Source organism: Bombina bombina, chromosome 12, assembly GCF_027579735.1.
Source record: "Bombina bombina isolate aBomBom1 chromosome 12, aBomBom1.pri, whole genome shotgun sequence".
In the NCBI taxonomy this organism is placed as follows: domain Eukaryota; kingdom Metazoa; phylum Chordata; class Amphibia; order Anura; family Bombinatoridae; genus Bombina; species Bombina bombina.
This window is the reverse complement of record NC_069510.1, coordinates 74,000,827-74,066,446: the sequence shown is the minus strand read 5'-3', so window position 1 is coordinate 74,066,446 and position 65,620 is coordinate 74,000,827. Positions and strand designations below refer to the sequence as shown.

The 65,620-nt window shown below is 39.2% G+C and overlaps 1 protein-coding gene across 1 annotated transcript; it reads left to right on the top strand.

Annotated features, from left to right (window-relative positions):
- The first annotated feature begins 13,676 nt into the window (after positions 1-13,676).
- Positions 13,677-41,716, top strand: LOC128642673 (serine/threonine-protein kinase MARK2-like). Its single transcript, XM_053695455.1, has 12 exons — positions 13,677-13,820; positions 13,929-13,982; positions 14,368-14,416; positions 14,530-14,595; positions 15,008-15,078; positions 15,356-15,412; positions 16,637-16,873; positions 19,041-19,140; positions 28,105-28,163; positions 39,878-39,975; positions 40,724-40,851; positions 41,685-41,716. The coding sequence occupies exons 1-12, from the start codon at positions 13,677-13,679 to the stop codon at positions 41,714-41,716; spliced, it is 1,095 nt and encodes a 364-aa protein (XP_053551430.1).
- Positions 41,717-65,620: the final 23,904 nt, after the last annotated feature.

The following is a 65,620-nucleotide window of genomic DNA, read 5'->3' as shown; positions in this document are numbered from 1 at the left end:
CCAAATCCTTGTCAAATAATTGCTGTAAGAATTCTAATCCTTTTTTTTTCCAGAGATGAAAAATACCAAAGTTTAGTCCTGGCCCAAACTCCGGATGCCCGACCATAGGAAGAAACTTAGAAGAAAACCTAAAGTTTATTTTTAGATCTAAACAAAATTTCTGCCATACTTTAACTACATCACTAATGATCTTAATATTTAATATAACTGCTGGCATTTTAGCTATAGGAGTATGTAGGATAGCTTTTAAAGTGAAAGGTTTTATTATACTACCCTCCATATCTCTAAAGGAACAATGATCTTTTTCCGTGATCCAGTCAATTGCTATTTTTAACATTGAGACCTGGTTGTATATTTTAATATTAGGGAGACCAAACCCTCCGAAATCTTTATCTAAGTAAAGAGTATTTTTGGAGAGTCTCACCCTCTTTCCACCCCATATAAAAACTTTACATTCTCTATCGTATCTCCTCATATCCACGTTCCTTATAAAGATTGGACCGTGCAACTTTATTAACAAAATACAATGACAAGTATAGGGAAAGGGGGCATGCTGCTTAGAAGCCTGTATCTCAATCATCTAAGCAGATACAGACCCCCAAGACCTACCGTTGGAAAGGTAATCGCCTAACCTTTTCAACGGTATAAGTCTTGGGGATCTGAAAATATCCATCAAAGTTCTGTCCAAAATCTACTAAATGTCAAGTGTAGTATTCTAGGTAACAATTCATGGATATAAGGACTATAAACATATAATAACACATTTAATCATACATTTAATAACAATTAATATAAGCATAATATAAGCAATATCAATAATGCAGGCAGTATAATAAAAATAGTATTGTAAAGAAGTAGTAAAATAAAAAAAAATTCTAATAATAAAACCAACTCACAAATTTCACATGTAAAAGTGCCACATAAAAAATGACCATAAAAAAAGAGCAAATTCATCTACGAAAAGTCCTTAAAATAAAAGTCCATTAATAAAGCTTTTTTTTAAAGCGCTCCCAATGTTGAGGTGATTACCAGACGGTATTAGTCTCAGCTCCTAACTATCTGACACAGACAGTGGTAGATGTTTTGTCTGTGTCAGTGTGGAGATAGTTAGGAGCTGAGACTGATACCGTCTGGTAATCACCACAACATTGGAAGCTCTTTAAAAAAAGCTTTTTAATGGACTTTTATTTTAAGGACTTTTCGTAGCTGAATTTGCTCTGTTAAGATGTATTTTTTATGTACATCTTTTATATGTGGCACTTTTACATGTGAAATTTGTGAGTTGCTTTAATTATTAGAATTCTTTTTATTTTACTACTTCTTTACAATACTATTTACTACTTCTTTACTATACTATTTACTACTTCTTTATTATACTATTTACTACTTCTTTACCATACTATTTACTACTTCTTACCATACTATTTACTACTTCTTTACTATACTATTTACTACTTCTTTACTATACTATTTACTACTTCTTTATTATACTATTTACTACTTCTTACCATACTATTTACTACTTCTTTACTATACTATTTACTACTTCTTTATTATACTATTTACTACTTCTTTACCATACTATTTACTACTTCTATACTATACTATTTACTACTTCTTTATTATACTATTTACTACTTCTTACCATACTATTTACTACTTCTTTATTATACTATTTACTACTTCTTTATTATACTATTTACTACTTCTTTACCATACTATTTACTACTTCTATACTATACTATTTACTACTTCTTTATTATACTATTTACTACTTCTTACCATACTATTTACTACTTCTTACCATACTATTTACTACTTCTTTACTATACTATTTACTACTTCTTTATTATACTATTTACTACTTCTTTACTATACTATTTACTACTTCTTTACCATACTATTTACTACTTCTTTACCATACTATTTACTACTTCTTTACTATACTATTTACTACTTCTTACCATACTATTTACTACTTCTTACCATACTATTTACTACTTCTTTACTATACTATTTACTACTTCTTTATTATACTATTTACTACTTCTTTACTATACTATTTACTACTTCTTTATTATACTATTTACTACTTCTTTACTATACTATTTACTACTTCTTTACCATACTATTTACTACTTCTTTACCATACTATTTACTACTTCTTTACTATACTATTTACTACTTCTTACCATACTATTTACTACTTCTTACCATACTATTTACTACTTCTTTACTATACTATTTACTACTTCTTTATTATACTATTTACTACTTCTTTACTATACTATTTACTACTTTTTTACTATACTATTTACTACTTCTATACTATTTACTACTTCTTTACTATACTATTTACTACTTCTTTACCATACTATTTACTACTTCTTTACTATACTATTTATTACTATACTATTTACTACTTCTATACTATTTACTACTTCTTTATTATACTATTTACTACTTCGATACTATTTACTACTTCTTTATTATACTATTGACTACTTCTATACTATGTAATACTTCTTTATTATACTATTTAATACTTCTTTACTATACTATTTACTACTTCTTTATTATACTATTTACTACTTCTTTACTATACTATTTACTACTTCTTTACCATACTATTTACTACTTCTTTACCATACTATTTACTACTTCTTTACTATACTATTTACTACTTCTTACCATACTATTTACTACTTCTTACCATACTATTTACTACTTCTTTACTATACTATTTACTACTTCTTTATTATACTATTTACTACTTCTTTACTATACTATTTACTACTTCTTTACTATACTATTTACTACTTTTTTACTATACTATTTACTACTTCTTTACTATACTATTTACTACTTCTTTACCATACTATTTACTACTTCTTTACTATACTATTTATTACTATACTATTTACTACTTCTATACTATTTACTACTTCTTTATTATACTATTTACTACTTCGATACTATTTACTACTTCTTTATTATACTATTGACTACTTCTATACTATTTAATACTTCTTTACTATACTATTTACTACTTCTTTATTATACTATTTACTACTTTTTACTATACTATTTACTACTTCTTTACTATACTATTTACTACTTCTTTACTATACTATTTACTACTTCTTTACTATACTATTTACTACTTCTATACTATTTACTACTTCTTTATTATACTATTTACTACTTCTTTACTATACTATTTACAACTTCTTTATTATACTATTTACTACTTCTTTACTATACTATTTACTACTTCTATACTATTTACTACTACTTCATTATACTATTTACTACTTCTTTACCATACTATTTAATACTTCTTTACTATACTATTTACTACATCTTTATTATACTATTTACTACTTCTTTACCATACTATTTACTACTTCTATACTATTTACTATTTCTCTATTATACTATTTACTACTTCTTTACTATACTATTTACAATTTCTTTATTATACTATTTACTACTTCTTTACTATACTATTTACTACTTCTATACTATTTACTACTACTTCATTATACTATTTACTACTTCTTTACCATACTATTTAATACTTCTTTACTATACTATTTACTACTTCTTTATTATACTATTTACTACTTCTTTACTATACTATTTACTACTTCTTTATTATACTATTTACTACTTCTATACCATACTATTTAATACTTCTTTACAATACTATTTACTACTTCTTTATTATACTATTTACTACTTCTTTACCATACTATTTAATACTTCTTTACTATACTATTTACTACTTCTTTACTATACTATTTACTACTTCTTTACTATACTATTGTTATTATACTGCCTTGCATTATCGATATTGCTTATATTATGCTTATATTAATTGTTATTAAATGTATGAATAACAGGAAGGATTACCTAGTGAAGATTTGTGCCTGTTAGTGGTGAAAAGCCATATTTGGAATCCTTCCCACATGGGATAAATTATTCACCGCCCCAACCCAGATAATGAAAAAAGGAGAAGTATCATGGTGAGGGCTTTTCAGTTGTAAAGTTAATGCTGTCCACTACATGTGCAGAACCAAAAAAGCTGTGGGTTTAGAAGGGGTTGAACATAAATATCATTTAAAGGGATACGAAACCCAACTTTTTTTTCTTTCGTAAATCAGAAAGAGCATGCAATTTTAAGCAGCTTAATAGTTGGCCATTTTTGGTTCAGCACCATGGGTAGCGCTTGCTGATTGGTAGCTACATTAAGGCCACCCAATAAGCAAGCGCTACCCAGTGCTGAACCAAAAATGGGCCGGCTCGTAAGCTTAAATTTCTCTGTTTTTTCAAATAAAGATACTAAAAGAACGAATAAAAAATTGATAAATAGGAGGTAAATTAGACAAGTGTCTTAAAATGTTATGCTCTATCTGAATTTATAAAAGAAAAATTTGGATTTAGGTGTCCCTTTAATCCTTCAAAACATAATATATAAGAGGTGAAGCCACAGACTGATACCTCACCCAACCACAAGTGCAAATGGTGGATACAACAAAGGAACTAGAGATTATAAGTCTGTGCCCTGAAAAACTAGTTGGGTAATTTTTGTAAACTAGTAGTGCATTTTAGACTTTAAATCGCAAGCCCACTTTAAAAACAAAAACAATAAAACTACACTAATGTGTGAGCGGACTGAACTATAGATGTTAATAACAGGATCTCTATACAAGTCTATACAAGAATGTTATTTTATGCCGTTAAATAGATTTAACCACTTCACAACAAGTATTATCACATAGCCATTTCTTCTACTTTATATCATTAGGGAGTGTACAGAAATCAGGGCACAGTGAAGGTTTTTAAGCACAAGGAATCTCCACTGGTGTCTGTGACATCTGGTGTTCTATAAACTATTATTTATACTCAAGTGCTAAAACTCTTGTTAATAAATTAGATAACTTCTGTGTGGGGTTGCACAATTGTCCTTTTTTCTTTTCTCATTAGGGGTCCATTAAAACTAAGAAATATTCTGTATGTATGAAAGTAAATTGAGAAATAAAAATTCAAGATTAATAGGTTCTCTGTTTTTAGCTTTTTGAAGAGATACATATAGTTTAACTAACGCGTTTTGCGATAGCCATGTCTACAGTCTCAGAGGAACAAATAGTTTCTTCTTTAAGTTAAAGGGACATTAAACCCCCAAAAATAATTTCATTATTTAGGTAGAGGATACAATTTTTAAAACGTTTCCAATTTACTTCTATAATCAAATTTTCTTTATTCTCATGTTATTCTATCTTGAAGGGATACCTAGGTAGGTAGCTGTGCACATGCCTGAAGCACTACATGACAGGAAATAGTGCTGCCCATCTAGTGCTCATGTTAATGTATAACATTGTTGCAAAAACTGCTGTTATATAGTGCTGCAGACACGTGCACACTCATAAGCTTACTTTACTCTTTTTCAACAATGGGTAACAAGAAAACAAAGAAAAATTTGATAACAGACGTAAAATTGGAAAATATGTTCTAAAATTGTATGTTCTATCTGAATTATGAAATAAAATAATGGGTTTTATGTCCCTTTAAGTAATGTTAACATAATTGGATCACTAGACATTTGTTATGTTGATTATTGTGATTAATAATAAGCTTGATAAAATCAGATAAAAAAAATGTAAAAAGGCATGCTAAGTAAACTGGATTATTCTCTAAAATTCATAAGCTGATCTAGATAAAGGTACTTATAGATTTATAGTGAAAAGATGGTTTTACCTAGTTCTGATCCTGCTGTATCCAGCACTGAGACTTCTCCTCTGCTCATGAAGTCATTTTATAATAGACTAGACGATAAGCCTCGCCAGAGGGCAGTCTATATTTAAAAAATACAAACCCGCCCAAGCTAGTTTACAAAAAATAATAAAAAGTAAAAATACAGACAAAAATAAAAACAAAGCTATCCAAAATAATACAATTAAACCTAAACTAATACCCCTATAAAAATAAAAAATACCCCCTAATCTAATACTAAACTACCAATAGCCCTATCCATCATCTTCTATCTTCATCCAGAGTGAAGGCGGTGCGGAGAGCGGAGGTGCAGAGCTGTGATCACTGATGCCTGGATCCTCAGCAGCGGTCCTTGGTGGCATGGCGGCTCCTCTTCATCCCAAGTCCGTCGTGTTGACTGAATATTGAATGCAAGGTACCGCAATCATTTGGGGTACCCTTGCATTCCTATGGCTGAAATTTGAAATCCGCCAATAGGAAATTAGAGCTACTGAAATCTCCTATTAGCTATTCGCTGATTTTGAAAATTTCAGCCAATAGGATGCTAAGGTACCCCCAATTAATATGTGGTACCTTGCATTCAATCCTTAAGTGTGTGCAGCAGACAATCGCATGAAGAGGAACCCTCCACACCGCTGCTGAAGACCACCACCACCGAGGAGCACCGACGCCGAGGATAGACAACATTCTGGGAAGGACCGCTTCAGACCTTCGCTGTGGATGGAGATGATGAACCCGCCAGGAAGAAGACCTTCTCGCCAGACTTCAGGTACCGGGGCGGTGAGTACCTATTCGGGGCATATAATGTTAGGCTTTTTTTCTTTTTTTTTTTTAAGATTTGGGCTTTTTTGGGCAATTTAAAAGAGCTGAATGCTCTTTTAAGGGCAGTGAACAAAGAGCTGAATGCCATTTTAAGGGCAATGCCTATATAAATGCCCCTTTAGGGGCAATGGGTAGTTTAGGTTTTTTATTTTGGGGGGTTGGAGGGTGGGGGGAATTTACTGTTAGTGGGGGGACTTAGTATTTTCTTAACCCCCTTAAGGACCAAGGACGTACGCCGTACAATCCACAAAAAAAAGTACAGTTAATGACCGAGGACGTATGGCGTACGTCCTTGGTCTTGGAAAGCGGTGGAAGCGATCCTGATCGCTTCTAGGCGCTTTCTGGTTATTGCAGTGATGCCTCGATATCGAGGCATCCTGCAATAACCCCCCCTTGGCCATCCGATGCAGAGAGAGCCACTCTGTTGGTCCTCTCTGCACCGGACATCGATGGCCGGTATCGTTGGTAGGTGGGAGCCAGTCTGGAGGTGGGTGGGCGGCCATCGATGGGCTGTGTGATGTGGAGGGGGGCGGAATTTACTGTTAGAGGGGGGGACTTAGTATTTTGTTTAACCCCTTAAGGACCAAGGACGTACGCCGTATGTCCTCAAAAAAGTACAGTTAACGACCGAGGACGTATGGCTTCCAGCCGCTTTCTGGTTATTGCAGTGATGCCCTCGATATCGAGGTATCCTGCAATAACCCCCCTTGGCCATCCGATGCAGAGAGAGCCACTCTGTGGCCCCTCTCTGCACCAGATATCGATGGCCGGTAATCATTGGTGGGTGGGAGCCCAGTCTGGGAGGCGGGGTGGGCGGCCATCGATGGGCCGTGTGATGTGGAGGGGGGCGGGATCATAGGCAGGATCGCCGGGGGTGCGCACAAATGTGTGCACGGGTAGGGAGCGGGTGGGGAACTGCTACACTACAGAAAAATAATGGAAAAAAAAATTGTCAGAGAGGGGGCTAAAAATTAAAATAAAATGATCTGGGAGGGGTTGGTCCTTTGGGGGGGGGGGCAAGCTACACTACAGAAAAATATAAAAAATAAATAAAAAAAAGATTTTACTGTAAACTGATTACTGGCAGACAGCTGCTAGTACCCCAAGATGGCTACCAGTAAGTTAGAGGGGGAGGGTTAGAGAGCTGTTTGGGGGGGGGATCAGGGAGGTTGGAGGCTAAGAGGGATCCTACAGAGCAGCATATGTAATAAAAATATATCAAAGATAGCTTTTATTTTAGTACTGGCAGACTTTCTGCCAGTACTTAACATGGCCGGGACAATTGTGGGGTGGGGGAGGGAAGAGAGCTGTTTGGGAGGGATCAGGGGGTGTAATGTGTCAGGTGGGAGGATGAACTCTACACCTAAAGCTAAAATTAACCCTGCAAGCTCTCTACAAACCCCTTCACTGCTAGCCATGATACACGTGTGATGCGCAGCAGCATTTAGCAGCCTTCTAATTAAAGTTTGTGAAAAAGCAAACATTTTTTTTTATTTGATCGCATTTGGCGGTGAAATGGTGCATGAAGTATACCAAAATGGGCCTAGATCAATACTTTGGGTTGTCTTCTACACTACACTAAAGCTAAAATTAACCCTACAAGCTCCCTAATTAACCCCTGCACTGCTGGACATAATACACGTGTGGTGCGCAGCGGCATTTAGAAGCCTTCTAATTACCAAAAAAAAATGCCAAAAGCCATATAAGTCTGTTATTTCTGAAGGAAGGGGGACCCAGAAGAAGCATTTACAACCATTTGTGCCATAATTGCACAAGCTGTTTGTAAATGATTTCAGTGAGAAACCTAAAAATGTGAAAAATTTAGCATTTTTTTTTATTTAATCGCATTTGGCGGTGCAATGGTGCATGAAATATACCAAAATGGGCCTAGATCAATACTTGGGGTTGTCTATACACTACACTAAAGCTAAAATTAATCCTACAAGCTCCCTACATGCTCCCTAATTAACCCCTTCACTGCTGGGCATAAAACACGTGTGGTACGCAGTGGCATATATGTCTGCTATTTATGAAAAAGGGGATCCCAGAGAAGCATTTACAACCATTTGTGCCATAATTGCACAAGCTGTTTGTAAATAATTTCAGTGAGAAACCCTAAAGTTTGTGAAAAAATGTGTGAAAAAGTTAACAATTTTTTTATTTGATCACATTTGGCGGTGAAATGGTGGCATGGAATGTACCCAAAATGGGCCTAGATCAATACTTTGGGTTGTCTTCTAAAAAAAAATATATATACATGTCAAGGGATATTCAGGGATTCCTGAAAGATATCAGTGTCCCAATGTAACTAGCGCTAATTTTGAAAAAAAGTGGTTTGGAAATAGCAAAATATTACTTGTATTTATTGCCCTATAACTTGCAAAAAAAGCAAAGAACATGTAAACATTGGGTATTTCTAAACTCAAGACAAAATTTGGAAACTATTTAGCATGGGTGTTTATTGGTGGTTGTAGATGAGTAACAGATTTTGGGGGTCAAAATTAGAAAAAAGTGTATTTTTTTTTTCATTTTTTCCTCATATTTTATATATTTTTTATAGTAAATGATAAGATATGATGAATATAATGGTATCTTTAGAAAGTCCATTTAATGGCAAGAAAAACGGTATATAATATGTGTGGGTACAGTAAATGAGTAAGAGGAAAATTACAGCTAAACACAAACACCGCAGAAATGTAAAAATAGCCTTGGTCCCAAACGGTCAGAAAATGGAAAAGTGCTGCGGTCATTAAGGGGTTAAGGAACATAGCTGTTTAACTTGGGGCAATGCCCCACAATAAGCCCTTTTTAAGGGCTAGTGGTAGTTTATTCTTAGATTAGGGGGGTGTTTTTATTTTGGGGTGCTTTTTATTTTCATAGGGATTAGGTTTATTTATTTTATATTTTGGATAATGTGGTTTATTATTTTCTGTAATTTTAGCATTTTTTTATTTTGTGTCATTTTAGATAAATTTAATGTAATCTTATTTAAAAAAAAAAAAAGAAGTAATGTAGTATTTTACTATTTTATGTAATTAAGGGGTTAATTTAGGGGGTGTTAGGTTAGGGGGCTTAGTCATTAACTTAGTTATTTGCGTTGTGGGGGTTGGCGGTGTAGGAGTTAATAGGTAAATTAGTTTATTGTGTTGGTGGTGGATGGCGGTTTAGGGGTTCATAAATTAATGATTTAATTTGCGATGCAGGGGAATGGCGGGATAGGAGTTAATAGATGTATTAGGTAGTTTGCGATGTTAGGGTTGGCGGATTTAGGGGTTAATAATTTTATTAGGTTTTTTTTTTTGTTTTTTTTTAATACTTCGTATGGGCAGTTAGATTTCTTTTAATACTTTTTGCAGGCAGTTAGTTTTTTGTAATACTTAATGCGGGCGGTTAGATTTTTTAAAAATACTTATTGCGGGCGGTTAGTATTTTTTGTAATACTTATTGGGAGCAGTTATTTTTTTTTTTGTAATGCTTCGTTTGCCTTCGCTGCATCCCGGTGGATTTCGAAAATGGCCGGGTGGGCCATTTTCGGAATCCTTTTTATGCCTTGCCTTTGAGGATGCGTGCGCAACTGGCGACGGACGCGTTACAAACGCAATTATAGTATAGATATTTGTAGTATAATCTTAAGAGAAAATTGTGCAATTCGGGTCTTTAACTGCATGATTAATGGGCAAATTTTTACTTATTAGCATGAGGAGAATAGCTTATCTATTTTCATATATTTTTTATTTTACATTAACTTTATATTAAAAGGACAGTTCACCCCCAAAAATTCTCCCATTTAAATTGTTCCCAATTATCCATTTTACCTGCTGAAGTGTATTAAATTGTTTATAAGTAGCTCCTTTACCCCTAGTTTGGCCTTTTACATAGCTGATTTAGCTTATTGTTTCCCAACCTATACTGAAAGTTTTAATACTGAAGTCTCAGCTATTGAATAGCCTAAGTAAACACAGCCAGCAGAAGAAATTACACTCCCAGTGGGGTGCAGGATAGTTAAGTAATAAAATGATAATTTTCCATTGTTCTCTCTATGTATTGAACTTTAGTTTTCCAGACAAATATAAGATAAGGAAGCAAGTGTGTGTACACACAGTGATAACATAATAAGATCTGATATTATCTGAAGCTCAACCCATTGTTATAGGATGTGGTTTAAAAGCACAAAACCAGCTATTTCATATACACAAATAAACCCAAAAATGCAATTTCTCAAACATTTTATACTCTGCAGCTGGTATAAAGAGTCATTGAAAATACATTAATTCAAAAACAATTTTACAGTGTACTGTCCCTTTAAGTATTTAAATATTTATCTGCTACTGCAGTTTATTATGTTTCCAGTATTTGTAATCACACTGGCTCCTTAGCTTCAGCAACTGTCATGTTCCTTTAAGATGACATCATAATAGCTATTGTTTCAGTGACATCACAGAAGTGCTCAACTTAAGCACAAACTGTGCAGAGCAATCACTTTCCTTTGAGCCTGCAGATAGCAGGTGCGACTTTTCGGAGAGTTTTTGTAGAGAATACGTTAAGCGGATCTATTACTTGAGTATCTTGGTAATAGCTATTTCTTCTGTCACCAGGTGAGTTCTGTCATTTCATTGTAAAATAAAATAATAGTTATGAGTAAAGTCTATAAAAGCCTTACACGTGCCACTGCTGAAGGAACCTACTACAGATGGTTATATTTGTAAAATATAAATGTATATGATAAAGTAATTTAAGGCTTTAGGGTCAAACACCTGGGGCACAGACCAGTAACAACACAACTATATTAGAGTTGTTCTAATTTCCTGTATGTAACATTTTATTCTGTTAAAGGGACAGTCAATACCAGAATTTTTGTTGTTTTCAAATATAGATAATCCCTTAATTACCCATTCCCCAGTTTTGCATAACCATCACAGATATAATAAATGTATTACCTCTATAATTACTTTGTATCTAAGCCTCTGCAGACTGCCCCCCTTTTTCAGTTCTTTTGACAGACTTGCATTTTAGCCAATCAGTGCTCACTCCTCGGTAAATTCATGTGCATGAGCTCAATGTTATTTATATGAAACACATGAACTAACACCCTCTAGTGGTGAGAAACTGTCAAAATGCATTTAGATTAGAGGCGGCCTTCAAGGTCTAAGAAATTAGCATATGAACCTTCTAGGTTTAGCTTTCAACTAAGAATACCAAGAGAACAAAGCAAAATTGGTGATAAAAGTAAATTGAAAAGTTGTTTAACATTACATAACCTATCTGAATCATGAAAGGTTGTTTTTGGACTTGACTGTCCCTTTAAATTTTTGCTTTTCTGATGTACACTGTAAAGAATCAGCAGCAGATGCTTGTGCACATAAACCTGCAGACACAACCAGTGAATGTATCAGCAGCAGATGCTTGTGCACATAAACCTGCAGATACAACCAGTGAATGTAAAGTATCAGCAGCAGACGCTTGTGCACATAAACCTGCAGATACAACTAGTGAATGTAAAGTATCAGCAGCAGATGCTTGTGCACATAAACCTGCAGATACAACCAGTGAATGTAAAGTATCAGCAGCAGATGCTTGTGCACATAAACCTGCAGATACAACCAGTGAATGTAAAGCATCAGCAGCAGATGCTTGTGCACATAAACCTGCAGATACAACCAGTGAATGTAAAGTATCAGCAGCAGATGCTTGTGCACATAAACCTGTAGATACAACCAGTGAATGTAAAGCATCAGCAGCAGATGCTTGTGCACATAAACCTGCAGATACAGCTAGGGAATGTAAAGTATCAGCAACAGATGCTTGTGCACATAAACCTGCAGATACAACTAGTGAAGGTAAAGTATCAGCAGCAGATGCTTGTGCACATAAACCTGCAGATACAACTAGTGAATGTAAAGTATCAGCAGCAGACGCTTGTGCACATAAATAAAAAGAGAGAAGCGCTCAACCTGGGAACGAACAATAGCATAATAGCTTGTTCTATGGCTAGTTACCACCCAAGAAGCAGCCTCTTTTGCTCAACATGTGCCTTTCACAGAGAAGAACTTTCCTGAAGCATATCAGTCTGATCCTGACTTCACAGTACAGTCCAGTCCCGAAACCCCAGACGTACGTTTCGGCCTAGTGTGGGCCTTGTCAGTGAGGTGCAGCCATATCCCTCTAGGCACACTGAGCAACGGATCCATGTCTGGATTCCCGCATCACACTTAGGGAGACGTCCCTAAGTGTCATAATTTGCATAAATAAAAAGAGAGAAGCGCTCAACCTGGGAACAAACAATAGCATTATAGCTTCTTGTCTTCTCTGTGAAAGGTACATATTGAGCAAAAAGAGGCTGCTTCTAGGGTGGTAACTAGCCATAGAACAAGCTATTATGCTATTGTTCGTTCCCAGGTTGAGCGCTTATCTCTTTTTATTTATGCTTGTTCACATAAACCTGGAGATACAACAAGTGAATCTAAAGTATCTGCATGTAAAGTATCAGCAGCAGGGGTCAAGTTGGGCGGGAAAGCATGGGAACAGAGTTCCTGCACTATTTTTGCAGGTGGAACTAAGTTCCCCCTAGACTGAGAACAGTAACACTTCAGTAAACATTGCTGCTGCTGGTGGAAGGAGCTGGAGAACAGTCTGGTTAGAGGGATAGTGAGATCCTCTAGTAATGAGCAGTAAAACTTCCTACAATACACTAAATGTAAGCCTGTTAGCGGTCCTGCTGTGTGATCAACCTGCACTGTGTGGAACACATGGTGCTTACATTTTGGTGTGGCTTGCTCTGGGGTTATTTAGCTCCCCTTTGCAGTGTCACTTCCTGATACTGGAAAGGGTGGGACTACAATATTCAGTCATGATTAAAAAAAAAAAAGCAGAACACTTTTTTACATATTTTGTTTAAAACTCTGTGTAGGTCCCCAGCCCGCGGCCTCTGTGCAGTGGCACCGTCTGCACTGCCTATGTAGGTCCAGTAGTTAATATGGACATTATTACTAATGATCTGCTTTTGATCTCTCTATTGCAGACAGTGTCTGGTGACACAAATCTTGTCAGGCAGCGCTAGTGGCAGCAGCTAAAGCAACAAAATGTTGCAGTGCCGCAATGCTACGAGCAATGCTACGAGCAACGACGAACATCTGCACATCAAGAATTACTGCCTCTTCAAAACCATAGGGAGAGGCAGCTTTGGAACCGTAATGCTGGCCCAGGAAATGCAGTCAAAGTTACAGGTAAGTACCTGCGAAGCTCAATGATTATGTAACAAAAACTATTTACACACAGCATAAGCTGGAGCTTGTAGTGTATAATTACATAGATACATATTTATTTGCTTTCAGGTCGCTATAAAGATCGTTGACTTAACTAGACTGGATTCTGCTCGTCTGGAGACAGTAAGTAATTCTTGGGTAACGGACAGTAAAGTCAGAATTAAATCATGATTTAGATTTTTAAACAACTTTGCAATTTACTTTTATTATATAATTTTATTTGTTCTCTTGGTAACCTTTGTTGAAAAGCATACATAGATAGGCTCAGGAGCAGCAATGCTAGTGTTCAGCTAGCTCACAGAAGTGCATAGGTACTCCTTCAATAAAGGAGACTAAAAGATTACTATCGGTACTGTAGGATATAGTAAAGTAAATGGAAAAGATGAATATAGAGGCTGTACATAGATAGCTGAGGATGGGGACAGGAGGTTGTGTTGATCTTCAGGTTCTATAGCTTTTACCATTGTAAGTCTTTGTCTACGTATGACCTTCCTTATCTCCTCTTTAGGTTTGCAGAGAAGTCAATTTCCTGAGAAGCCTCAACCATCCCAACATAGGTAAGGGAGGAGCCTTGTGAAACAGACACAACCATGTTTTTCTAATAGACAATGTGATACAACACCTGTTGTACTTATCTCTCAAATACTTAATCATTATATCTTCTTTACAGTAAAGCTATATGAAGCTATAGAGACAAAGAAGGTGCTGTACCTTGTTATGGAATATGTCAGTGGAGGTACGTTTCCTCTTAACCCTTGTGCTTTTCTTTATTCTTATTATCTTTTCCTTTTGCTGTTTATACTTTTGTATCTCTCTGTTCTCCTTACTTTACATAAATCCTTATACAGCTGTTGGAACATTTTATTAAAGCTTCGTAACCATACAGAATACTGCCAGGGAAATGAGTTTATCTCAGGATTGATGTAGACAAATGTAGAACAGATAAGAGCTAAACTAGAATTTTAGGAGTTGTGGTTCTTTGGGTCCTGGGGATCGCCATAGCTTAGAAAATATAAGAAAAAAATCATCTGAGTTTGCATACAAAGTATTCGCATGGAAATTTTAAGGGATAGGAAGGGGACCATACTTTGTGTTTCTCTTGTTCTCTGTCTATTGCAATAATGTTTCCCAATTCTCTCTGTACACAGGTGATCTTTATCACCATTTTCAATCAGAAAGGCGACTACAAGAGGACGAAGCTCGCCTTTTATTTCGCCAGGTATAGATTTTTTTATCAATAGGGGAATAAACGACTACAAATGAAAATATATACACATTACACACATTGATTTCACCTAAACCCGCTGTATTCACATTGCCTTAGGAATAAGGGACAGATATTATACAATAGTTTTATTGGGCGCACACAAAACAAAATCATAATAAAGTGATCTAATGGTAACAATAAAGTGTTAGTTATCACCAGATATACATTATCACTTACATGTAATGTTACACACAGGTCATAACTATATTCCATATAACTTTCTTTTTAGACCGTGTGTGCAGTTCAGTACATTCATCAAATGAACGTGGCACACAAAGACCTCAAGGTAAGAGTTATAGAAAAATAATATGGAGCTTATTTAGACTAAGAGCAAGATTAATCAATTTGTGAGTGAAAATATTGTGGGGAAATGTGTTCCTCTTATTTATCATTGCACGAGGGAACACTCCTGCTATACCGCTCCCATACAACCAAATGCGTGAGAGTAGGGCTTGTCACCCCGGTCGAATGGATCTGGGGTAATTTTCATTCACCAACTCTAGTTTGGAGGAGAGGGTTTATGAAGCAGTGGTTTAAACCACTGCTTCATAAATATTAGTTGAAAGCTCAAATGAGCAGGTCTGCACTGCAACCGATCGGGGCATTCGCCTTGTAATAAATCTCGCCCTAAGTATACTTAGTAGTTGTTCATATGAGCAAGATTCACTAAGGTGTGAAGTTATAGGAAAGCCCATTCTATAAGTGAGGGGCAGCTTCTGTTACACATATAACCAGTAGACAAATATTTAGTCATCTAGTTTACAGAACACAGAAGGACATTAAACACCTCTTGGTTTGGTATAATACTGTGCTTGTCTCATTGTCCCTAAAGAAGCCAAAAAACAAGTTCTGTAACCTGCAAAAGATGCAAATCAAATAGCTGGTTTAGGCAACTTGGCGTATTTTGAAAACCTAAGTTACAGGTTTTGCTTTTCTAGGGAGTGTGAGAGAAATGACAAGTTTTACACAAAAGTTACAGGTATTTAATGTCCCTTTTTAATGTGACAAGATAAATACTTAGAAGAGCTTTTCCAACCCACTTGTTCCCTGCCTGGGAACCTTATCTGCCCCTCTTTTAATAACATGGATTCTTATCTCTGTATCTATGTGAATGTAAAAAAGTTAAAATAATGTTTTAAGATACATTTTAAAATATACTTACATTGAATCAATGTTAATTTTAGATAGGTCGCACATAATCTTCCAAATGTAATAATCCAGACATACCCAAGATAAATAAGAAAATGGGGAAGATAAGATAAATAAGAAAATGTAAAGAATATTATTGGTATAAACAGAATGGCCCTTTCAGTATTAATTACTTAAAAAGTGAAGCAATATTACAAACTAATAAAAGAATTTTACAGGATAGAACTAAGGCGATATAGAGAATCTAATCCTAAAAAACTTGCATCTCATAGCCATGCCTATATAAAGCCTCAGGTTAAGGATAATAATATCAACAGGATAGGGCTGTTTCTAAATAACTCTTTGTGTTTTGTTTTTTTAGCCAAGCAATCTCCTATTAGATGAGAACCGAACTGTCAAAGTTGCCGACTTTGGCTTGAGCGAGGCCTTTCAAATTGGGAAAGATCTGGAAACCCCTGGTGGAGCAGTTGTATACCGAGCTCCAGAGGTTCTACAAGGGGCATCATACAACGGACCAAAGGCAGACACCTGGAGCCTAGGGGTCACACTGTACAAACTGCTCACAGGCTCCAGGCCCTTTTCTGCACGTACTGCAGAGGTAAGTTACCAATTTGTCTAAAAAAAAACATTCTGCAGAACAAAATTAGAAGATTTTGGTGACATAGAAATGATTAGAGATGTGCAATATTTGTAATTTGACATTTGTTACTGAATGCGCTAAGGGCCTTGGACAAGGATCTCAACTTGATAAATTGTCTGCACGGCTTCACATTCACAAGCAGTGGATTCGCTTTAGTGTGTAATGCCGCCTCCTTCTCTCACACTTGAGAAGGGTCTGTCTATCACCCTGAGCGAGCATGTTCAGGTGATATTAATCTGCCCCCTCAAAGTTGGAGGAGAACCTATGAAACAGCGGTCTGGTGAAAGCTGTTTCTCACATTGCAGGAAGCCGCCCCGCAAGGGTTCAAAAGTAGATTATGCTGCATAGTACCTAAGCCCTTAGTGTAAAAGTGTAACACAAGAATCTGTGCAAATCCAGAAATTTGTGTGTTGCAGTTTTACACTAATAAATGCGGAACAAATATAGCCGAATGCCACAGCCCGTGGCAATATTAAGCATTAGTGGAAATAACAATTGGGTAATTATGCAATATTGCACATCCCTAAAAATTATATTATTGAGTATCAGAATCTATAACATTCTGACAAAAGGGCAGAAATAAATAGATTAGAATTTGCTGACTTTTCCTTTCTGATGTTTAACTTAGGATCTGCACAAACAAATTACCAGCGGTCCATATCATGTGCCGTTTTATCTGTCTGTCGACTGTGAAAACCTCCTGAATAAGCTCCTTGAAGTGGACCCAAGAAAACGATGGAGACTTGAGGTGACGCATTCTTTATCAAAATTTCTATATTTGCCTTGAATCAACCCAACTTCACGTACAGTTTATGTAAAAGTAATTAATTAAAGGGACACTGAACCCAATTTTTTTTCTTTCATGATTCAGATAGAGCATGCAATTTTAAGCAACTTTTTAATTTACTCCTATTATATATTCTGCTTCATTCTCTTGGTATCTTTAATTGTAAAAGCAGGAATGTAAGCTTACAAGCTGACCCAACTTTGGTTCAGCAACTGGGTAGTGCTTGTCGATTGGTGGCTAAATGTACCAACCAATCAGCAAGCACTACCCAGGGTTCTGAACCAAAATTGGGCCAGTTGCTAAGCTAAGAAAATTTGATAATAGGAGTAAATTAAAAAGTTGCTTAAAATTTCATGCTCTATCTGAATCATTAAAGAAAACATTTGGGTTCAGTGTCCTTTTAAATAAAACAAATAGAGCTGTAAGTGTGGTAGAAGCAGTTAAATGGGTGCAGATTAAACACAGTCATAATATTGTAGGATAAATCACATTTTACATTGTTCTAAACATATTATTTTCCTAAATAGAACAGTTTAATTTGAACATTTATGTTTGTAACACCACATTCTTCTGTAGACTGTTTTATTGATGCCCCAAAAAGGATTTAAAAATCCTGGGTGCAACATTAATGCTTTTTGTAAAATAAATAATTATCTCAGTGTTTTTATTTCTTTAAAGGGACAGTCAACACCAGATTTGTTTGTTGTTTTAAAAGATAGATAATTCCTTAATTACCAATTCGCCGGTTTTGCTTAACCAACACAGTTATAATTATACACGTTTTACCTCTGTAATTACCTTGTATCTAAGCAGACTGCCCCCTTATTTCAGTTCTTTTGACAGACTTGCATTTTAGCCAATCAGAGCTGTCTCCATGGTAAGTGCACGTGCATGAGCTCAATTTTATCTATATGAAACACGTGAACTAATGCCCTCTAGTGGTGAGAAACTCTTAAAATGCATTTAGATTAGAGGCGGCCTTCAAGGTCTAAGAAATTAGCATATGAACCTCCTAGGTTTAGCTTTCAACTAAGAATACCAAGAGAACAAAGCAAAATTGGTGATAAAAGTAAATTGGAAAGTTGTTTAAAATGACACGCCCTATTTGAAACATGAAAGTTTTTTTGGACTTGACCGTCCCTTTAAGGATAAAAGCTACGAGAACCTTAAAGAGAACAGTCAGTCCAAAATGAAACTGCTTTATTTTTGAAGAGTAGATTCATTTTTTTGACCTTCATGTCTGTTTAAGCAGCCAGGCTACAGTCGGCGTTTTACATTGGAAATATTTCTTATGACAATGACTTAGTCATTTTAACACTATTTAATTTCTGACCTTAGAAAATCATGAAGGATCGGTGGCTAAACACGGGCTATGAAAATGACCTTCTTAAGCCTTATGCAGATCCAGCTCCACTATCCATGGGTCTCAACAACACAGGTGAGCTGTTGAAAAGAGGCAATGTAAAAGAAAATGCAAAAAGCTGTTAAGTTTTTTTTCTTTAAAGGGACATTAAACAATAAATAAATGTTAGATAGATTGATGCAGTCAAAGAAAAGACTTGTCTGAGAATAACATGTAGATGTATTTATTTAAGTTTTATTAGGTGTTTAAATAGTGACAAAAACAAAATTTATGCTTACCTGATAAATGTATTTCTCTCTGAATATGGTGAGTCCACTACGTCCTCAATTACTAGTGGGAATATCACTCCTGGCCAGCAGGAGGAGGCAAAGAGCACCACAGCAAAGCTGTTAAGTATCACCTCCCTTCCCACAAACCCCAGTCATTCTACCGGAGGGAAATGGAAAAAGGAATAATACAAAGGTGTAGAGGTGCCTGACGTTTAGTCAAAAATAACTGTCTTATTTAAAAGGGTGGGGTCGTGGACTCACCATATCCGGAAAGAAAGACATTTATCAGGTAAGCATAAATTTGAACCAATACCCAGCCCTCGTGGAATGAGCTGTAATTCTCTTAGGTGGCTGCGGTCCAGCCGTCTCATAAACAAAATGAATTATACTTCTCAACCAAAGGGAAAGATAAGTAGCAGTAGCTTTCTGATCCTTACGCTTTCCTGAGAAGCAAACAAACAGGACAGAAGACTGGTAAAAATCCTTAGTCGTCTGTAGGTAGATTTTAGAGCATGCACATCATCGAGGTTGTGCACAAACGTTCCTTATGAGAAGAAGGATTCGGACAAAACGATTGGAACAACAATTTCATAAGTAATATTTCTATTCAGAAACCACTTTAGGACGAAGAACCGCCTTATCACTAAGAAAGATAAGATAAGATAAGATGAATCACACTGCAAGGCCGAGAGTTCCGAAACTTTTCGAACAGAAGAGATTAAAGTTCCAAGGAGGAGAAATAGATTTAAACACAGGCCTGATGCTAACCAGGGCCTGACAAAAAGATCGCACATCTGGCACATCCGCCAAACACTTATGAAACAAAATGGATTATACAGAAGTCTGACTCTTCAGAATACTGACTGACAAACCCGTCTCCAGACCTTCCTGGAAAAAAAGAAAATCTTAGGAATCCTGACCCTACTCCAAGTCCAAGAGTAGCCTTTGGATTCACACCAATAAAGGTAGTTATGTAATACCTTATGGTAAATCCTTCTAGTAACAGGCTTGCGAGCCTGAAACATGGTCTCAATGACCGACTCAAAAAAACCACACTTAGACAGAACTAAGCATACAATCTCCAAGCAGTCAGCTTCAGAAAAACGAGATTTGGATGAAGGAATGGACCCTGAGTTAGAAAGTCCTTCCTCAGAGGAAACCTCCAAGGTGGAAGACATCTTCACTAGGTCTGCATACCAGATCCTGCGAGGCGATGCAGGAGCTATTAGAATTACCAATGCTCTCTCCTGTTTGATACAAGCAATAACTCGTGGAAGGATCGCAAACTGAGGAAACAGGTATGCTAGACTGAAATCCCAAGGAATCGCCAGAGCATCTATCAGGGTGGCCTGCGGATCTCTTGACCATTAACCGCTCTTGACCTTGAACTGTACCTTGGAAGCTTGGCGTTCTGCCAAGACACCATTAGATCCAACTCCGGCATGCCCCATTTGAGGGCTAACCTGGAGAACACCTCCGGATGAAGAGCCCCATCCCCGGGATTAAATGTCTGTCTGCTCAGGAAATCCGCTTCCCAGTTGTCCACTCCTGGAATGTGGATAGCAGAAAGACAACAAATGTGAGCTTCTGCCCACTAAATAATCCGAGCCACCTCCTTCATGGCTAAGGAACTCTGAGTTCCTCCCTGGTGGTTGATGTAAGCCACTGAGGTGATATTGTCTGACTGGAACCTGATAAACTGGGCTAAGGACAACTGAGGCCAAGCCATCAGAGCATTGTAAATCGCTCTCAACTCCAAGGTGTTTATGGGGAGAACAGACTCCTCTCGAGTCCATAGCCCTTGCGCCCTTAATGAGTCCCGGACTGCTCCCCAGCCCAGCAGGCTGGCATCTGTGGTCACAATCACCCAAGAAGGTCTAAGGAAGCATGTGTTCCGAGACAGATGCTCCTGAGAAAACCACCACAGAAGAGAGAGTCTCTTGTCAACTGATCTAGATCTATCCTCTGAGACAGATCCGAATGTTCTCCGTTTCATTGTCTGAGCATGCATAACTGCAGAACTCTCAGATCGAAACGAGCAAAAAGAATGATGTCCATAGAAGCACCATACCTTGAGCCACTGATAGCCGAACAGTAGACTGCAGAGAGAGGCAAGAGAAAAGAATCTTTGATTTTCGGACCTCTGTCAGAAATATTTTTAGAGATAGGGAAACTATTATGGTCCCTAAGAAAACTACCCCTGTAGATGGAACAAGGGAACTCTTTTTCAGATTCAATTTCTATCCGGGAGAACGTAGAAAAGACAACAAGATCTCTGTTGAGAATTTGTTTGTTGAAGGGTGGCGCATGAACCAATATGTCGGCCAGAAAGGCGCCACTTCAATTCCCCCGAAACCTAAGTACTGCCAAGAGAGTCTCCAGAACCTTTGAGAAAATTCTAGGAGTCGTGGCAAGGCCAAAGGAAAAGGCCACAAGCTGAAAGTGTTTGTCCAGAAAGGCAAATCTCAGGAACTTGAAAATACGCATCCTACAGGTCTATGGTAGTCAGGAACTGACCCTCATTGACCAAAGGAAAAATGGAACAAATGGTTTCCATCACAGATGCCAACTCCTCCCACTGCAACCTCCACCACTGGATCACAGACTGCACCAATACCTTTGCCTCCCTCGAGAAACTGTCCAGCCGCCAAACCATCAACAAGGCCAGCTGGTTAATCCTGGCCCTCCAGGACTACAAATGCCACTGCAGACGATTGGAAAGAACCTGGAGATCCAGCAAGACCCTTCTGGAAAAAGCTGCCTTTAAGGAAGCAATCACCACCCACCACCACTTCATTAAAACTGCCAAAAAAACAGCCATCCAAGACAGAATCAACTCTAATGCACACAACAGCAAGGAGATGTTCTCAGTCATCAAGGAATTCTCTAAACCCAACAGCGACACCACTGATATCCCACCCTCCCAGGACCTCTGCGATACCCTCGCTGCACACTCCCACCTCAAGATCCTTGACATCTATGACGGTTTCACGTCTCATAACTCAACCTCCACCACCCACCCCTCTACACCCACTGACACCCCACCCAAATTCACCTGCCCCACCCTACATGGACTATCTGGAGCCCCCTCACCACAGAGGACACCCTCATAATCATGAAATCCATCCACTCCGGTGCACCCTCGGACCCATGCCCCCATCACATATTCAACAAAGCAAGCTACACCATCGGCCCTGAACTCAGCTGCACCATCAACTGCTCCATCAAAACCGGCACCTTCCCGGATGTCTAGAAGCACACAGAACTAAAACCCCTGCTGAAGAAATCCTCGGCAGACCCCACGGAACCGAATAACTACCGCCTCATCTCTCCACTCTTCTTTTATGCCAAAGTCATAGAGAAGTCCATCAACTTGTAACTTATTGACCACATTGAGGCCAAACACACGCTGGACCACTCATAATCCAGTTTCAGAAGCAACCGCAGCACTGAGACCGCCCTCCTCGCCGCCACAGACGACATCCGCGCCATGTTCGACCGAGGAGAAACTGCCGCCCTCATCCTCCTAGATCTCTCAGCAGCATTCGACACTGTCAACCACAACACCTTCTGAACCCGCCTACATCTGCAGCAAAGCCCTGGAATGGATCACCTCCTTGCTCACGGGCAGGACCCAGAAAGTCAGACTCCCGCCCTTCTCCTCCAAACCCACACCAGTCAACTGCGGTGTACCGCAAGCCTCTTCGCTGAGCCCCACCCTCTTAAACATCTACATGGCCCCTATCACCACCATCGTCTGACGCCATGACCTCAACATCGTCTCCTATGCCGACGACACCCAGTTATTCATCTCACTCACCCGAGATCCCACCACCGCCAAAAGGAACGTCCACGAAGGCCTGACAGCAGTCGCTGCCTGGATGAATAACAACCGGCTCAAACTGAACACAGACAAAACCGAAGTCCTCCTCCTCGGACCCAATAAATCTGCATGGGATGACTCCTGGTGGCCCACAGCCCTTGATCACCCTCCAACCCCAACCGACCACGCATGAAATCTAGGCTTCATCCTGGACTCTTCACTCTCCATGGACCGACAAATCAATGCCATCACCTCAACATGCTTCCACATTCTTCACCTGCTACGAAAAATCTTCAAGTGGATCCCTACCGAAACCAAGAAAACAGTCACCCATGCCCTCGTCAGCAGCCGGTTGGACTATGGCAACGCACTCTACGCCGGCTCCACCATCAAACTCCAAAAGAGAATCCAACGTATCAAGAACGCCTCAGCCAGACTCATCCTTGACATCCCTCACCAATGCCACATCACCGAACACCTAAGGAACCCTCACTGACTCCCCATCAACAAGAGAATCACCTTCAAGCTCCTTACCCATGCGTTCAATGCCCTACAGAACATCGGACACAAATACATCAACCAACGCATACATTTCTACACCCCCGCCAGACAACTCCGATCGGCCGACCAAGCACTCGCAGTCAACCCCCGCATCAGCAAATCCACAGCGGGCGGAAGATCCTTCTCCCACATGGCAGCAAAGACATGGAACACCCTCCCGCTGCACTGCAGACAATCCACATCCCTTACAAAGTTCAGAAAGGACCTCAAAACCTGGCTATTCAACTGAATGCTCATCCCCTCCCCCCCCTCCTCCTATCTGCTTTCCCTTAGCGCCTTGAGACCCTCATGGGTGATTAGTTTGCGCTCTATAAGTACCAAATAGATAGACAGATACATCTTCCTCTTGCTTTTTTCCTTTTAGCATAGGAAAAGCAGAAAATGCAGCAGATACCGCAAAGATATCTGGACAGCAATTTCTGCAGGCAAATAAGCTCCACCAGGAGACTGAGAGGAACTATAGAGCACTGTATGTGACGCCATAGCGGCTTGGGATGTTTGAGGAGAAAGCTGTGGCATTGCCTGAACAGCATCATCCTAGGAGACATTGGGCTCAGAGGCAATTGCATAAATGGAACAATTTAGTCAATGGAAATCAGCATTTAATAAAACACCTAGATTCCTTTCAAAAAATAAACTGTGAAGGCAATCTTGAAATTTTAATATTTTAAGTTACTGTCCCTTTAAAAAAACAAAATTTATGCTTACCTGATAAATGTATTTCTTTTCGGATATGGTGAGTCCACGGGATCATCAATTACTGTTGGGAATATCCCTCCTGGCCAGCAGGAGGAGGCAAAGAGCACCACAGCAAAGCTGTTAAGTAAAGTATCACTTCCCTTTCCACCACCCCCAGTCATTCGACCAAAGGAAAATGGAGAAAAAAGGAGTAACACAAGGTGTAGAGGTGCCTGAGGTTTAGTCAAAAATAACTGTCTTGAAATAAAGGGCGAGGCCATGGACTCGCCACATCGAGAAAGAAAGAAATTTATCAGGTAAGCATAAATTTTGTTTTCTTTCCTAAGCTATGGTGAGTCCACGGGATCATCAATTACTGTTGGGAATCAATTCCCAAGCCAGAGGACACAGATGATTAGGGAGGGACAAGACAGGGAACCTAAACAGAAGGCACCACCGCTTGAAGAACCTTTCTCCCAAAGGAAGCCTCAGCCAAGGCAAAAGTATCAAATTTATAAAACTTTGAAAAAGTATGCAAAGAGGACCAAGTTGCAGCCTTGCAAATCTGTTCCACAGAAGCTTCATTTATAAATGCCCAGGAAGAAGAAAGAGCCCTCGTGGAATGAACAGTGATTCTCTCAGGAGGTTGCTGTCCAGCAGTCTCATAGGCAAAATAATAATACTCCTTAGCTAAAGAGAAAGAGAAGTAGCTGTAGCTTTCTGACCTTTATGATTCCCAAAGAAACAAACAAACAGGGTAGAAGACTGGCGAAAATCCTTAGTCGCCTGTAGATAGAACTTCAGAGCATGCACAACATTCAGATTGTGTAATTCTTATGAGAAGAAGGATTAGGACATAGAGAAGTAACAACAATTTCCTGATTAATATTTCTATCCGAAACAACTTTAGGAAGAAAACCTAACTTAGTACGAAGAAACACCTTATCAGCATGAAAGATAAGATAAAGAGAATTATACTGCAAAGCTGAGAGTTCCAAGAGTCTCCGAGCAGAAGAAATAGCAACAAGAAACAAAACCTTACAAGATAACTTAACATCTATGGAATACAATGGCTCAAACGGAGCCTGCTGCTAAACAATAAGAACAAGGTTAAGGCTCCAACAAGAAGGAGCAGACTTAAACACAGGCCTGATTCTGACCAAGGCCTGACAAAAAGATTGCACATATGGCACCTCCGCCCGATGCTTATGTAGCAAAATAGATAATGCAGAAATCTGACCCTTCAAACCCTTCTCCAGACCTTCCTGGAGAAAAGACAAAATCCTGGGAATCCTGACCCTACTCCAAAAGTAGCCATTGGACTCACACCAATAAAAATATTTACGCCATATCTTATGGTAAATCTTTTTAGTAACAGCTTTGCAAGCCTGAATCATGGTCTCAATGACCAACTCAGAAAACCCACACTCAGAAAGAACTAAGCGTTTAATCTCCAAGTGGACAGTTTCAAGGAAACGAGATTGGAATGAAGAAAAGGAGCCTGAATCAGAAGTTCCTTACTCAGAGGCAGTCTCCAAAGTGGGGAAGACGACATCTCCACTAGATCCGCATACCAGATCCTGCGAGGCCAAGCAGGGCTATTAGAATCACCGACGCTCTCCCCTGTTTGATAGAGCAATGACTTGTGAAAGGAAAGCAAAAACGGAGGAAAAAGGTATGCAAGACTGAAACTCCAATAAAAAACCTGCCAGAACATCTATCAGGGCGGTCTGCGGATCATTTGACCTTGAACCGTGCCTCTGAAGCTTGGCGTTCAGCCAAAACACCCTCAGAAACCCCCTATCTGAGGGTTTGCATGAAAAACACCTCCAGATGGAGAGCCCACTCCCCGGGGTGAATATCTGTCTGTTCAGAAGTCTGATTCCCAATTGTCCACCCCTGGAAAGAGGATGACAGACAGGAAATGTGAGCCTCTGCCCACTCACAATCCAAGTCACCTCCTCCATGGCTAAGGAACTCCGAGTTCCTCCATGATGGTTGATGTAAGCCATTGAGGTGATCTTGTCCATGCGCCCCAGTCCAGCAGGCTGGCGTTCGTGGTCACAACACCCAAGAATATCTCCAGAGCACACACCCCTCCTGGAAAAACCACTACGGGAGAAAGTATCTTATCGAGATCTAGATCTATCCTCTGAGACACATCCGAACTCCCAACCCTCTGGTTGCAGGATGGATAAGCTATCTACCGGACCACTAGAGCTTGCTGTTGGCCGGACAGTAGACTGCAGAGAGAGGAAAAGGAATAAATTATTGATAATCTGACCTCAGTTAGAAATCTACTTATAGATAGAGATTCTATTGAGGTCCCTAAAAAAAATTATCCTTGTAGATGGAACAAGAGAATATTCCTCCCGATTTATTTCCCATCCATGGGAAAGAAGAATGGACAAAATATCTTGCAAGAGGGATTGCTCAAAGGAAGGATGACACCTGAACCATATATGTCCGCTAATGCACCGTTGCAATACCCCAAGACCTAAAAGTCTTTCTAGGATGATGAAACTCAGAAACTTGACAAGATCCCGAGTCAAGGGAACAATAAATATACATCCTTCAAGTCTATGTTCCTTACGAACAGGCCCTCTTGAACCAAAGTAGAATGAATACTACTTTGAAGGTCAGAACCTAAGAAACTTTAGGTAAATACCTAGATCCCGATCCCAGACTGGGACTGGAACTGGAACTATCACTCCCAGAGAGGACGGTTCTGAACCCAGTTCAAGGAATGCTTCTCATCATACCTGGATTTCCGATACTCTAGAAAGAGAAATCTGCCCCTGGGAGGAAATCTTAGGTTGGACTAAGTTTGGTTGGATTCCACAAGACATGACTGACCCTGCAGAAAGAAGAAAAGGAAAACTTTCCTTTTAGTCTCTCTCTTGACGTGTGTTAGAAAAAAACTTTTTCCACCAGTAAAATCAAAGGATATCTCTGCCAGACCAAGTCCAAACAAGGTCTTACCCTTGAAAGGGAAAGCCAGAAGCGTGGATATGGAGAAAACATAAAATATTGAACCTGCAACTGCAGAACTATAAAGCCTAGGCTGTACCACTAAGTCACAAATAGGCTTCTCAGCTGACCAAGATTTCAGCCACAATGCTCTGTGGGCTAGCACAGCAAGTCTAAAAAGACAAGGCATTGCTCAGAAGAAACAATTAAACCTCCAGCTTCTTAACCAAGGATCCGTAAGGAGTCAAGCTACCCCCCATAGGGATCGAAGTTCTCTGATCCATAGTAGAAACCTCCTTCTAAAGGAACCATGCATTGTAATAGAGTCAGCGACCAGAAAATACTTTAAAAGGACGGGAGACAGGGAGAATACCTAGCTTCTCCTATTCCCGGAAAATCTCCATAGCACGTCTAAAAAGACTTCCTCATAGGTAGGAAAATCATAGAACTAAAACGTTCACAAAACTTCCAAGGGTTGACAACGACAGAGATATTGATGTCGTCCAAGTATCCAAAACCTCCTTTAACAGTACAGGAGGAGTTCAAGCATACAGCTGAAGTAGATAACTTCGACATCAGATGAAGGAATTATACTGTCCAAATCTGAGATTTCACCCTCAGAAAATACCTGCGAAGCCTCCTCACCAGACTTAGGAGAGAGAGGGACCTGAGAAGCAGAATGTGGAGCAGAAACCTTGCTATCTGAAACTTATAATGTCCTCTTGCATTTCCCTGTAGGAAAGGAAAACCCAGATAAAACCAGAGATACTGCAGAGGATACCGGAGTTACAAACTCTGTAGGCAAATACACTCCTCCAAGAGATTGAGAGGAACTGCAGGGCACTGCATGTGACACCATAGAGGCTTGGGACGTTCAAGGAGAAAACTGTGGCATTGCCTGAACAGCATCGTCCTGGGAGACATAAGGCTCAGAGGGCAACAATCTATTTGTACATTCAAAAGCAATTGCTAAACATGCAGCACAGAAAAAACATAATTTATGCTTACCTGATAAATTCCTTTCTCCTGTAGTGTAGTCAGTCCACGGGTCATCCATTACTTATGGGATATTAACTCCTCCCCAACAGGAAGTGCAAGAGGATCACCCAAGCAGAGCTGCTATATAGCTCCTCCCCTCTACGTCACACCCAGTCATTCGACCGAAAACCAAACAAGAAAGGAGAAACTATAGGGTGCAGTGGTGACTGGAGTATAATTTAAAATTTAGACCTGCCATAAAAAACAGGGCGGGCCGTGGACTGACTACACTACAGGAGAAAGGAATTTATCAGGTAAGCATAAATTATGTTTTCTCCTGTTAAGTGTAGTCAGTCCACGGGTCATCCATTACTTATGGGATACCAATACCAAAGCTAAAGTACACAGATGACGGGAGGGACAGGCAGGATCTTTATACGGAAGGAACCACTGCCTGAAGAACCTTTCTCCCAAAAACAGCCTCCGAAGAAGCAAAAGTGTAAAATTTGTAAAATTTGGAAAAAGTATGAAGAGAAGACCAAGTTGCAGCCTTGCAAATCTGTTCAACAGAGGCCTCATTCTTAAAGGCCCAAGTGGAAGCCACAGCTCTAGTAGAATGAGCTGTAATCCTTTCAGGAGGTTGCTGTCCAGCAGTCTCATAGGCTAAACGTATTATGCTACGAAGCCAAAAGGATAGAGAGGTAGCAGATGCTTTTTGAGCTCTCCTCTGTCCAGAATAAACGACAAACAGGGAAGAAGTTTGGCGAAAATCTTTAGTTGCTTGTAAATAAAATTTCAGGGCACGGACTACGTCTAGATTGTGCAGAAGTCGTTCCTTCTTTGAAGAAGGGTTAGGGCACAATGATGGAACAACAATCTCTTGATTGATATTCTTGTTAGTGACTACCTTAGGTAAGAACCCAGGTTTAGTACGCAGAACTACCTTATCTGAATGAAAAATCAGATAAGGAGAATCACAATGTAAGGCTGATAACTCAGAGACTCTACGAGCCGAGGAAATAGCCATTAAAAACAGATCTTTCCAAGATAACAGCTTGATATCAATGGAATGAAGGGGTTCAAACGGAACCCCCTGTAAAACGTTAAGAACTAAGTTTAAGCTCCACGGTGGAGCTACAGTCTTAAACACAGGCTTAATCCTAGCCAAAGCCTGACAAAAAGCCTGAACGTCTGGAACTTCTGACAGACGTTTGTGTAAAAGGATGGACAGAGCTGAGATCTGTCCCTTTAAGGAACTTGCAGATAAACCCTTTTCTAAACCTTCTTGTAGAAAAGACAATATCCTAGGAATCCTAACCTTACTCCATGAGTAACTCTTGGATTCGCACCAGTGTAAGTATTTACGCCATATCTTATGGTAAATCTTCCTGGTAACAGGTTTCCTAGCCTGTATTAAGGTATCAATTACTGACTCCGAAAATCCACGCTTTGATAAAATCAAGCGTTCAATTTCCATGCAGTCAGCTTCAGAGAAATTAGATTTTGATGTTTGAAAGGACCCTGAATTAGAAGGTCCTGTCTCAGAGGCAGAGACCAAGGTGGACAGGATGACATGTCCACTAGATCTGCATACCAGGTCCTGCGTGGCCACGCAGGCGCTATTAGAATCACCGATGCTTTCTCCTGTTTTATCCTGGCAATCAAACGAGGAAGCATCGGGAAGGGTGGAAACACATAAGCCATCCTGAAGGTCCAAGGTGCTGTCAAAGCATCTATCAGGACCGCTCCCGGGTCCCTGGACCCGTAACAAGGAAGCTTGGCGTTCTGGCGAGACGCCATGAGATCCATATCTGGTTTGCCCCAACGTCGAAGTATTTGGGCAAAGACCTCCGGATGAAGTTCCCACTCCCCCGGATGAAAAGTCTGGCGACTTAGGAAATCCGCCTCCCAGTTCTCCATTCCTGGGATGTGGATCGCTGACAGGTGGCAAGAGTGAGACTCTGCCCAGCGAATTATCCTTGATACTTCCATCATCGCTAGGGAACTCCTTGTCCCTCCCTGATGGTTGATGTAAGCCACAGTCGTGATGTTGTCCGACTGAAACCTGATGAACCTCAGAGTTGCTAACTGAGGCCAAGCCAGAAGGGCATTGAGAACTGCTCTCAATTCCAGAATGTTTATTGGAAGGAGACTCTCCTCTTGAGTCCACGATCCCTGAGCCTTCAGGGAATTCCAGACAGCGCCCCAACCTAGTAGGCTGGCGTCTGTTGTTACAATTGTCCAGTCTGGCCTGCTGAAGGGCATCCCCCTGGACAGATGTGGCCGAGAAAGCCACCATAGAAGAGAATCTCTGGTCTCTTGATCCAGATTCAGCGTAGGGGACAAATCTGAGTAATCCCCATTCCACTGACTTAGCATGCACAATTGCAGCGGTCTGAGATGCAGGCGTGCAAAAGGAAGTATGTCCATTGCTGCTACCATTAAGCCGATTACCTCCATGCATTGAGCCACTGACGGGTGTTGAATGGAATGAAGGACACGGCAAGCATTTAGAAGCTTTGTTAACCTGTCCTCTGTGAGGTAAATTTTCATTTCTACAGAATCTATAAGAGTCCCCAAGAAGGGAACTCTTGTGAGTGGTAAGAGAGAACTCTTCTCCTCGTTCACTTTCCACCCATGCGACCTTAGAAATGCCAGTACTAACTCTGTATGAGACTTGGCAGTTTGGAAGCTTGACGCTTGTATCAGAATGTCGTCTAGGTACGGAGCTACCGAAATTCCTCGCGGTCTTAGTACCGCCAGAAGAGAGCCCAGAACCTTTGTAAAGATTCTTGGAGCCGTAGCCAACCCGAAGGGAAGAGCTACAAACTGGTAATGCCTGTCTAGGAAGGCAAACCTTAGATACCGGTAATGTTCTTTGTGAATCGGTATGTGAAGGTAAGCATCCTTTAAATCCACTGTGGTCATGTACTGACCTCTTTGGATCATGGGTAAGATTGTCCGAATAGTTTCCATTTTGAACGATGGAACTCTTAGGAATTTGTTTAGGATCTTTAAATCCAATATTGGTCTGAAGGTTCCCTCTTTTTTGGGAACCACAAACAGATTTGAGTAAAACCCTTGTCCGTGTTCCGACCGTGGAACTGGGTGGATCACTCCCATTAGTAAAAGGTCTTGTACACAGCGTAGAAACGCCTCTTTCTTTATCTGGTTTGTTGACAACCTTGAAAGGTGAAATCTCCCTTGTGGAGGAGAAGCTTTGTCCAGAAGATATCCCTGAGATATGATCTCCAACGCCCAGGGATCCTGGACATCTCTTGCCCAAGCCTGGGCAAAGAGAGAGAGTCTGCCCCCCACTAGATCCGTTTCCGGATCGGGGGCCCTCACTTCATGCTGTCTTAGGGGCAGCAGCAGGTTTTCTGGCCTGCTTGCCCTTGTTCCAGGTCTGGTTAGGTTTCCAGCCTTGTCTGTAGCGAGCAACAGCTCCTTCCTGTTTTGGAGCAGAGGAAGTTGATGCTGCTCCTGCCTTGAAGTTACGAAAGGCACGAAAATTAGACTGTCTAGCCCTAGGTTTGGCTCTGTCTTGAGGCAGGGCATGGCCTTTACCTCCCGTAATATCAGCGATAATTTCTTTCAAACCGGGCCCGAATAAAGTCTGCCCCTTGAAAGGTATGTTAAGTAATTTAGATTTAGAAGTTACATCAGCTGACCAGGATTTTAGCCACAGCGCTCTGCGTGCCTGAATGGCGAATCCGGAATTCTTAGCCGTAAGTTTAGTTAAATGTACTACGGCATCAGAAATAAATGAATTAGCTAGCTTAAGGGTTTTAAGCTTGTGTGTAATCTCATCTAATGGCGCTGAGTCAAGGGTCTCTTCCAGAGACTCAAACCAAAATGCTGCCGCAGCCGTGACAGGCGCAATGCATGCAAGGGGTTGCAATATAAAACCTTGTTGAACAAACATTTTCTTAAGGTAACCCTCTAACTTTTTATCCATTGGATCTGAAAAGGCACAGCTATCCTCCACCGGGATAGTGGTACGCTTAGCTAAAGTAGAAACTGCTCCCTCCACCTTAGGGACCGTTTGCCATAAGTCCCGTGTGGTGGCGTCTATTGGAAACATTTTTCTGAATATAGGAGGGGGTGAGAAAGGCACACCGGGTCTATCCCACTCCTTAGTAACAATTTCAGTAAGTCTCTTAGGTATAGGAAAAACGTCAGTACTCGTCGGTACCGCAAAATATTTATCCAACCTACACATTTTCTCTGGGATTGCAACTGTGTTACAATCATTCAGAGCCGCTAACACCTCCCCTAGCAATACACAGAGGTTTTCCAGCTTAAACTTAAAATTTGAAATGTCTGAATCCAGTTTATTTGGATCAGATCCGTCACCCGCAGAATGAAGCTCTCCGTCCTCATGTTCTGCAAATTGTGACGCAGTATCAGACATGGCCCTAGCATAAACAGCGCACTCTGTTCTCACCCCAGAGTGATCTCGTTTACCCCTAAGTTCTGGCAATTTAGACAAAACTTCAGTCATAACATTAGCCATGTCTTGTAGAGTGATTTGTAATGGCCGCCCTGATGTACTTGGCGTTACAATATCACGCACCTCCTGAGCGGGAGATGCAGGTACTGACACGTGAGGCAAGTTAGTCGGCATAACTTCCCCCTCGCTGTCTGGTGAATGTTGCTTAACATGTACAGATTGACTTTTATTTAAAGTAGCATCAATGCAATTAGTACATCAATTTCTATTGGGCTCCACCTTGGCTTTTGAACATATTGCACAAAGAGATTCCTCTGTGTCAGACATGTTTAACAAACTAGCAATTAGACTAGCAAGCTTGGAAATACCTTTGAACTAAATTTACAAGCAATATGCAAAACGTTACTGTGCCTTTAAGAAGCACAGAAAAACTGTCACGGTTGAATAACAATGAACCGGATTAGTTATAGAAACCAAATTTTCACAGTAAAAGCATAAATTTAGCAAAGGATTGCACACATTAGCAATGGATGATTAACCCTTAATATCAGAAAAAACGTATAACAATTGAAAATATAAGCGTTTTTATCACAGTCAAAGCACAGTCTCACAGGTCTGCTGTGAGTGATTACCTCCCTCAAAACTAGTTTTGAAGACCCCTGAGCTCTGTGGAGACGTCCTGGATCATGCAGGGAGAAAAAGGCAGACTGTGACTGAATTTCTGATGCGTAGTAAAAGCGCCAAAATAGGCCCCTCCCACTCACAATACAACAGTGAGGGAAGCTCAGTAAACTGTTTTAATTTAAAACAAACGACAGCCATGTGGAAAATAATGCCCAAAACAATTTTTCACCAAGTACCTCAGATAATTAAACGATTTAACATGCCAGCAAACGTTTAAAATCTAATTTATGAAATGTCATTAAAAGCCTGCTGCTAGTCGTTCACACTGCAAGTTAGGCTAAAAGTTATATGCATGCAGTATTTACCCAGTGAAGTGCCATTCCCTAGAAATACTTAAGTGTAAACATACATACATATCAGCCTGATACCAGTTGCTACTACTGCATTTAAGGCTGTACTTACATTATATCGGTATTAGCAGTATTTTCTCAGTCAATTCCATTCCTTAGAAAATAATATACTGCAACATACCTCTTTGCAGGTGAACCTGCCCGCTGTCCCCTGATCTGAAGTTACCTCACTCTTCAGAATGGCCGAGAACAGCAAATGGATCTTAGTTACGTCCGCTAAGATCATACAAAAAACTCAGGTAGATTCTTCTTCAAATTCTGCCTGAGAAGAAAAACAACACACTCCGGTGACGTTTTAAAATAACAAACTTTTGATTGAAGATATAAAAACTAAGTTTAATCACCACAGTCCTCTCACACATCCTATCTATTAGTTGGGTGCAAGAGAATGACTGGGTGTGACGTAGAGGGGAGGAGCTATATAGCAGGTCTGCTTGGGTGATCCTCTTGCACTTCCTGTTGGGGAGGAGTTAATATCCCATAAGTAATGGATGACCCTGGACTGACTACACTTAACAGGAGAAACATAGACATTACTTTTGTCTAAAATTGTCCATAGAAACTTAAGGGACCAACAAGAAATCTTTATTCCAAAAAATGAAGAACAGATATGTATAGCAAAAACAATATGTTCCCCCTGTGTCATACCCTGAACACAAACTCCAATAACTTAATTGATAACAATATGTTATATGTAACAGATGCATAAAGTGCTTTAACTTCACTGACAGGCAACAGCACAGACAATGAGATTTTTAAATTTAATTTACTTATGCATAAAAATCGACTGTCACTTTAAGAGAAACTTATATAAAAAAAAAACACCCAGCAAGCTTAGGAAAAATAGTCGAGCACGGTTTCACAGTTGTGCAGCTGTGCGCTTGGAAAGACTTTAGAATGTGTTAAATCACTCGACTACCAGAGAGAGATGCGCAATAAAATACAGAGCCTCTGCACCTTAACATCCCGCCATGTCCTTCTACCATGGCGACCTCTCTATCAGTGGAACAAAAACGCTGCTCCGTTCTCAGCTGCTACCAACTAAGAAAGAAACAGAGTCACAGACACAGACTCGACAAGAGCCCAAAATGACGCTGTTCCGTCTAAGAAGAAGGAGGCGGGGTCAAGAAAAAACAGCATGAGGATGAAGCGCAGCATATTTCTGTTAAATCGAGCTTCATCCTGTCGAAAACAACTATAAACACTTGCCATGTTACACCAACATGCTCTCTCCTGTTTAACACTGCTCCACTTGCGAACCAAAGCCAACTCGCCCACTAGGAATGGCACTAAAATAGAAAGAACGTGCTTCTCCTAGTGAATTAGGGAAGTATTAACCCAAAAGGAATTATTGTATGTACTAATAAAGCAGTTCTGAGCCACCAAAAGAGGGTTAACTCCTTCCTAGCCTTGAAGGAGATTGACCCCTAAGTCTCCAAATTCACATGCACATATAGTGCCTGCCCACTGCCAGAAATACCCTTCATTAAGGATATAGAGTCCCATACTAATTGCAAATAATCCATAAGCCCTTCAGTGCCGTCCGGCAGAAGGACAGCTTACCCGGTATGAGAGGATGCTACTCCTCACTGAGACCTGTAGAAAAAAGAAAGAACAGTGTAAATCTACTCTGGCTTTCTATACAAGGGCAGCAACCTGTTAGGAAAATGCAGTGAAGCACACTTCACAACTTCCTAACTGCTTTAAAGCCACCACTGCCCTGCTGAAGAGACTAACGTGGAGTAAAGCTAGACCCAATCTTGAGAGGAAAGATCAGAGCAAACCTACTATGACTTTCAAAATAATAAAATCTTGATTGAAGTGAAAATCCAATTTTCTTCAGACACTAAAACTTCACCTCTTTCTTGCACCGAAGGCAAAGAGAATGACTGGGGGAAGGGAAGTGATATTTAACAGCTTTGCTTTGGTGTTCTTTGCCTCCTCCTGCTGGCCAGGAGTGATATTTGCAACAGTAATTGATGATCCCGTGGACTCACCATATCTTAGGAAAGAAACTGTAATTCCAAAATGATAAATAACGGCAAAGAGCTTAGCCGTTGTATGAAAAAAAACATTTTTATTTACATCTAGCCTGCTACAATGCTGCATCTCATGCAGTCTGAAAAACAAAATGCTATTATTGTTTGACCATCGTTAACTGTATCAATAACGCTCTCAGACCTGAGGCTGCTTTCCTGCTCTACAGGAAAAAGAATGGGGATTTAACTGTATCAGCTCTTAGTGCTTTGCACTCCCAATATGCAAGTCATAATTCAGAAAAGCTGCACAGAGTAAGACACCGCTTCGCTAAAGACTAGAAGCGGAAGTGGGTCACGAGACACGCCTACTTCACACAGCAAGCGCGTGTTACAGACTCTAACCTTTCTCCCTGCAAAATTAGCCTCCTTCCCGCCATGCTGTAATGCAAAGTGAAACCATCCACTAAGATGCAGTACAGCATATTTCCAATAAAGAAAAACGGACAGTGAACACAGAATCTTGTAGCCTCATACTGAAGCAAAACAACATATGTTAGCACGATTGCCCCGCTCAGACTAAGCCCGCCCTCCGGCTTGCCTGAAGGTAGTGCGACACTGAGGGAATAATAGAAGGCAAAATACAACAGGGCGGAATGAAAGAAAGCCTCTCTTGAAGCTCTAGTGGCAAAGCCGTTATTTAAACGAAGCCTGTGTTCCTCTTATAATACCCATAGTACACAATAAAGCTTATGAGGGATCTATGATAATTAAATAAGAGCCATATTAAAAAGGGTCAACTCCTTCCTGCCCATAATGAGTATGTACCCTCTAGTCTCCTCTCACATACACAAGGTGTGTCTGCATACTGTCAGTGTCATAGTGTCAATCCTACCAAGGATTTATATGTCCCCTTAAATGTGCAGTATCTAAAGTGCTAGCCTCCTACTAGAAGACCTAAAATGCACTTACCTGCAATCTAGTCAGACGGCAGTCAGGCGGCTCACCCAGCGTGAAAGGAAGCCACTCCTTACAGAGGCCTGTGAAAAAAGAAAGTTCAGAGTAAACCTACTCTGGCTTTCTATACTAGGGCAGCAAAAATGTTAGGAAAACACAGCAAGGCCCACCTTACAAGTTCCTAACTGCTTTAAAGCCACCACTACTCTACTGAAGAGACTAACATGGAATATGACTAGACCCATGATCTTGAGACAAAGGAAAGAACAGAGTAAACCTACTCTGGCTTTCTATAAGAGTTAAAATCTTGCTTGCAGCTTGATAAGAATCCAATTTTCTTCAGACACCAAAACTTCACTTCCTCCAAGCACAAAGGAAAAGAGAATGACTGGGGTTTGTGGGAAGGTAGGTGATGCTTATCAGTGTTCTGTACTTACATTTCTAACAGGAACTGAAAAGCTCACAATTTCAGAATGGAATTACAGGGAAGTGGGGACAAAATAATTAATGAAAGTATACATATATATATATATATATATAGTTTATCATTTATATTACCATCTCAAAGTGTTAAATGTCCCTTTAATAAGTATCAGTTGTAATACTTTAAAAATAATTTTCACATACAGAATGTGTTTCATTGTTTCTTTATACTGTGCTCTTCTTACATCACATAAAAGGAACCAACTTAAACCATATGTTAACCTTTACATATTTATACATTTAGATACAATTCTTTATTGTATTTTCTTTTGAAAGTGCAAAATGCTCTATAGCCAACGCTATTTTCCATTGGCCTCTAAATGTTTGCTCTCGTTACTTATGTATCGGATCTGGTTTAGTCACATGCATACTTGTGACCAATCCAGAGCCTCTAGACAGTAGCATCTAGTGATGAAAGTATTAGTTAAAGGGACAGTAAAGTCAAAATTAAACTTTCATGATTATATCAAATTTGCTTAATTCTCGTGGTATATTTTGTTGAAGAGTAAAACTAGGTAGGGCTCATAAGAGCTCAGGAGTGTGCACATACTCTATGGCAGCAATGTTTTGCAACACTGTATAAAAAGCTACAAATAATGTCGCAAAACACTGCTGCCACAGAGTACTAAAGACACGTGCACACTCCTGAGCTCTTATGAGCTCAATAAGATACCAAGAGAATGAAGCAAATTTGATAAGACGTAAATTGGGAAGTTGTTTTAAATTGCATGTTCTATCTGAATCATAAAATTTAATTTTGAATTTACTGTCCGTTTAATGTATTAAAATGAAGACATTTAATTCCCTTCTGTATCAAATGGGATATTTTAATATTCAGATATAATATATAACTATATATAACTATATATATATATATATATATATATATATATATATATATATATATATGTGTGTGTGTGTGTGTGTGTGTAATGGGTCTTAAAAAATGTAAAATTAATTATTCTGATAGCATTTGATTTTTTCGTGATAGTTTACCTTTTAAGGGACATGAAACCCAAAAATTTCCTTTCAAGATTCAGATAGAGAATACAATTTTAAACAACTTTCCAATTTACTTCTATTATTTAATGTGCTTCCTTGTCTTGTTATCATTTGGTGAAAGGTTTATCTAGGCAAGTTCATGAGCAGCAGAGAAACTATCTCTATCTGAATCATGAAAGAAAATCTTTGGGTTTCATGTACCTTTAAGTTCCCGGATATCATTTATATATAATATTTGAACATTACATTTGGTATTCAAGTGATGCATTTGATTTTCAAAAGTTAATATTTGAATTCAGAACAAAAGTCAATGGGAAGATATGATTCAGTTATTGTATTGTATTTGTATGTTTATGTGTAGAGATCATACGTAAAATCCCATTTACGGTATATGTATAATGTGATCTGTTCTATGTACATATAGGGGGTATACTTCACAATAAAATAAAGAGAACAAGGACAACGTCAGCTCTTTGTGTGGTGAGTATCTGTATATCTCATAGCTCTGAAGTTATATACACATATTATATAGAATACATTGTGTAATTGATAGAGAGTGCAATTTTAAAAGATATTTTCAATTTACTTATTTTATATGTACATCTCTTGTTCTTTTTATCCTTTGTTGAAATTCAACAGTTTTTCATGAGAGCATATCTAGATAGCTTTATAAACGTGCACATGTTTAAAAGGGACAGTATACACCAATTATTTATATTACTGCATGTAAAAGACACTACTATAAAGAAGAATATGCACAGATATTGATATACAAATCCAGTATAAAACTCTAAAACTTACTTAGAAGCTCCCAGTTTAGCAATGTTGATGAGGTTAGGATGGGACACCCAGTGATAGGGGCTTTGAAAGCAGGAATAGCAGACACTCCCACTTACCTGCAAATGAAAAGACACATTATACAAACAGGAGCAAGCAGGAATCTGTAGACATCAGTATATGTCTAAAACTTTGGGCCTTGGTTAGAAGTCTGAAAAGCAGCACAATACAGATTTGTCACAGAATAGCAGAGTAGCTTTCAGCAATGATTGTTATGTGTGTGCTCAGTTCTGCATTGCTGCTGTTAGTGTTTGTCATTTATACCATTGCTCAGAACTTTATCACATATTTGTAGGGATCTGAACATCAACTGTTCCCCAGTCTGTATAGTATCACAATGTTCTCCTCTGTTGTCAAAGATAGAAAGTGGTTTTATTCATAGTTACTATATAACAAAAGAAAACACTATAAAGTATTACTACTGAACTAAGCAGACATGCAATTGCTCTCACTAGAAGCACAGCTTTATATTTTTTATAATTTGTGCTGTGTAATCTTCCAAACCAATTACTTTATTTTGTTGAGCAGTTTTATCAATAATATCTTTAAAAAAAAATAATTTCTGTTTATATTTATTTAGTTTATTAAAGAAGTTATAGGAAATGTCATATCTATTTAGATCTCCTGTGAAACATAAAGCCCTATTTGTGTGACCCGAGCAAGCACAGGCTGTTTATAGTTGTGTTTATTTCAGCAGTAAATGTGTCTTTTTCCTTCCCTATTATACTCTTTTTATATTTACACTTGTGCCTTTTTGTTTCCTTTTCATACAATCGTGTCTGCCGCACCAGGACAGTGCGCTACCATTTGGCAGTGACTATATGTACCGGCCGCCAGAGCTAAAAAAACTGAAACGGCTGCACTTCCGTGTGCACAGAGTTGTGGAGAGGTGAGGTCTTATACATTCACACCGTTACCAGTCTGTCCCAAAATGTTTCCATCACATCTACACATCATAAGATTTGTAAAATGAGAATCTGATAGGAACATCCTAAGCTGCTAAGCAGTTTCAAAACTGCATTTTTAAAGGGACACGACAAGACCCAATTTTTTCTTTATTATAATTCAGATACAGCATAACATTTTACACAACTTTCCAGTTTACTGTCGCAGTCAAATGCATTTCATTCTCATGATATCCTTTAATGATGGAAAAGCAATGCACTATCGGGAGCTAGCTGAACACACTGGGTGAGCCAATGACAAGAGGTAAATATGTGCAGCCACCAATCAGCAGCTAGTTCCTAGTAGTGTACTACTAAGGAGAGAACAAAGCAAAATTGGTGATAAAGGTAAATTGGAAAGTTGTTTAAAATTACACGCCCTATCTGAATCATGAAAGTTTATATTGGACTTGACTGCCCCTTTAAACTAACTGGTATAATCTTTGTCATGCTGTCACCATTCCCAACAGGGTTATTCTCTGTAACAAGCTTCTGCCTGTTTATCTTCCTATTGCTAATACACCCCAAATACCATTATTGTGTAGCCTATATTCATTAACAGCGCATTCAGGCTTAGAAGCACTTACTGTATATGTCCATGTCATTCTGTAAGGGGAGGGATACTCACAATTTCACAAGCTTCTTCGTTATAAGATGAAACCTCTCTTTTCTTTCTCTTTTTTCTACTCTCAGTGTGCCCATGGCAGAAAAACCCTCTTCTGACTGTCAGCCAGAAACATCCAACCAGATGCATGAAAACCCTTGTGAGATGTTACAGTCTTCTGAGGACAACCATAATCCAGAAAAGACCATTTCGCAAGGTGAAGGAAGACCTAGGCACAGGTGTCAGCGCATCTGGAATGCAATTAGAAGATTCTTTTCTCATTGTTGTAAATAACATGGAAATTATATGATTAAAATCGTAATTCAACAACTACAGTAGACCTATCAAACATCAAGGTCAACTGTCTTTCATCCTACTGAGATCAATAAACTGAATAACCCCAATCACGATAATAGTAGTTATTCTTTACCAACTACTTCCTATTGGTTGAGACTTAGGTCTTAGGATATAGAGTTGGCTTAGAGCAGAGGGTAAGAGCTTAGGGGTTATGGATTGGGTTATTACTAGGGTTGGGGGTTAAGGTAGCTCTATAAAGTTAACTGATTGGGTACCATAGAGTTGTTAACATGTTTCAAGTGCCATTGTAGTTGTGGAACAGAAATGATGGTTGCAATATTACTGTAGAAAACATCCATCCTGAGTTATATGGTTTAAAAAACTGGTAAAAAAGAAAAGGCCTTGGTAAAAGAAAGGTGACATCTAAATGATGAGGAGGATGTAGGCCCTAAGACTGAATCTATGTAGCGTTCTATGGTGATGCCTTCCAAGATATCTTGTGCCTAGCAATTATTAGTTCGTTAGTGGAAGGCAGATTACCTTGTAGCATACATAAGGGTTAAGGTCCTAGGCTCTGTGTGTTGGGTGTGTGTATGTGTGTGCAATAATGTTGCAGTTTAAGAGGAGTACTAACCTTTATTAGAGTAGGGACAGGAAACCCCTTCCTCCTTCATCTCATGGCTCCTTGGAAGCTTCATGGACAGAGCTATGTGTTCTTCAATATCTCATTTGCTATTCTGTGATTTTGTGAAGGTGCCTGTACAAAGGAGGCAGAGTGGAGATGAGGAGATTGAGTAGATGGGTCCCCCAATTCCCTGATACAGTGGGTTGTGCCCCTTTATCCCAGGTTTTCCCCTTCTTCTGACTCTCTGGGGGATTCCTTAGTTCTGTTCCTTCCTGCATTATCGGGTGATGAGGAGGATGTAGGCCCTAAAGCATCAGGGCCTACGGAATTGCAATTGCATGCAATTGTATGTTGGGGCCTAGCATTTGGGCCCTTACCCCTTTCTTTGGACGGTTAACCTAGGGTAGTCCCCTCCTGCAGGCCTCTCCGGTTAGTGGCGGCATTAGTGGGAGCAGTTTTTCCTTACCGGGTCCGTAGGGTTCTGTGGTCCTGTCTGGGGAGTCTGTCGCCATGTCCCTTCGGGCAGTCCTTGGCATTGGTCCTGGCGGGTGGGGCAGCTCCATTGGGTACTTTAGTTTCTCCTCCATCAGCTCTGGTGCTGTCTTCGGCCACATCCAAGATGGCCGCCAATGACGTAGTGGTCCCAGTTTCCTCCATGGCTGGCACTTCCAGTGATGTCATTTCCCGTCATTTGCTGCACAGGGGATAACTATCCATGTTTACAGCATTCAAGCACACCTGAAGTCTAAGGCAGTGAAGATAATTTACAAGGGTAAGTACATGAATATCTTTGAGTTGTCACCAGATGCTTACAGGCAACAGGAAATGATGGACGACGGTACACTTTTGGGCGCACCTGGGTCCCGAGAGGCTGCTTTCCCCAGGAGCGATTCCTGTTGTAGGAGCGATGTGGAAGCCTCAGCATTTTCGATAGCGTACAGGGGATGTCTGCGGGAAGTTCCAGAATTGCAAGTGTGATTGAGGGACAGCCTGCGCTTTCCAGCAATAGTGTAAGTATTGTTGCGGTTTCTACCCAGGGGCCAATTGCTCCAAGAAGAAGGAGCCCCAGCCAGAGTGAGCAGGATTTAAGAGCTCTCTTACAGGTAAGGGCGGACAGGCTGCTGAGGGCGGCTGCAAATGAGCCTTGACTGTCTAGGTACCCAAATCGGCAGGTGGCCAGTTTGCTTCAGGATGGACTACACCTTGGGTCCATCATTCCTGTCTCTGGCCTGGTTCAAGGATCTCTGGTCCAATGGAACATGAAATTGACCTACCAGTACACAGTGGCAGTTAAGGAGAAGATTGGTTAGGAGGTGCTTTGGGAAGGATGACAGTCCCATTTAAGGAACTGCAAATTCCGGGTTTGGTTATTTCCCCTGTGGGAGTAGGGCCCAGGTAAGTTCTGTTCGATCCAACACCTTTCTTTTACCAAGGCGCAATAAGTCAATTACGTGACTGACCCTAAGCTTAGCATTGAGCACTACCAATCGTTTTATGAAGTACTGCAAGTAGTGTGGACGGTAAGTTGTGGTGCACTGCTGGCCAAGCTGGACGTGGAGTTGGCCTTTAGGTTGCTCCCTATTAAACCCTCCTCATTTAGACTTATGGGGTGTTTGTTTGCAGGTGCTTACTATGTTGACTGGTGTCTCCCAATGGGCTGTTCTATCTCCTGTAAGCATTTTGACACTTTCAGTTCATTTTTGCATTTGGCTGTGGCCTCAGAGGCAGGGAACAATAGGATTGCCCATTATTTGCATGACTTTCTTTTGGTAGGTAGGCCAAGCACGAACGAGTGTGTGTCTCTGATGGAAATGATGAGGGCGGTGATCTCACAATTCAGAGTTCCTCTGGTGGAAGACAAAACAATGCAAATTTCCCAATCAGTGTTACCACTCCGGGATCCTATCATGCGCACAGTCCCACACGTTGTATCCCTTAGGTTTCAGAAAAGAAAATGTCCAAATGTTCTCCAAAACATGAACAAGATGATCTAAAAAGAGAAATAAAAAGAAGGCGCCTCTTGGTGCAATAAAATTTCACAATGTAGAATTCTTTCCTCTATGTGGCAAATAATATACTCACAAGTGGAGCAGCACCAAACGTGCTGAATGAAGCAAACTGAGATCTCACAGTGTCTCAGCTCACAGACCCAGGGTTTGGAGTCTGCTACTCCCTGCTGGGCCCAATCAACCTCACAGGGATAATGATGAGAACACAAATGGTTTTAAACAAATAAAACACCATTTATTATAAGCATGTTAAAATCTTATAGAGCTGATAAACATATCTAGCTCTTAAAGCAGGTACGCAACGCATTTCTCAGCCTTGCTGGCTGTTTCCTCAGACATAAACTATGAGTATATTATTTGCCCCATAGAGGAAAGAATTCTAAATTGTGAAATGTTATGCTTGGCCTACCTACAAAATAAAAGTCATCCAAATAATGGCCAATCCTATTGTCCCCTGCCTCCGAGGCCACAGCCCAATGCAAGAATGAACTGAAAGTGATTGAGCCCAGCTGGGAGTAGCAGACTCCACACCCTGGTTCTGTGAGCTGAGACACTGTGAGATCTCAGTTTGCTTCAATCAGCACGTTTGGTGCTGCTCCACTTGTGAGTATATTATTTGCCACATAGAGGAAAGAATTCTACATTGTGAAATTTTATTGCACCAAGAGGCGCCCTTCTTTTTATTTCTCTTTTGGAAGACAAAACATGAGGTCCTTGCACATACCTTACTTACTAAAACATTGCACATACCTTACTTACTAAAACATTGCACATACCTTACTTACTAAAACTTACTTACTTACTAAAACATTGCACATACCTTACTTACTAAAACTTACTTACTTACTAAAACATTGCACATACCTTACTTACTAAAACATTGCACATACCTTACTTACTAAAACATTGCACATACCTTACTTACTAAAACATTGCACATACCTTACTTACTAAAACATTGCACATACCTTACTTACTAAAACATTGCACATACCTTACTTACTAAAACTTACTTACTTACTAAAACATTGCACATACCTTACTTACTAAAACATTGCACATACCTTACTTACTAAAACTTACTTACTTACTAAAACATTGCACATACCTTACTTACTAAAACATTGCACATACCTTACTTACTGCAAAATCAAAACACAATTCAAGTGTATACCTATCAGTAAATTACATTTTTAAATAAAAAATAACCGACACTCGTCTGATTGCAACACATACACATATATATATAGGAAAGTCAAAATTAAACTGCAAACAAATTTGCGGTAATTTAAACACCACGCCACTTGTAATATGGAGTCGAACGCAAAAAATACAGCAATCTTATTTGTGAAGCCATTTCTAGTCATTAGAAAAACATTGGTAAAAAATGTTTTAATTATTGAGGGCTAAATTACAAGTGGAGCTCTATTTAAATATGCTCCCATAAAGGGGCAAATTTGCCCGTTTATGGGCGAGCGTTAAATAACCAACCATTACAAGTGGCTGGTTAATGCTCCTGCGAGTTCACAGGAGCACTTTGCGCAATAAACCAGAGGTCAGAACTCTGGTTAATTAAAAAAAATGTTCTGCAATTGCACCTCAAATAAAGTGGACAGTTTCTTTATTTAATTAAAATATAAGGGGTTTAAGTGAGGGGATGGGGTGTTAGAGAAAAAAACGGCACAGAAAGTGCCTTTACATTGCGGCCTATTGTGGACTGTGTTTTCACTGTAAATATATATGTATATGCTTATATACATACAGTAGATACACATATAAAAACAAAAATATATATGTATTGATTCATATACATATATATTTTTATTTTGCTGCCAAACACAGCGCAAATTACTCCCTGCACTGCACCGTGTCTCACGGCATCAGAACGAGGCTCCCATCAGAGCCTATGGAAGCGCGCTCGTGTAAGCGCAAGTCTTCCAGGCAATGCAAACGTGAGGTGGCGTTTGCGTTGCGCCTAACTTGTGTGCGCTGGTATTACTGAGTGGAGCACAACTATCACGCTCGCGGAAGAGCAATTTTGCACTCCACTCATAATCTAGGGCTGAAAGAGCAAATAAAATAGATAAAGTCAGCTCCACAGCACCAATATACTACTTGGAGCTAGATAAAAAAAAAAACACATCTAGTGAGCCAATGACAAGAGGCAATATTGTGTAGCCACCAATCACCAGCTAGCTCCCTGTAGGCATATTATTCAACAAAGGACACAAAAAGAACAAAGTATATCTGAAAGTAGAAATAAACTGGGAACATTTTTAAAATAGCATTTACTATGAAAGATGAATCTTGACGTTCACGTCCCTTTAAGTAGATATTCTAGTTTTGCTTTTGATGATTAAAAATACAGCAGAGAAGAAAAAAAAAATAGATAAAGAAAGAAGATGCCAGACCAAAGGTGTCAATGATTGTGCACAGCTGATATCAGGAAAGAAATCTAATGTTCCTATTGTAGATTTATCTCTGAGGGTAATCGTGTGTACACCGCAGGTAGCAGAGCGCATAAAGGATACAACGGAAGAGGTTTCACTAATTGAATTGGCAAAATCATTATTATTGTCGGCTATTTCTATTGTTGATTAATCTCCAAAAAGGGGATGCTGTGTACATCACAGATACTAGATGTAGGAAACCAATTTAGATTAAGTAGAGTAACGCAAACACATTGAACCAGCTCTGTAGGTCTCATAGAAAAAGCAATAATACAAAGCAGACAACAGACAGTACAATGAACAGTATCTCCTTTTCTCTATGCAGTATCTTGTGTCTCTAATCACTGTCTGTACTTCCTCTTACCTCTCGTTCTCTCTCTTTCTCTCTTTTTACTTTTCTAACCTTCTCTCGCCCTTTTCGCTCACCCTCCCTTCTCTTTCTCCATTTCCTCTCCCCTCTCTAATGTCTCTCTCTCTCCGTTTTCTTTCTCGCTATCTTCGCAATCTCTCTTTTCTCTCTCCTCTCATTGATATTGAGAAATTTAGTTCAATGGAACTAAAACATAAATTATTAGGAGAAGCCTTATATTTTTATTTTTCCTAAGGCCTCATAAACTCTAGAGTCGCCTTTGGACCCAGTGGTGATAGTAGCTGACACTGACCTGACTCTACACATTGTATAAAGTCCAGAAATGAAGAGCAAAGTCCAGTCAGGCAGGTCAGAGTCAGCCAAATACAGCAGCACAAATACAGGAGTCAGGTAAGTGCAGGCCAGAGGTCAGGAACATGGTAGTAGGAACTCAGGAAAAAAACGGCAAGCCAGATTGGCAGCAGATCGTAGCAAAAATCAAGCAATCAATCAAAAGCAGGTCCGGTAATGAGCCAGAGGTCAGGAACACAGAAACAGAAAAACATTGACAACAACACCGAAGATATAAATTCAAAATAAGGCAAAAATATTATTTATGCTTACCTGATAATTTATTTCTTGGTAGTGAGAGTCCATGATCTATTACCCCTGGTAATTATTCTCCTGAACAGTAGGAGGTGGCAAAAATCCCTAAACTCCCAGGAGCCCTTAAAAAAAACTCCCACCTTACTGTAAACTAGTCTGATGTTTAGCCAAGCCAGAAAAGAAGAAGGTAGGAAAAAAACATACAATACAAAAAACAGAATTTATGCTTACCTGATAAATTTCTTTCTCTTACGGTGTATCCAGTCCACGGATTCATTCTTACTTGTGGGGTATTCTCAATCCCTACAGGAAGTGGCAAAGAGAGCACACAGCAGAGCTGTCCATATAGCTCCCCTCAGGCTCCGCCCCCCCAGTCATTCGACCGACGGTTAGGAGAAAAAGGAGAACCATAGTGTGCAGTGGTGACTGTAGTTTTACAAAAAATAAATTTGAACCTGACTTAATTGCCAGGGCGGGCCGTGGACTGGATACACCGTAAGAGAAAGAAATTTATCAGGTAAGCATAAATTCTGTTTTCTCTTACACTGGTGTATCCAGTCCACGGATTCATCCTTACTTGTGGGAACCAATACCAAAGCTTTAGGACACGGATGAAGGGAGGGAACAAGTCAGGTAACCTAAACGAAAGGCACCACTACTTGCAAAACCTTTCTCCCAAAAAAATAGCCTCCGAAGAAGCAAAAGTATTGAATTTGTAAAAATTGGCAAAAGTATGCAGTGAAGACCAAGTCGCTGCTTTACAAATCTGTTCAACAGAAGCCTCATTCTTGAAAGCCCATGTGGAAGCCACAGCTCTGGTGGAAAGAGCTGTAATTCGTTCAGGAGGCTGCTGTCCAGCAGTCTCATAAGTCAATCGGATAATGCTTTTCAGCCAAAAGGAAAGAGAGGAAGCAATAGCTTTTTGACCTCTCCTCTTACCAGAATAGACAACAAACAAGGATGACGTGTGTCTGAAATCTTTAGTTGCTTTTAAATAGAATTTTAAAGCACGAACCACATCAAGATTGTGTAACAGCCATTCCTTCTTAGAAACTGAATTAGGACACAGAGAAGGAACAATGATTTCCTGGTTAATATTCTTATTAGAAACCACTTTCGGAAGGAAATCAGGTTTTGTACGCAAAACAACCTTATCTGCATGAAACACCAGATAGGGTGAATTACACTGCAAAGTAGACAATTCTGTAACTCTTCGAGCAGAAGAAATAGTTACCAAAAACAAAACTTTCCAAGATAATCACTTAATATCTATGGAATGTAAAGGTTCAAACGGAACCCCTTGAAGGACAGAAAGAACTAAATTTAGACTCCATGGAGGAGCCACAGGTTTATAGACAGGCTTGATTCTGACTAAAGCCTATGCAAACGCTTGAACGTCTGGTACTTCCGCCAGACGCCTTTGAAACAGAATAGATAGAGCAGATATCTGTCCCTTTAAGGAACTAGCTGACAATCCTTTCTCCAATCCTTCTTGGAGAAATGACAAAATCCTAGGAGTCCTAATCTTACTCCACGAGTAACCCTTGGATTCACACCAACAAAGATATTTCCGCCATATCTTATAGTAAATGTTCCTGGTGACAGGCTTTCTAGCCTGGATCAAAGTATCTATAACTGATCCAGAGAACCCACGCTTAGATAGAATTAAGCGTTCAATCTCCAAGCAGTCAGCTGCAGAGAACTAGATTTGGATGCTTGAATGGACCTTGAATTAGAAGATCCTGCCTCGATGGCAGTGTCCATGGTGGAACAGATGACATGTCCACTAGGTCTGCATACCAAGTCCTGCGTGGCCACGCAGGCGCTATCAAAATTACCGAAGCCTTCTCCTGTTTGATTCTGGCTACCAGACGAGGGAGAAGGGGAAACGGTGGAAAAACATAAGCCAGATTGAAGGACCAAGGCGCTACTAGAACATCTATCAATGCCGCCTTGGGGTCCCTGGACCTGGATCCGTAAAGAGAAAGTTTGGAGTTCTGACGGAACGCCATCAGATCCAACTCTGGAATACCCCATAGCTGGGTAAGCTGAGCAAAAACCTCCGAAAGGAGTTCCCACTCCCCCGGGTGAAAGGTCTGACGACTCAGAAAATCCGCCTCCCAGTTGTCTATTCCTGGGATGTGAATTGCAGATAGATGGCAGGAGTGATCCTCCGCCCATTTGATGATCTTGGATACTTCCTTCATCGCTAGGGAACTCTTTGTTCCTCCCTGATGATTGATGTATGCTACAGTCGTGATGTTGTCCGACTGAAACCTGATGAACCTGGCCTCCGCTAGTTGAGGCTATGCCTGGAGCGTGTTGAATATCGCTCTCAGTTCCAAAATGTTTATCGGGAGAAGAGACTCTTCCCGAGACCATAAGCCCTGAGCTTTCAGGGAGTCCCAGACCGCACCCCAGCCTAACAGACTGGAATCGGTCGTGACAATGATCCACTCTGGTCTGCGGAAGCACATTCCCTGAGACAGGTGATCCTGAGACAACCACCAGAGAAGATAATCTCTGGTTTTCTCGTCCATTTGTATCTAAGGAGACAATCTGCATAATCCCCATTCCACAGTTTGAGCATGCACAGCTGCAGTGGTCTGAGATGAATTTTGGCAAAGGGAACAACGTCCATTGCCGCAACCATTAACCCGATTACCTCCATGCACTGAGCCAGAGAAGGCCGAGGAACAGAATGAAGAACTCGGCAAGTAGTTAAAATTTTTAACTTCCTGACCTCCGTCAGAAATATTTTCATCTCTACCGAGTCTATTAGAGTTCCCAGGAAGGGAACCCTTGTGAGCGGGGACAGAGAACTTTTTTCGACGTTCACCTTCCACCCGTGAGACCTTAGAAAGGCCAGAACTATTTCTGTATGAGCCTTGGCTCTTTGAAAAGACGACGCCTGAATTAATATGTCGTCCAGATAAGGTGCTACTGCAATGCCCCGCGGTCTTAGTACAGCTAGAATGGACCCTAGCACCTTTGTGAAAATTCTTGTCCAGAAAGGCGAACCTTAGGAACTGATGGTGATCTTTGTGGATAGGAATATGTAGGTACGCATCCTTTAAATCCACGGTAGTCATATATTGATCTTCCTGGATCAATGGTAAGATTGTCCGAATGGTTTCCATTTTGAATGATGGAACTCTGAGGAATTTGTTTAGAATTTTTAAATCCAGGATTGGCCTGAAAGTTCCTTCCTTTTTGGGAACTACAAACAGGTTTGAGTAAAAACCCAGTCCTTGCTCTGCAGTTGGAACTGGGTGTATCACTCCCATCTTTAGAAGATCTTCTACACAGCGTAAGAACGCCTGTTTCTTTGTCTGGTCTGAAGACAAACGAGAAATGTGGAACCTTCCCCTTGGGGGAGAGTATTCGAATTCTAGAAGATACCCTTGAGCAACAATTTCTAATGCCCAGGGATCTGGAACATCTCTTGCCCAAGCGTGAGCAAGAGAGAAAGTCTGCCCCCTACTAGACCCGGTCCCGGAGCGGGGGCTACCCTTTCATGCTGTCTTGGTAGCAGCAGCAGGCTTCTTGGCCTGTTTACCCTTGTTCCAGCCCTGCAAAGGCTTTTATGTTGCTTTGGGCTGGGAAACGTTACCCTCTTTCTTTGCGGTTGCAGAGGTTGAAGCAGGTCCGCTCCTGAAGTTGCGAAAGGAGCGCAATTAGCCTTAAAAGGTCTATCTTGTGGAAGGGCATGGCCCTTTCCTGATATTAAGTAATTTTGTTTTGGACGACACGTCAGCCGACCATGATTTGAGCCAGAGCGCTCTTCGCGCCACAATGGCAAAACCAGAATTTTTCGCCGCTAATTTAGTTAATTGTAAAGCGGCATCTGTAATGAAAGAATTAACTAGCTTTAGAGCATGAATTCTATCCATGACTTCGTCATATGAAGTCTCCCTCTGGAGCGACTCCTCCAGCACCTCAACCAAAAAGCCGCTGCAGTAGTTACAGGAATAATGCAGGCAATTGGTTGAAGAAGGATACCTTGTTGAACAAATATTTTCTTTAGTAAACCTTCTAATTTGTTATCCATAGGATCTTTGAAAACACAACTGTCTTCTATTGGTATAGTTGTGCGCTTGGCTAGTGTTGAAACTGCTCCCTCTACCTTAGGGACCGCCTGCCACGCGTCCCGCCTGGGGTCAGTTATGGGGAACATTTTCTTAAAGTAATGGGGGGGGGAACAAAAGGTACGCTTGGTCTCTCCCACTCCCTAGTCACAATATCCGCCACCCTCTTAGGGATCGGAAACGCATCAGTGTATACAGGGACTTCTAAAAACTTGTCCATTTTACACAATTTTTCTGGGACCACCATAGGGTCACAATCAACCAGCGTAGCTAAAACCTCCTTAAGCAGTACACGGAGGTGTTCCAGCTTAAATTTAAACGCTAAGAAATCTGATTCTGCCCGCTGAGAAATTTTACCTGTGTCACAAATTTCTCCCTCAGACAGTACATCCCTCACCGCCACGTCAGAGGGTTGTGAGGGTACAACAGATAAATTATCCAAAACTTCTGATTGCTCATCCTCTGTTCTTAAAACTGAGCTATCACGCTTTGTAGGAAAAACAGGCAGTTTGTATAGAAATGCTGCAAGGGAATTATCCATGACTGCTGCTAATTGTTGCAATGTAATAGGGGCCAATGCGCTAGAGGTACTAGGCATCGCTTGCGCGGGCGTAACTGGTGTCGACACATGGGAAGAAGAAGGAGGGCTATCCTCATTACGTTCCGTTAAAGAATCATCTTGGGCCACATTTTTAAGTGTCACTGCATGGTCTTTAAAATGTTTGGATATGTTAGCACACTTTAAACACAAATGTAAAAGGGGGGGCCGCCATGGCTTTTAAACACATAGAACAAGGTCTATCTGTAGGCTCAGACATGTTAAACAGACTTAGACAGCACTCAAATACAGTAAAATACAATTTTTGAAAAAACAGTACTGTGCCTTTAAATAATAAAAAGCGTAGCCTTTTTTCCTAAACCTCCAAAAATCATCCAATTTTTATGAAATTTTCACCATATGATCCTAATGCTTTGAAATGATTGCACAGTAAATTTCAAGTCAATTAACCCCCTACTGCCCAAACCGGAGCAAATTAACCATGCCACAGCCTTTGCTGTGTTCCTACCTTCCTTGGGGATTTGTTTTGATAGAAAATAAGCCTCTCTGAAGTCCTCAAGTAATCTTTGGACCCTTCACATGTATCTGCATGAAGCTGTTTGTAAAATCAACTGCGCTACTGAGGCGCGAAATTCAGGCCCCCTCCATCTTCCCTCAGGAGTTTGTGGGGCCTTCCCAAGCCAAAATAGGTGTCTAAATATATGCCATGCGGAATAAAACCCCAAAAAGTGTTTTAAATGCAATATAAAATTTGTATAATGTCAGATTATCTTAAAAAATAATCGATTGCCCCTTAACAGTGTCCACCAGTGTATTGAGCCCTTTCAATAAGCCTTCCTTCTATACTAAGTCTCAGAATATGGCTTACCTTTCCCACATGAAGATTCCTATCAGTCTTCTAGCATTACTAAGTCTTGACCAGAAAAAATGACTGAAACATACCTTAAAGCAGTTAAGCCTGCAAACTGTTCCCCCCAACTGAAGTTTTCCTGTACTCAACAGTCCTGCGTGGGAACAGCAATGGATTTTAGTTACAAGGTGCTAAAATCATTTTCCTCTCAGCAGAATCTTCATCATTTTCTGCCTCAGAGTAAATAGTACAAACCGGCACTATTTTAAAATAAACTATTGATTGAAGAAATAAAAAACTACAAACTAACACCACATTCCCTTTACACTCCCGTGGAGATGCTACTTGTTAGAGCGGCAAAGAGAATGACTGGGGGGGCGGAGCCTGAGGGGAGCTATATGGACAGCTCTGCTGTGTGCTCTCTTTGCCACTTCCTGTAGGGATTGAGAATATCCCACAAGTAAGGATGAATCCGTGGACTGGATACACCAATGTAAGAGAAAGGAGCGGGGGGAAAAGAGGTGCATACTCAAACTGTCACCAGATAATGGTCAGAGGCTCATGGACTCTCACTACCATGAAATAAATTAGTTTATCAGGTAAGCATAAAGTATATTTTATTTCATAAAGGTGGTGAGAGTTCACGATCCATTACTCCTGGAAACTAATACCAAGCTGTGTAGTCCACAAGTAATCTGGGCAGAACCAGACTTATACTATTAGAAAAAGATTGGATGATTGTTTTTTGTGAGTTTATTTTATGCAGAAAAAAATGAATACAATAATATTTAATGCCCAGGACTTACCAACCAAAAGCTGCTTTAGAAGACGCAAAAACATCAAAATGGTAGAATTTAGAAAAAGTATGTAAGGCAGACCAAAAAATTGTCTTGCAAATTTGATCAAGAGACCTCATTCTTAAAGACCCATGAAGAAGTAACTGATCTGGTAGAAAGGGCAGTAATATGTTTAGAAAGAGACTGACCCCCCTCTAAGTAAGCTTTATGAAACAAAAAGGTTTTACCAAGAGACTAACAAAACGGCAGAAGCCTTCTGACCCTTTCTGGAACCAAAATGAACAAACAAGCTAGAAAATTAGTAAACTGCAAATAGAACTTCAAAGTTCTGACCACATCCAAATTATGGAAAAGCCTCTCCTTAGAATGATTTGGATTAGGACAAAAAGAGAGAACTACAATATTATGATTGATGTTAACAGAAGAAAACCAGATTAGGCAAAAAGTTAAACTTAGTTCTCAAAACTGCCTTCTCCTGAAGAAAAACAAGATAAGGATGCCCACAACAAAGAGAAGACAAATCAGAATATTTTCTAGCAGAAGAAATAGCTAAAAGAAACAAGACCTTCCAGGACAAAATCTGAATAACCAAAACATAGGTTCAAAAGGAGGAACCTGCAAAACTCTGAAATCCAAATTAGTACTCTGTGAGGAGAAATTTGTTAAAGGGACAGTCTATACCAGAATATTTATTGTTTAAAAAAGATAGATAATCCCTTTATTACCCATACCCTAGTTTTGCATAACCAACACAGTTATATTAATACACTTTTTACATCTGTGATTATCTTGTATCTAAACATCTGCAACTGCCCCTTATTTCAGTTCTTTTGACAGACTTGCATTTTAACCAATTAGTGCGGGCTCTTAGGAACTCCACCTGTGTAAGCACAGTGTTATCTATATAAAACACATGAACTAACACCCTCTAGTGGTGAAACACTGTCAAAATGGCCTGAACTAAGAGGCGTCCTTCAAGGGCTTAGAAATTAGCATATGAACATCCTAGATTTAGCTTTCAACTAAGAATACCAAGAGAACAAAGCAAAATTGGTGATAGAAGTAAATTGGAAAATTGTTTAAAATTACACACCCTATCTGAATAATGAAAGTTTGTTTTGGACTAGACTGTCCCTTAAAATCACAGGCAAAATCATGGCTAAGGCCTGGATAAAATGCTGATTATCCAGAAATTTAGCAATTATCTTGTAAAACAAGACAGAAAGAGCAGAGATCTGGCCCTTTAAGGAACTAGCAGAAAAACGCTTATCCAAACCATCCTGAAGAAATAGAAGAATTCTAGAAATTCTATAAGTGTGAAAATGGAACCCATGTTCCACATACCAGGAAATAAAAGTCTTCCACACCTTGTGACAAATCTTTCTTGTCTCAGGTTTATGAGACAGAAGGATGTGACACAGAGGAAGAGGCCAAGGAAGACAACTGGACATCAGCACCAGAACTGCAGACCAAATCCAGCAAAGCCAAGCTGAAGCAGTCAAGATTACTGATGATACGTCCTGCTTACACCTGACTATTTCCCTTTGAACAGAACAAGAGGTGAAACAATGTAGGCCATATGGAGCTACTAAAGCATCCACAAACTGCTACTGAGAAGAATCTGGGGAGCTATATGTTCAAATGAGAAGTCTTCCGGTCTACTTCCGGAAAACCACACAGGTATACAATCTGACTGAAGATTTACAGATGAAGAGACAATTTCCTGGATCAAGGAATTGCTCTCTGCCCACGCCAGAATTTTGTTAAATCTCCCTCATCTCTTGGAAACTGCGAGTTCTCCAATGATTATTCAAAGCCACTGCTGTGACGTTGACTGACTGGAACAGCAGATAAATCTATTTTTTTTTCAGGAGAGGCCAGAACTGAAGGGCCCTGAAAATTGCAGAATTCCAGAATATTTATGGACAACTTTACCACCCAAAAAAACAAACTCACTGTGCTCTCTGGAACACCCAAACTGTTGAGATCCTAGTCCTGATTAGTATGGACAAAGGATGTGCCTAGAACAATAGACCGATGATTGATCCACCATGAAAAGCGATAGACATATTTTAGTATACAATGCTGAAGAGAACTCATGTGAAACTAAGCAAAAGGAACCGCATCTAAGGCTGATAATTTAGACCTAAAACTTCCATACAAGCAGCAACAGAATGAGGAGGAACTGACTGAATATTTACACAAGCTGAGAGAAACTTTATCCTTCCCTGTTATGTCAAATAATAATATGAGCCGATTATTACACTCAGAAAAATAATCCTGGAATGAGGGGACAGAGAACTTCTTGGAAGTTCACTTCTTAACCATACTCTTGAAGAAACAACAAAAGGCTGGTGATATGAGATACTGCCAAATGTGAAGATGGAGCCTGTACTACAATATTTTCCAGGAAAGAAACACCAAAATACCCTGAGCGCTTATCAAAGATAAGAGAGACCACAGATACTTTGAAAACAAATTCTGGGAGCGGCAACCAGACCAATCTGAAAATGATGATCCCTGAATAGGGATATGAAGATAAGCATCCTTCAGATCTATAGAAGATATGAACTGTCATCGTTGAACAAGAGGCATAATAGTCAGAATAGTTTCCCTCTTGAAAGAAGGAACCCTGAGAAACTTGTTTACATTTTTCAAATCCAGAACAAGTTTGTAAGTTTATTCTTTCTTTTGAACAATAAGGAGGTTGCAGTAGAAACCCTGGCCCTGTTTCAGTTCTGGAACTATGACACCCATAGATTCCAGATCTGAAATAGACTGAAAAAAAGGATTCTGCCTTTACATGATTCTTTAGAACATGAGACAGAAGAAACCATCCACTGGAAAGCCTTGATCTGAAGCCTATCCTATATCCTTGGTAAATAAAGCCCAGAACCCATGGATCTTGAAAAGAATGAAAACCAGCCCCCTAAGAAAAAAATAAGTTATAAGCTCCACGCTACCAGAAGGTCTAGATCAGGGACCACACCTTAATGCAGACTTGGCAGTGGAAAAAGGCTTCTTGGACTGCTTAGACCTGTTCCAATTAGGTATAGGCTTCAATAAAAACTGGAAGAACCCTACATAAAGGATGAAGAGGAGGACCTCTGAGTCTTAGATTAACTAAAGGAACGAAAATTATTAGAAGCCCTAAAAATACCCTTAGACTTCTTATCCTGAAGTAAAAGGGCTCCTTTTTCCCAATCACTGTAGAAATGACATCCAGACCAGACCCAAACAATACTTTTCCTTTAAAAGGATGAGACAGAAGTCTAGATTTAAAAACCCTGTTAGCAGACCATGATTTCAACCACAAGACCTCCTAGTCAAAAACCGTTAGTGCCATATTCTTAGCATTGATCTTAATAAGATCAACAACAGCATCACAAATTAAAGCATTAGCTGTCTTCAAGAGTTTTAATTGATTTGAAAACTCTTCACCAAAAGACTCCACAGAGAGCTGCTCAAATAAACCCTCACACCAAAGGGAAGAGACCACAGCAACACAAGCCCTACTAATGGCTGGCCTAAAAAGACAACCTGCTTGCTGAAAAAGCCTTTCTATGAAAAGACTCTAATTTCCTATCCATGGGGACTCTAAAAGAAGTACAATCCTCAAGTATGGTTACCAAAGTAGAAATAGCTTCATCCACTTTAGGATTAGTTTCCTAAAGCTCAAAATTAGAAACAGGCAAATAAAACATCCATTTAGGGGTTAAATTAAATTTGCCCATTTGCGGGCGTGCGATAAATAACCAGCCATTAGAAGTGCTTATAAAATTAACCAGAGATCAGATCACTGGTTAATTTTATAAATGTCCACCAAATGCCCCCAAAATACAGTTTAATATACTTTATTAAAAAAATAAAGATAGTAGCATTTTTATTTTTTTAATAAAATAACTGCAAAAAGCAGTTATGAGGGTTTAAAGTTGGCGGGTGTGGGGTGTTAGGAAAAACCAGCACTGAAAAGTGTCTTTACATTGCGGTCTATGGGGAACTGTGTGTTCCCTGTAAATAGATATTTATATGCTTATATACATATATATTGGAGCCTATGGAAGCACGCTCTTGTGAGCTCAATGCTTCCTAGCAATGCAAACGTGAGGTCGCGTTTGCATTGCGCTCAACATTAGCGTGTGCTGGTATTACACAGTGGAGCACAAATATCACTTTTGCGAAAGTGATATTTAGCGCTCCATTTGTAATCTGGCCATAAATCTTTAAGCAGGATTAAAAGGGATACCAGGCTTAGACCATTCCTTTGAAGAGAAGCCAAAAAAGTATACACTCGAAAAGAATAGTGTTTGTTTCCCAATTCAGTCTAAATAGTGAAAAAAATTGGATCTATTATAAAGAAACACTGGTATATTCTAAGAGATTGCAATCTGTGAATTGAGGAGTTCCATAGCTCCCCTATAATGGCATTTAAAAGGGTCCCTGGTTTAAAAGATAACTTAATTAAAACAGATGAAGGGAGTGGCAGACAAATGAGAGAAACCTACATTACATCTAAAAAGTATGGCTGATTTCCCTCTGAGTTGTAATAATTGTAATTTAATAATTAGAGGGCCCAATATCCTACAACCAAGAAGTGGTTACACATAAACAATAAGATATTACTATACTTGTAACTCTACATATGTAATTTAAGGGACATTGTACACTAGAGTTTTCTTTGCATAAATGTTTTGTAGAGGATCCATTTATATAGCCCACCTGGGAGTGTTTTTGTAACAATGTATACTTTTGCTTATTTTCTAATAACATTGTGCTGATTTTTAGACTCCTAACCAAGCCCCACAGTGTCAGATGCATACTTGTGCTTACAGACTCCTGCTGGCTACTGTTTATGTTATCTGTCTTTTTATTTGCAGGGAAGGGGGATGGTTTGCTCTTCTTGTTTTCCCAGCCCCTTTCAGTGGGTGTCCCAGACAAAACTCATCAGCAGTACTTAACTGGGAGCTTCTAAGTAAGTTTTTAAAAGGTTTTATACTGGAATTTTTAGATCAGTATCTGTGCATATTCTTCTTTATAGTACTGTCTATTACATGCAGTTATATGAGAATTAGTGTACACTGCCCCTTTAATCAAATGCCAATGCTCCAAAATTTACATCAGACAAACATGAGTGAGAGACTGAATAAATGAGCATAAGTCGAACACAGGGAGGCTGGGCATGGGATTGTAGGGAAGCTGGGCATGAGCCTTTTTGGAGGCTGGGCATGGGATTAGCCAACTACGGTGGCAAGTAATCGTGGTGTAGGTAAGCTTAGGAAAGAAGGGGATAGGGAATTCATTTTAAAGCAAAGAGAATTATTTTGCATTTGCAATCTGGATACCATGTTCCCTAAAAGTCTTAATAGGGAAAAGGACAACAGTCTTTTTGTAAAAATAAATGTTTTGTATATATGTGTACAGGAGATAATGCATAATGCATTTTATTAGAATTTTTGTATGTTTTTAAAAAGTGCAATATTGATTTTGGACCACATGGTGGCACAATAGAATTTATATATGAGTTTTTATATATATACTTATATATACCCAAGCCGAAAATGCCTGAATTAATGTTCCCCAGGCTATAATATACCCATAAAAGAATACCTACTAATAGCATACAGGCTACACAGGTGCCCAACAACCCCAGCACCTACCTTATAAGCACCCATACTACTAGACTTACCATAAGCAGAAAGAACTGCTTTTAGTAGATAGGCCAATCCAGTGCTATACAACAGTGTATCTAAATATACAGAGCAAAATTAACCAACAGGCGGATTATAGGGACCGGTCCCTGCAACACTTGTGGCAGGCTTGCGACCAACTCCCATAGGGTGTTCTTGTGCCAATTCCCATACTCCAAAGACATCCCTATGTCCAGACTCTGAGGGGAAACTGGGCCTCAAATTGGTCTGAAAACCCTACTCACAAACACCTGCAGCACCTTCCTTCTTCACCTTCCTCCTGTGAAGGCAAAGACAAGAATAGTTTCCCAGGGCTCTGGGAATTTTGTCTCCTACTAGTGCTCAGGAGTATAATTCCCAAAAGTAGAAATAGATTGTGGACTCTCACCACCTTTATGAAAGATAGTCGTGTTCTGCAATATATATAATGCACAGTGTCTGTAAAAATTTGCTTTACAGTATGTAACCCAACCACAAAAAATTATGTGACGTGACAAAAGAAAACGTTGTGAAAAATATAAATATGGCAGCTCAGAAAAAATGATGTGGCAGCACAAATAAAACCAAAGCGTTGCCAGGCAACCGTACAATGTGACAGATACAAATCTTGCTACCTTGGTATTGTCACCTTGAACAGGGGTTTTCAAACCTGTTCTCAGGCCTCTCTAAAGGGTCAGATTTTAAGGATATCTGAACTGGAGAGCAGGTGAAATAATCGGCTGAATAGCAAACACGATTATTAACCTGCTGTCAACCAAGGTAATCCTGAAAGTCTGGCCTGTTAGGGAGGCCTGTGGAGGTTTGAAAACCCTTGGCATAGAACCATCAGGACACACCATAAAGAGACATTAAACACCTGAAGGTATTAGTATGAATTGCTTAATTACATTTAGTAAAACAACTTTGCAATATATTTTAATTTTGCTTTCTTTTTCTGTAATTTAATTCTGAACATTGTGGGATTTCCGATTCATGTTAAACATGGAAGTGCAGACACAGCTATATTCCATTCATCCAGTCATTTGTTGCACACTCTAGTAAGCCATTTATAACCATTCCTAAATGGCCTCAGCAGAAAAAGGTATCCTAAGTTACAACATGGCGGCACCCACTGCTTAATGGTCATTAACTTTACCCTTATTTTTTTCAATATTTAAACAATATAATTTTTAAAATCACATGTCCAAATTATTGTCATGCTAATCTTTCCTCTGAATACATCACTCAAGCAATGATTTATTTAGTGTTTAATGTATCTTTAACTGTGGGCAGAAAAGTTCTATATATCTCATATTTATAGATAAAGAAAAAAATTAGCATGGCAAATTAATAATTAAAACAAATGTTATTTTGGTTTGAGATTGAAGAAAAATGTAATTATATTGCAGTACTAAAAAGTAACCACTAGATGTCAGTAATATTCAGCATAAAACTCTCCAGGTACCATCTTTTTATCCATTGCAGATTGCAGAATTTCGAATAGTTATATATAGCATTACAAATTTTACTTTCATATAAAGTATTATATAATTCCTGTTTCTGAGAGGAAATACATGCTAGACATAACAATGTATTCAAAGTAAAGATTAGAATAGTATGTAGATTTATTATTTTTGCAATTTCAAAGTTGATCACAATCTATCTGCAATTTGCTACCGTAAATTATTTTTGCTTTCCAAACAAATTGGAAGCAGAGTTTTTTGAGTGATTACAATGCTATATCATTTTATTTGTTAAAAAAGCTTACCTCGGCAAATATATTTCAACTGTAAAACTCCTGAAAAGGACTTTTTGTGTGCAAAGTGCCTCTTTTTAAAATAGAAACTGGGAGGTCTACCAAAAGTGACACATTCAATAGTTTATTTACACCTCTTAAGTTTACAGGATAGCTCTATTCATGGAACACTTTTGGTCGCTTGGTAAGGAAGAAACTCAATCGCATGTGTGACACTCACCTTTTGTCATCACAAGACACCCTCAGCACTTTGTATTCATATGAATACCATATGTATCTTGGCAGGACAGACAGACTTCTATAGTCACTTCAGGACAACAATGTCTAAAAATGGCATTTTGTATTCAATTTGTAATATTTGACTTTAAATCTCACTTGCACTGTTGTGATTGTCACTAACAGTGCTGACGTTATTAAAAGGTATATGAAACCCAAAACTTTTCTTTTGTGATTCAGAGTATACCAATTTTTTAAAAAAGTTTCCAATTTACTTCTGTAATCAAATTTGCTTTGTTCCCATGGTATTAGTTGTTGAAGAGATGCCTAGGTAGCCATCTGGAGCACTACATGGCAGGAAATGGTACTTAGAAGAATTTGTGTAGATATAGGGGCGTGATACACTTAAGGGATATAATTTAATTTTTAAGGGTTACAAAATTTTCCAATTTATTACTAAATAGTACAGATTTCCCAATTTATTACTGAGTCCAATTAAACAATGTTTACAAGTGCAAAGAAAAAAATGATAAAACTTATTATTTAGAAGTTATACCTTTTGAAATTGTTTTATACTGCTATTTATTAGTGTATTGGTAAAAAATTACCAAAAAGTGCCTGGTTTTTTTACAATGTATGTGACGGCGTTTAGCCTAATAAAGAACCTAAGTGATTTAGAGGAAATGTGTCTCTAATGGTGTAGATTTCCTATGTGAAGGATTTTTGGTGAAAATAATTTTGTGTAGTTAATGATGTAGATTTCCTATAGTCTACAATCAACTGAAGAATTTTTAGTGAAAATAATTTTGTGTAGATGCTATGTAGCTGAATTCTTAAATAAAAATATGTAAAAAAAACATATAAAAAACAATAATAAATGACTTTAGATAGTGAGATTAAATTAACATAAAATTTATTGCTAAAAAATAATCCTCTTACTTGGTAATTACCACTTGATGTCAATATATCTCTGGGACGTCTCCCAGATACAATTTTAATATTTAAATAAACATATAAAGACCCTGTATATGTAGAACTGTTGCATGTAACTAAAAATGAACACAAGATAAAATTAAAGAAGAGTCCGTTTTAAAATCCCAAAAGGAACTCCAAATGTCTATTCGGCTTGGAATAGCTCCTATTTTTATATTAAGGATTGAGAAGCTCAAAGCAGATTGAGTTATAGTTTACTGCTTAAAATTTACTAAGTACCGCTCTTAGTGCTATGCACGCGGTAAAAAAAGTAAAGAAGTGACTATGTATTTTTTGAAAGCAAGGTTAAGATATATCTGTTGCAGACACTCTTGCTTGGAGCTTTTTCAGTATGTGGTTTAAAACAGTTAAACGTTCATATACCGCTCTTGGTGCTGTGCACGCGGTAAATCAAATGACTTATTATGAACTCCAGAAAGATAAGGATTATTGTACGTTCACCTTTTCAATCAAAAGTGTCCCAGTTCGTATCAGATTAGTTTTACTTACAGTTCTTACTGTTATAGCAGACAGCACTACTGTGGCCGCTTACTGTTTCTCCATGATGTTCTCTCACTCCGTTGTTTGTCTTCGGCGTCTGACGTCACACTCCTCCGTTGGATTCCTTAGTGAAAAAAACAACTGCACTTAGTGCTTATGCACGCAGTTGGTTGTGAAGATCTTTAGCAATTCCCCAAGTGGTTGGTGGGATAGAGATGTAGAAAAATGAATAACCCGGGTTATTTTATTAATCTATATATTCAGATATGGTGTGAATGTAAGTTCATAGATAAAATAAGTCACACAGCTCGACGCGTTTCGCTCTTCTCAGAGCTTTATCAAGATGATACCTTGCTTTCAAAAAATACATAGTCACTTCTTTACTTCTTTTACCGCGTGCATAGCACTAAGAGCGGTACTTAGTAAATTTTAAGCAGTAAACTATAACTCAATCTGCTTTGAGCTTCTCAATCCTTAATATAAAAATAGGAGCTATTCCAAGCCGAATAGACATTTGGAGTTCCTTTTGGGATTTTAAAACGGACTCTTCTTTAATTTTATCTTGTGTTCATTTTTAGTTACATGCAACAGTTCTACATATACAGGGTCTTTATATGTTTATTTAAATATTAAAATTGTATCTGGGAGACGTCCCAGAGATATATTGACATCAAGTGGTAATTACCAAGTAAGAGGATTATTTTTTAGCAATACATTTTAAATAAATTTTATGTTAATTTAATCTCACTATCTAAAGTCATTTATTATTGTTTTTTATATGTTTTTTACATATTTTTATTTAAGAATTCAGCTACATAGCATCTACACAAAATTATTTTCACTAAAAATTCTTCAGTTGATTGTAGACTATAGGAAATCTACATCATTAACTACACAAAATTATTTTCACCAAAAATCCTTCACATAGGAAATCTACACCATTAGCGCACTCTTATGGATTAGAGACACATTTCCTCTAAATCACTTAGGTTCTTTATTACGCTAAACGCCGTCACATACATTGTAAAAAAACCAGGCACTTTTTGGTAATCTTTTTACCAATACACTAATAAATAGCAGTATAAAACAATTTCAAAAGGTATAACTTCTAAATGGTTTAAACTCTTCCTTCACACTCGGTTGTATTCACATAATAAGTTTTATCATTTTTTTCTTTGCACTTGTAAACATTGTTTAATTGGACTCAGTAATAAATTGGGAAATCTGTACTATTTAGTAATAAATTGGAAAAATTTGTAACCCTTAAAAATTAAATTATATCCCTTAAGTGTATCACGCCCCTATATCTACACAAATTCTTCTGAATATTCACATATATATAAGCTGGAAGGAGCTTATATTTATAGGGAGTTTGGGATTTGACAGCTCCAGCGCTCTATTCACTCTAAACTAAGGAAATGGTACTTCCATCTAGTGTTCTTACAAAAGGATAATATTCTTGCAAAACTGCTGCCATATATTACTTCAGAAATGGGCACACTCCTAAGCATACATCCCTGCTTTCAACTAACAATACCAAAAGAACAAATGAGCATTGATAATAGAAGTAAAATTTGAATCTGAATCATATAAGACAATTTTTGGGTTTCATATCCCTTTAAAGTCGTGTTTACAGTTAACTATTGCAATCCATTTCCATCCGCACCACTGCTAATCCATCTTAATGCATCTATTAGGTTGTCAGGATGGGTAAACTGTGCCCTGTTTTTCTATTGCTATAAGGTCACAAGGATTGTTTTAAACAAGATTTAGTTTACCTGTTTGTTAAAGGCTTGTTTGCATTTTGGTTTGAATTGTTAACATGATGTAGACTATGAGTTTCTATACAAAGCACTTAAAGGGATAGTAAACCCCAACATTTTCTTTTATGATTCAGATAGAACATACAATTTTAAACAACTTTCCAATTTAATTCTATTATCAAATTTTCTTCATTCTCTTGTTATCCATTGCTGAAGGGACAGCATTGCACTACTGACAGGAAGCTGAAAATATCTATTTAGCCAATCACAAGAGACAAATGTGTGCAGGCACCAATTAGCAGCAGCTCCAACTATGTGCAAATTAATTAGCAAGGGATACTAAGAGAACGAAGCACATTTGAAAAACTAAATTTATGCTTACCGGATAAATTGATTTCTTCTATGGTAAGACGAGGCCACGGATTCATCCTTTACTTGTGGGATATTATCCTTCCTAACAGGAAGTGGCAAAGAGCACCACAGCAGAGCTGTCTATATAGCTCCTCCCTTAGCTCCACCCCCCAGTCATTCGACCGAAGAAAAAGGAGAAACTACAAGGTGAAGAGGTGACTGAGTTTAAATAAAAAAAATATAATCTGTCTTAAAATGACAGGGCGGGCCGTGGACTCGTCTTACCATAGAAGAAATCAATTTATCCGGTAAGCATAAATTTAGTTTTCTTCTATAAAGGTAAGACGAGTCCACAGATTCATCCTTTACTTGTGGGATACAATACCAAAGCTACAGAACACGGATGAACGGGAGGGACAAGACAGATGGTTAAACAGAAGGCACCACTGCTTGAAGAACTTTTCTCCCAAAAACAGCCTCAGAAGAAGCAAAGGTATCAAATTTGTAAAATTTGTAAAAGGTATGAAGCGAAGGCCAAGTCGCAGCCTTACAAATCTGTTCAACAGAAGCATCATTTTTAAAAGCCCATGTGGAAGCCACCGCTCTAGTAGAGTGAGCTGTTATTCTTTCAGGAGGCTGCTGTCCAGCAGTCTCATTAGCCAAACGGATGATGCTTTTTAACCAAAAGGCAAGAGAGGTAGCCGTAGCTTTTTTACCTCTACGTTTTCCAGAATAGACAACAAACAAAGAAGATGTTTGACGGAAATCTTTGGTCGCTTGCAAGTAAAACTTTAAAGCAAGAACCACGTCCAAGTTGTGCAATAGACGCTCCTTCTTAGAGGAAGGATTAGGACACAGAGAAGGAACAACAATTTCCTGATTAATATTCTTATTAGTAACAACCTTAGGAAGGAATCCAGGTTTGGTACGCAAAACCACCTCATCAGCGTGGAAAACAAGATAAGGCGAGTCGCATTGCAATGCAGATAGTTCAGAAACTCTTCGAGCCGAAGAGATAGCAACTAAAAACAGAACTTTCCAAGATAGAAGCTTAATATCTATGGAATGCATAGGTTCAAACGGAACCCCTTGAAGAACTTTAAGAACTAAATTCAAACTCCATGGCGGAGC

What these genes read in the sequence shown, in the direction of transcription:
- LOC128642673 (XM_053695455.1), top strand. Translation starts at nt 13,677, where the DNA reads ATGTTGCAGTGCCGCAATGCTACGAGCAATGCTACGAGCAACGACGAA. An exon ending in CTCGCCTTTTATTTCGCCAG is followed by an intron (nt 15,079 to 15,355) that starts GTATAGATTTTT and finishes CTTTCTTTTTAG; the next exon opens with ACCGTGTGTGCAGTTCAGTA. An exon ending in AGAAAAGACCATTTCGCAAG is followed by an intron (nt 40,852 to 41,684) that starts GTGAAGGAAGAC and finishes GATTTTGTGAAG; the next exon opens with GTGCCTGTACAAAGGAGGCA.